At 33.0% G+C, this 72089-nt stretch overlaps 4 protein-coding genes, 1 long non-coding RNA gene and 1 other non-coding gene across 8 annotated transcripts; 4 read left to right on the forward strand and 2 right to left on the reverse strand.

Annotated features, from left to right (window-relative positions):
* Window positions 1-1023: 1023 nt before the first annotated feature.
* Window positions 1024-2976, reverse strand: LOC112751530 (2-methylpropanoate--CoA ligase CCL4). The gene has a single exon (XM_025800689.3). It carries the CDS (start codon window positions 2771-2773, stop codon window positions 1097-1099), a length of 1677 nt encoding a protein of 558 aa, XP_025656474.1. The 5' UTR covers window positions 2774-2976; the 3' UTR covers window positions 1024-1096.
* A 13266-nt stretch (window positions 2977-16242) lies between these two features.
* On the forward strand, window positions 16243-20251 carry LOC112751534 (cyanogenic beta-glucosidase). 2 transcript variants are annotated; one of them, XM_025800693.3, is made up of 13 exons: window positions 16243-16509; window positions 16595-16664; window positions 16947-17005; window positions 17120-17195; window positions 17453-17530; window positions 17653-17740; window positions 17831-18086; window positions 18180-18295; window positions 18851-19077; window positions 19162-19193; window positions 19281-19365; window positions 19466-19574; window positions 19907-20251. In XM_025800693.3, exons 1-13 carry the CDS (start codon window positions 16345-16347, stop codon window positions 20100-20102), a joined length of 1557 nt encoding a protein of 518 aa, XP_025656478.1. In that variant the 5' UTR covers window positions 16243-16344; the 3' UTR covers window positions 20103-20251. The 2 variants fall into 2 exon arrangements, with proteins under 2 accessions (XP_025656478.1, XP_072073375.1); XM_072217274.1 differs by having other exon boundaries at window positions 20005-20251.
* A 2102-nt stretch (window positions 20252-22353) lies between these two features.
* On the forward strand, window positions 22354-22427 carry TRNAI-AAU (transfer RNA isoleucine (anticodon AAU)). Its single transcript has one exon. It is a non-coding gene; the product is annotated as a tRNA-Ile (tRNA).
* Window positions 22428-32890: 10463 nt separating this feature from the next.
* On the forward strand, window positions 32891-37904 carry LOC112751533 (beta-glucosidase 12). The gene is made up of 13 exons (XM_025800692.2): window positions 32891-33320; window positions 34196-34265; window positions 34597-34655; window positions 34741-34816; window positions 34949-35026; window positions 35131-35218; window positions 35706-35961; window positions 36078-36193; window positions 36465-36679; window positions 36921-36952; window positions 37064-37166; window positions 37294-37402; window positions 37519-37904. Exons 1-13 carry the CDS (start codon window positions 33147-33149, stop codon window positions 37703-37705), a joined length of 1563 nt encoding a protein of 520 aa, XP_025656477.1. The 5' UTR covers window positions 32891-33146; the 3' UTR covers window positions 37706-37904.
* LOC140179029 (uncharacterized) lies at window positions 35467-38438 on the reverse strand. Its single transcript, XR_011872583.1, has 3 exons — window positions 38064-38438; window positions 37045-37157; window positions 35467-35891 (listed from the first exon to the last, which is right to left on the reverse strand). It is a non-coding gene; the product is annotated as an uncharacterized lncRNA (long non-coding RNA).
* A 396-nt stretch (window positions 38439-38834) lies between these two features.
* On the forward strand, window positions 38835-42542 carry LOC112751535 (protein GRAVITROPIC IN THE LIGHT 1). 2 transcript variants are annotated; one of them, XM_025800697.3, is made up of 2 exons: window positions 38835-40947; window positions 41952-42542. In XM_025800697.3, exon 1 carries the CDS (start codon window positions 39087-39089, stop codon window positions 40638-40640), a length of 1554 nt encoding a protein of 517 aa, XP_025656482.1. In that variant the 5' UTR covers window positions 38835-39086; the 3' UTR covers window positions 40641-40947; window positions 41952-42542. The 2 variants fall into 2 exon arrangements, with proteins under 2 accessions (XP_025656482.1, XP_025656483.1); XM_025800698.3 differs by having other exon boundaries at window positions 38837-40947; window positions 42040-42542.
* Window positions 42543-72089: the final 29547 nt, after the last annotated feature.

The following is a 72089-nucleotide window of genomic DNA, read 5'->3' on the forward strand; positions in this document are numbered from 1 at the left end:
ATGTTTTTTGAATGCCAAAATTAAACAAGTTTATTAAACAGCCAAAGCTAAGCAAAATGTTTTAAAAAAATATGTGAACTTAAATCTTTTTTCTTTTAGCCAAAAATTTTTTAAAAAGCTTTTTTTTTCTTAAACGGACTAAAATTTGAATTTACAACATTTATTTATAAAGAAAAAAATGTGTGAGGATGATTAAGTTTCAATAGATATTTATATTTGGCATGAAGCATGATCAAATTTTGTTATGAAAAATCCTAAAAAGGAATTGTTTTCGTCATAAAAGATTGCTTGTATCATACGGAATTAATTTTTGGAAAAAGTTGTAAAACCCAAGAAAAAACCCAAAATGCCAACTTAGTACAATTGTTCGTTTATTAGGCCCAATACGAAGACCAAAGGGTCAACTTCGACGACAATTGGTCTATCAGAAATTATAAAAAGTGACAAACCAAAAATATTTTATTTTGGTTATTAGATAATAAATTGTAGGGCTTAATTTTTATATGTTATAAATAAATAAATAAATTATATTTTTTAAATAAAGATCATTATAAAAAAATATTCTTAGCATCTTTATTGGAATAATTTTTTAATATTATAAAACCTGAATTAACTAAAAAAGAAAAGAAAATATAAAACGTGGATAATACAAGATTATTGAAAATATTTCTAGAACATATTTAAGGTTATTTTAACAAATTTTATAGTTGTTTTTTTATAAATTGGTGCTGAGTTCTATTCTCTAGTAAAGTAACTAATATTCATGGGAACCATATTCAATTGAATTCTTTATTTAAGAGGTATATAAGGTCCCCACCTATAATGCAAGACTGAACTAAGTTGACCAAATAAGCAACCCCAAAGTCACGGCTTTCATTAAGCATTATCTCCCCAGTATTTTACTGATTCTAGCTCAACAATCATTGAAGCTACAATCATATATTCATGTTCAACAGTATAATTAAAAAATATAAAAATTGTCATTGTTAGATGTAGATTACTGATAGCTGAAAGTTTTCACCGTTTCACGTAAAAATACCCCTCATTCATTTTTCCACTTTCCATATGTATTATTACAAAATACAAAGATTCCAGTCTAAGACAACATGGAGTAATTATTATTCACATTTTGATATGGGATGGATCCCATTTCTTGCGCAATTTGTCTCAGCACAGTCTTTTTAATCTTCCCAGTGGAACTCTTTGGAAGCTCCTCCCTAAACGCCACCGTTTTGGGGACCATATAAGTTGCCATGTTCTTCCTGCAATGCTCAATTATCTCCTCCTCTGTCACCACCAACCCCTCTTTCAAACTCACGAACGCGCACGGCGTCTGACCATAGTACTCGTCCGGCCTCGCCACCACCGCTGCCTCTTTCACCGCCGGGTGCATGTAAAGAACAGATTCCACCTCCACACTGCTCAGATTCTTGCCACCCGTGGTTATGACGTCGCTTAACCTATCCTTTATTTCCAAGTAACCGTCTTCATGGATCACACCAACATCGCCAGTGTAGAAATAACCGTTTTTCAAACGGTTTTTTGTTCTTTCGGGGTCCTTAAGGTATCCAAGCATCACGCAGCTTCCGCGGATAACTACCTCACCCAGCGTTACCCCGTCGTGCTTCACGCTCTCTCCCGCGCTTGTAACCACGTCCACTTCCGTCATTAGGCATGTTCTTACTCCCTGCCGCGCCTTCAACCTCGCCCTCTCCGCCGCCGGAAAACGGTTCCACTTTCTCTTCCACGCGCACGACACGACCACTCCTCCAGTCTCGGTCAGGCCGTACCCGTGGCTGACTATGAATCCTAAAGACTCCGTTCGCTGGATCACCGCCGGAGGAGGCGGCGCTCCGGCGGTGAGGATGTGGACGGGATTCTCCAACGGCTTGTTGTCGGGAGTGTTTGTTAGCATGTTAAGCAGCACCGGCGAGGCACACATGTGAGTCACGCGGTGGCTCGTGATGAGAGAAAACACGATCGGCGCGTCGAATTTGCGGACGCAGATGTTCGTCCCTCCAACGGCAGCGATCCCCCACGGGAAGCACCATCCGTTAACGTGGAACATCGCTAAGGTCCAGAGAAAGACCGCTTGTTTCGGAACCTCCCAATCCATCAACGAGTCAACGGTGATAACAAAGGTTCCTCTGTGGGAGTGAACTACTCCTTGGGGTGAAGACGACGTCGTTCCGGAGGTGTAGTTTAGTCTCAACGGGTCCCACTCGCTGTTAGGGTATAACCACTTGAAATTCGGATCTCCCTTGGAGATTAAGCCTTCATACGTGTCTTCGAAATGAACGGTGGATGATGGAGTTAGGTGCTCGACCGCATCGTCCTCTATAAGGATGAGGATCGGACGGCGGGGATTATTTTCGGGGAACAAAGAGAGAGCTTCGATGACGACATCACGTGAGGCTACGTCCACAAAGACGAGCTTGGACTCGGCGTGACGGAGGACAGCGGAGAGGGTTCTGGCGCGTAGGCGTGTGTTGATTATGTTGATGATTGCGCCGGCGAAGGGGACGGCGAAGTGGAGCTCGTAGGTGGCGGGTATGTTTGGTGCCACGACGGAAACGACGTCGCCGCGGTAGATTTTAAGGGAAGAGAGAGCAGAGGCCAGCTGGAGGCAGCGACGGCGAGTTTGAGACCAGGTGAAGGTAACGGCGTCATAGATAACGGAAGGTGTGTCGCCGTAAACAGTTGCTGCTCTGTCCAAGAAACCGAGTGGGGTGAGAGGTGAAGAGTTTGCAGCACTTGGCTTCAGTTCCTCCATTCTTTCTATCAGTTGTTTTTTTTTTTTTTGGTCGCAGTTAAGGAGCTGGAGTGAGCTGCAGTGAAGTTGCGTGATCACACGCGGAAGAATATGTCATGGAAGTACGGCTTGTCCCGAAAAAAAAAAAAGGTCGTGGAAGACTGGAAGTATGCCATTCCATTGGAGAAAGTTGAAATTAAAATATATTTTTAAAAAAATATTATTTTTACATTAAAATTAATATATAAATATACGAATTATTTAATTTATTTTATATTTTAATATATATTTTATGTTATAATTAATTTTAATATATATTTAATATAATTATATTTTTATTTTTTATTTTTTTAAATAATCAAATTATATTATCAAGTATAATTTTTTATAAAAAAAATATATACGCATAAAATATAAATGATATTATTAAATTAATTATTATATATTTATATATAAATATATATTAATTAATTAATTTTAATATATATATTAATTTTCTCAAATAACACTGCTCTCCAGAATTTATCATTAGTATATGTTTGTAATGTCTTTTTTCCTGTGTTGAGAATTTTTAAAAGAGGGAGATCTTGTGCTATCTTTTTCACAGATTTAACAGTTATTTATGTTCACAAATAATGCTAGAGGGTCAGCAATTATAAACATTCTAAAAATAATTACTACTGATGAACTTTCTTCTATCATTCTATTGAAATGGATTGCTAATTATAAAAAGGCTTTTCTAAAAGAACAGGTTGATATTCATATTACAACATCTTTAACTATTACTCAATGATGAAATAATGACTATTGTTTTTCATAAACCTGAAATGAGCAAACAACTTCACAGCGAAGACTATCTTTTAGGAGAATTAATATGATCTCCTCAGGTGCAAATAACTCACGATCAAAATGATCTTTCTGTAAATTTATATTATATATTAATATAAATAATTTTATACTAATAATTAATTTAATAATTAATTTTTTATTTGATTCTCATATTTGTTTTCTTGCCCAAGACGATGAATTCTGGTTTGGTGAAAATAAGATTTTTTTTTTTTAATTAAGCAGAGTAAAATGACGAGATTAGTGCTAGTACTTTTGCCAACTGGAATGACGAAGAAAACAATCTTTAAAAATTGTTTATGGATTTTAAATATTTTATGCGGCTGTCATGTATTACTTTGTCTTTATGGAGTGGGGCAAGAGCAAGACAAGACTGTGGAATTCTTATCTTATTCACCAATAGAAAAATATTTCTTGACTTAATTTAAACAAGGGTAATAAATTAATAATATGTAATGAGTTATAATTTAAATGATATAATTTTTTTATATTTATTTAAAAAATTATGGGTTTGAATTTTTCTATCTTTAGTTAAAAATAGAAAATAAATATAAACTAATAATCTATATCCTACACAAAATTATCTTCTTGTTCACTATTGTCATCATCAGCATGTTTTTTTGTTTTTATATCATTTTTTTATATTCTTATTTACTCTCTTTGTTTGTATATTTTTAAAAATTTTATAAACAATAAAAAAAATAGAACACAAAAAAAAAATAAATAAAAAGAAAAAAAACCAAAATTTTCACATAAAATATAGGAATAAAATAGAAATAACACTAAAATTTTATCACGATAAACATAAAATTTAAGTCTCTATGTCACATTGCAAGACAGATTATTGTTTATGACTTAGGAGTATTCAATTCAATTTTAACACAATTATTTAGATAAAATCCTCCATTTTAAAGTAAAATATAAAAAAATATAGAAAAAATTTATATTAATAACAGAATATGAAGAAAAAAAGAGAAACATGTTAGTAGGGAAAAAAAAGAAAAAATATGAAGAAAAAAATAAAAAAAAGATATATTAAGAAAAATTTTGATATTATTTTTAAGAAATTTTGGTGTTATTTTTATTTCTAATAATTTTTAATTAGTTCAGAAATCTTCTGTGTCATTGTTAAAAAATTTTAATGTCAAAATTAAAAAATTTTGTGTGTTGAGCTTAAACAATTTTAGTGTTATTTTTTTAATAAATTTTACATAATTTAAAATTTTTATCTTCCTCTTCTCATCATCCTCCTCATCATCTTATAAAAAATACTATCCTGCAGTGTAGGAGTGACAATGGGTAGAATTTGCCAACCCTAACTCACTCGCGAATTTTAAAAAATATACAATATTATTATATAACCTAACGAACATACAAATTAAAAATTTAATACAAATTAAACAACATAATTATTTCTCAAACAACACAATCGTCTTATAAACAATATAATCATTAAATATTTAATTCATATAAAAAAATTTTTAAATTAATAACACAAACATAAATAAAATATTATAATATTATGTTGTATTTATATATCACTAAAATAAAATTAATTTTTATATAAATAAAAATGTTAAATTATCTATTGATGATTTTGATTCAATAATAAAAATTTTTTACATTAAGGGAGAGGTATTAGATTTGTCAAATAGGGTTGATATTCAACCCACTTCGTACTCAACTTTGCTCGCAGTGAATTAATTGAGACCTAACTTATACTTACTCCCGTTGTGAATTAATTGAGACCCTATCCGCAATAGATTAGATTGGTAACGGATTAAATTAGCACCTTTTACTGCCATGATGATTATAAAATTAAACACTTAAAGTTGTTGGAAATTAATTTATGGCGGCCAATGAGTAATAGTTCAAATGGCATAGTCTCTCTCTCTCCATATTCAATTAAGAAGTTGTGGGTTCGAGTCTCATATCTTTAATAAAAAAAAAAAGAATTAATTTATGGCGAAGTAAAAATCTGAAATTAGCATAGCTAAAATAAACCAGTACATCATTTATTTTAAAGTAAGTATAAATTTTCGTGGGATGCATTTGATAATTAAGTATTTTTCACTTATATTTTAATTTAATTTATTTCGAAATATAAAGTGATATGGTCACCATTAATACAAATCATAACCGACCATCATCATAACTCGTCTTTGCCGTTATTGTTCGGCCCTTATGAATTATAACTCGGCAAAATTAATGACATTATAACTGACGTCTCAAACGGTATGAATAAAGTCGGTTACAAAACCAATTATCAAGAACGGTCAAATAATCATCTAGAATATAACGGACGATTAAATATCTATAAAAGAAGGTAAAGTATCTTTTCTCATTCACTCTGAATTAACACCATAACTGACTTAAGTATTGGAGTGCCTTTGCAGGTACACTCCACCCCTTTTGTATTACTCACACCTTCACATCTACAACGAGAAAGGAAAATTCGGACTCTGAGGAGTGGACGTCCAATCTTGCAGCATATAGCTTGGCTGACCTTGAGGAATTGAAGCCGACCTATTTCCCAGGCAAGATCAATTGGCGCCCACCGTGGGGCCGAGGAAATCATATTTTTCTTTTGGTCTCATCATTTTCATCTACATCCATGGCTGACGTACCGCCTCCATCACTGTCCGAACTCATGCGAATGGTAGCTGAGCTACAACAAGCTAATCAGCGGATGGCTGACGAGAACCAAATAATGGCTGCTCAAATTGCCGAACTAAATCATGCTCGGATTGAACACAATGATGCTCATCGCCAACAGGCGGAGGACGAGGAACATCAATCCCAACCGACCCATGTTTCAGAAACCGCTCAACATGAAGAGCAGCAGCACGAAGACAAGAAAGAAGAATCTGAGGACCTTGTAGGCCCTTTCACAGAAGAAGTAATGAATTTCGAACTGTCGAAGAGGTTCACTCTGCCGTTGACCCTCACGCCCTACGATGGACTCGGAGACCCAAGGAAGTTCATAAAGAAATTCCGATCAATAATGATCGTCAATAGTGCATCAGATACAGTTTTATGTCGTTGTTTTCCGAATTATTTAGACGGTCCTGCACTTGATTGGTTGTGTGCTTTGCCTGCAGGTTCCATTTCGCGCTTTTATCAGCTGGCGAAGTTATTCGAAGAACATTTCGCCGGATCTGCAATATACTTGCACGATTCCGATTACCTGAACACCATCAAGCAAGGAACAAACGAAAGCCTAAAGGACTATATGACTCGCTTTACCAAGGTCGCAATCAACATACCAGATCTCCATCCCGAGGTCCATCTACACGCAATTAAAAGCGGCCTCCGACCTGGGAAATTCCAGGAAACAATCGCAGTAGCAAAACCGAAGACTCTAGCAGAATTTCGAGAGAAAGCAAAAGGACAAATTGACATCGAGGAGCTCAGACAAGCTCGGAAATCTGACAAGTCACACTTCCGCGAAGAAGATAAGAGTTCAACCATTAAGAAAAGTTTTAAACTAACACCCAGATTTGATTCTTATACGCAGTTCAACACCAAGAGGGAGGACATAATTAAGGAGATCTTGAACTCCAAACTAATTAAGCCACCAAGAAAGGCCGGCACATACCAGGATGCAAAGCATGTGGACAAATCAAAGTACTGTACTTTCCACAAAAAACACGGCCACAACACTGATGATTGTGTGGTCGCCAAAGATCTCTTAGAACGACTAGCAAGACAAGGACACCTAGACAAATACATTAGTGGTCACATCCAAAAGCGCAGCCACAGTTCCACAACAAACGACCTCTCCGAACAAAATCGAGGAAAAGAGAAGGCAGCTTCAAGCCAATATGAAAGGCCACGAGGTATAATCAATTGTATTTCAGGAGGATACACAAGTGGGGGATACTCAAACTCGGCAAGAAAAAGGTCGTTCCGAGCAATATGCTCGGTAGAAGGACCAAAGCAAGATGTAGCAATCAATAACCCACAACCAGAGGTCACTTTCACACAGGCCGACCTTAACTCCAACATAAAAAATCTGGATGACCCTGTGGTAATCACACTCCAGCTGGGAGACCTATTAGTGAAAAAAGTCCTCTTGGATCCTGGGAGCAGTGCCGACGTTCTGTTTTACTCCACATTTCAAAAGATGAGCTCAGCGACAACGTGCTACAGACCGCAGGAGGTGACTTGGTCGGCTTCTCAGGAGAACGAGTTCCAATACTCGGATCAGTGTGGTTACAGACCACACTGGGTGAGCAACCCTTTTCAAAAACTAATGATATTCAATATTTAGTAGTGGATTGTTCCAGCCCATATAACCTTATTCTTGGCCGACCTTTTTTGAATAAATTCGGCGCCATTGTATCTACAGTTCATCTCTGTGTGAAGTTTCCAGTGCAGGGCGATCAGGTCGCAACAATCCATGGAGACCATAAGGAGGCGCGACAGTGTTACAACATCAGTTTAAAATTCCAAAACCGTTCAACACAACAAGTCAACAATGTCGACCTCAACCAGAAGGAAGGCATACTGGCCGACCTCGACCCAAGAGCTGATTTCCTCGAGCGCCCGAAACCATCCGACGACTTACAAAAAGTATATTTCAACAATGACCCTAACAAATTCACATATGTAGGTACATCAATCAACACGGCTGAGTTACAGGCCATAACATCCTTCCTACAAGAAAACGCCGAGCTTTTTGCCTGAAAACCTGCTGACATGCCCGGCATTGACCCACAAGTCATCAGTCATAAACTAGCAATAAACTCCTCAGCCCAACCAATCCAACAGAGGAAACGAAAACTCGGCAAAGAAAAAAGGAAAGCATCACTGGAGGAAACACAAAAGCTCATCAACGCCGAATTTATCAAAGAGATCAGATTCACTACCTGGCTAGCCAATGTGGTAATGGTAAGGAAACAAAACGGTAAGTGGCGCATGTGCGTCGATTTCACTGATTTAAACAAAGCATGTCCAAAGGATTCCTACCCTCTACCGTCCATAGACTCTTTAGTAGACAACGCATCGGGCTACGCTACTTTAAGTTTTATGGACGCGTATTCAGGGTATAATCAAATACTCATGCACCCCTCCGACCAAGATAAAACGGCTTTCATCACTGATTTCGTCAATTATTGTTATAAAGTTATGCCATTTGGATTAAAGAACGCAGGTGCAACTTACCAACGTCTTATGGATAAAGTGTTCGTCAAACAAATCGGCAGGAATATCGAAGTTTATGTCGACGACATGGTCGCCAAGACAAAAACCGGAGATAACCACATCACAGACCTAACAGAAATATTCGGCCAAATCCGCAGATACAACATGCGCCTCAACCCCGAGAAATGTGCCTTCGCCGTCCAAGGGGGTAAGTTCTTAGGCTTCATGCTGACGTGCAGGGGAATAGAGGCAAACCCAGACAAATGCCAAGCAGTGCTAGACATGGCCAGCCCCAAAACAGTAAAAGAAGTTCAGCGCCTCACAGGACGCCTTGCCGCACTTTCCAGATTTGTTCCCTGTTTAGCTTCAACTTCTGTTCCTTTTTTCCAAACAATAAAAAAGAAAAGTAAATTCGAGTGGAACGACGATTGTGAGAGGGCCTTTTCAAAATTAAAAACAACACTCTCACAACCGCCGATTCTACAAAAACCCATACAAGGGGAGGATTTATTTCTATATTTATTGGTAACTGATTGGGCAATAAGCTCAGCCCTTGTTACAGAAAGAAGCAAAGTTCAGCATCCAGTGTACTTTGTTAGCAAAACTCTACAGCATGCCGAACTTAATTATCCAAGAATTGAAAAGCTCGCGTTGGCACTTATATTCTCGGCGTGACGTCTCCGACCTTATTTCCAGAGCCACGTTATCCATGTCAGAACAGATCACCCACTAAGACAAGTGCTATACAAACCAGAAGTTGCAGGACGACTAATTAAATGGGCAGTCGAACTGTCTGAATTCGACATCAGATACCAATCCAGAGGACCAATCAAGTCACAATTCCTGGCAGATTTCATTGCCGAACTTACCATACCATCTGAAGAAGATCATGCAAAACAATGGATTTTATTTGTCGACGGCTCCTCAAATCAAGAAGGCTGTGGTGCAGGAATTCGTCTTGAAGCCGACGACGGATTCATATTGGAACACTCAATACACTTAGCCTTCAAAGCAAGCAACAACCAATCCGAGTATGAAGCACTACTCGCCGGACTCAGACTTTGCTCAGATCTTCAAATATCGACGATCAAGGTATATTGTGACTCTTTGTTAGTCGTACAGCAGGTAAATAACCTCTTCCAGGTAAAAGATCCTCTACTCTCTAAATACCTGCTACTAGTAAAGAAACTTTCAAAGAAATTTATCAAATTTGAAATAGAACATATTCCTCGAGAACAAAACCAGAGAGCAGATCTCTTATCTAAGCTCGGCAGTACTCAGTCTACGCTAACCACACTACACCAGTTCACAATAACATCACCCACTGTTACTCTGATAAATGTATTAAGTGTTTCATAGGAAACAGATTGGGGGACGAACTTTATACACTATCTAGAAACAGGTGTTGTACCAGAAGGGGTCGAAAACAGTAAAAAATTTCGGCGGCAAGCATCCTTCTTCACAATCCTAAATGGAGAACTGTATCGACGAGGTTATACCCGGCCACTACTCAAATGTCTCAACAAATCCGAAGCAGAAATAGCTTTAGCCGAGGCACACGAGGGAATCTGCGGGACACACACAGGAGCTCGGAGCCTAGCATCAAAGGTCCTCCGGGCTGGATTTTTCTGGCCGACTTTAACACACGACAGCAAACAGAAAATCAGGACATGCAACAATTGCCAAAGACATGCACCCCTGATACACATACCTGCCGAACAGTTACATCACGCAGACATCAGTTGGCCATTCAACCAATGGGGTCTAGATATACTCGGGCCGTTCCCTACGGCACCGGGCCAGGTAAAATATCTTATTGTCGGAATTGATTATTTCTCCAAATGGGTGGAGGCCCAACCTTTAGCAAAAATAACATCACAACAAACAATCACATTTGTTTGGAAGAACATTATTTGCCGTTTCGGCATACCTCAGCATATTACAACTGACAATGGTCGCCAGTTTGCCGATCAAAAATTTCAAGCTTTTTTGCAGAATCTAAAAATAAAACAACACTTCGCCTCTGTGGAACATCCCCAAACGAACGGCCAAGCTGAAGCCGCAAACAAAGTCATCTTACATGCACTAAAGAAGAAACTAGACGAGGCCAAAGGACTCTGGGCCGAATTAATACCTAAAGTACTTTGGGAATACAACACCACCCCACAAACATCAACAAAGGAGACACCATTCAGATTGGTATATGGCTCAGAGGCCATGATACCCCTGGAGATCTCCCAGAACTCTATCCGAACTTACATCAACAATCAGGACGAGGCTCGGAAATCCGAGCTCGACGTGATCGAAGAAATAAGAGACATAGCCACATTGAGGCAACGCGCAGCGCAGCAAGCCATAGCTCGACAATACAACAAAGCGGTGAGAAACAGAAACTTCGTCACAGGAGATCTAGTTCTCCGCAAAACCGAAACTGTTCGGAAACCACCAACACATGGAAAGCTCGCAGCCAATTGGGATGGTCCATACCGAGTATCCCAAGCACTCGGCCAAGGAGCATACAAATTAGAAACACTAGATGGTAACCTCTTACCTAGTACATGGAATGTATCTTCCTTAAAGAAATTTTATAGTTAAAAAGACAGGGACAGGCTTGTACTCTTTTTCCTACTGCCAAGATTTTATCCCAAAAGGTTTTGCTTGGAGAGGTTTTAACGAGGCTAGCCTACCTGCACCTTTGTATGAAACAATTCCGAATATATAAGGGACGAACAAATGTCCTATCCTTTCTATCAAATCGATCTTATCAAACTATCAATCCAGCTCGGACAAATGCCAATTCTCGTCCAAGCTCCAAAGGCAATTATCAAATAATTCTAAAACGCCAATAAACTTGGAAATATATCCGAACAATGCAAACAGCTTTTTATAAAAAGCACCAAATTTTCAAACAAGTCAATTTTAAAAAGGCTAAAAAACAGGAGCCATACTATTATCCGCTTACAAAAAACAGTCAGATTACAATAACAAAAAACAAATTCACAAAGGTCTTTTCATAACAACCTAAACATTATCGGCCTCATCTTCCGCATCCCCATCATCCTCAATCAACTGACCATCTCGAACTATCTTCCCAGGATCCATGCCAGAAAGATCGGCATCCGGAACCAAAAACTTCACCTGCAACCTTGCCCTTTCAAAACCTTCAACAAACGAGTCCAAAATCTCATCCACCTTTTTCTTCTCCATATCCTTAAGCTGAGCAGTCACCTCAATCAACCGATTTTGCACGTTCACCAGATCGCTTTCCTTCTTCTTCAAATCCTCAACATCCTTAGCATAACTTTCCTTAGTCTCCCTCAGCAACTTCTCGGTCTCAGTCAAACGAGCTTGAAGCTCAGCAGCAAGATTCTTACACTTAATCAACTCTTCCTTCAAAACAGATACCTCACCTTTCTCAGCAGCCACTCCCTTATGTTTCAATTCCTGACTTCGACCCAGACTTGCAAGGCGCAACCCAACAACCTGGAGGGCAAAACAAACTCATAAGAAAACAAAAGGAAAAATAAGGAAAACATCAATAACTTGTTACCTGCATATATTGCCCAACAGCCACATCCCCGACCTCCTTGGCAAGAGTTACATCGGCCGATGATTGGCAATACTCATCCACAACAGCCATGTAAGGATATTCCTTTCCCCACACCGAAAACGCCTCACTTTCCTCAGAAATCTCGTGCAGCCTTTTTTGATTCCCCATAAAAGCCTGTAACTCTTCAAGAGGAACCCCAAACTCTTTCTCATCAGAATCATCTGATAATTCCACAAGCTCGGACTTCTTCCTTTTCTTCGCGATAACTTTCCTCCGCCCTTGACGAGGCTGCGAAACCTCGCCAGTACCAACAACCTTCTCAGCATTAGATGACGACACCTCCTTCTCCAAATTTTTATTCTTAAACCGCGTCCTTAGCGATGCAGCAGAAACGCCAGGATACTTCCCACCTGAAGAAAACATATCGTGTTAGAGTTTTTCAGCAAGAAACACAAACATCAACATAAACCCTAGAAACTCACCTAGATACTCTACAACAGCACCCTTATCCTCTTCCCACTTCAGCAACTCATACATCGATATCAAATTTTTTCGATCAATATTCTCCACCAAAAATTCTATCAGACACTCATTCCTCGGCGATATAACCTCCGGACCGAGTATATTTTGCGGCTCCGAGCACCAAAAGAGGGAAAATTTCCCAGCAAGATTTTCATCAATAAAAAACGGAAAATCCTCTTCTGAACTCTTAACTTTAAAATACATCTCCTTGAAGTCTTTAAAAGAAGATTTGTACAGTCTAAAAATCCCAAATCCCAGAGTGCTATTGAAATTTACCCAACCTCCTTTCCAAACACCTTTAGCTTGAAATAAGGAAAAGAACAAATCCACAGACGGCACTTCCTCCAGAAACTCCATCAAAACCTCAAAAGATCGAAGGAAAGCCCATCCATTTGGATGAAGCTGTGAGGGAGCACAGTTGAGCCGCTTAAGAACTTGACACTCAAACTCCGTAAACGGAAGCCTAACCCGCAACTCTTCAAGCACACAGCTATGCATGTAAAAGAACCCAAACCCCCACTCTCGGTGATAAACCCTATCATCCACATTACATGGTAACAACTCCACCTTGACTCCGGAACCTACCCTCACTATTTTATTCACATCCACCTCCCTCACCGCCGCTTCATCAGAAAAAAGTGAAACCCGTGATTTAACATCTTCCCCTACCCAATCATACGACCAATCCACCCTATCCTTCTTCTCTTTCCCAAACCCCATTAGATCGAAAAGCAGTAGAAGAAGAAAGGAAAAAACGAAAAACACAGGAGAAAGCACAGAAATGGATAAGAAACAGAAAAAGAGACTCATACCTCTCTTACTCATTCTTCAAAAGAAAGCAAGCATATAACCAACAGCCAACAAAACACCCAGGAAAATCTGAAGAGATTCGAAGAATTAAAGGAACAAAACGTTCCAAATAATCACCCCCCACTTCCAAAGCCACATCAAACAGTGAACCAAACATTGGGAAACCGCAAAAATTAAATGCAACCATTATTCCTTCTCTTTCATCAGGAAATAACGGACACGACTCCCCACGTACCCACATTTCAAACCACTGAATCATCTTTTAATGAAGTAAGTTGATCTGGGGGCTCATCCACTAACCTACACAAGCCGAGTTATAACTCATCAAAAAAATAAAGCTCAACCTGCTTCATTAAAATCCTCCTCAGGCTAAGCTTGGGGCTGTGATATGGTCACCATTAATACAAATCATAACCGACCATCATCATAACTCGTCTTTGCCGTTATTGTTCGGCCCTTATGAATTATAACTCGGCAAAATTAATGACATTATAACTGACGTCTCAAACGGTATGAATAAAGTCGGTTACAAAACCAATTATCAAGAACGGTCAAATAATCATCTAGAATATAACGGACAATTAAATATTTATAAAAGAAGGTAAAGTATCTTTTCTCATTCACTCTGAATTAACACCATAACTGACTTAAGCATTGGAGTGCCTTTGCAGGTACACTCCACCCCTTTTGTATTACTCACACCTTCACATCTACAACGAGAAAGGAAAATTCGGACTCTGAAGAGTGGACGTCCAATCTTGTAGCATATAGCTTGGCTGACCTTGAGGAATTGAAGCCGACCTATTTCCCAGGCAAGATCATAAAGATATCCTAACTAAAGTTAGTTTAAAAATACGTTACTGGTATATAATTAACGAATTACATAAAATAGTAAGATATACTAGTATATTTATAGAGGCTAAATCCAAAATACGGATACTATTTTATTGTGAAATATACAAGGTTGCCTTTGTTGATTGCTGATCGAGGAGATAGCTTTTCTTGAAATGATATTATCATTTGTTTGGTTCTTTTATTAGTCACATTAATTTTTGGCCCCCCTTTGATTAACGACCTAATTCTGAATTTCTGATCCTATGGGTGTGAAGTAAAAGGCTCAGGCGATAATGCTTTTTCTATTATAGCAGATTTCATGAACTTAAGAGGAGAACATAATTTGAATTAAAAAAATTATACACATTGCATTTGAACAATGATTTAAATATCATGGAAAGGATCAAGACAGCACCATTGAAGCTGTAAATGCTTACTATTCGGCCACATTGATGGGTCTGATATTTTATTGTTTAGGTGCATAATTGTAAAATTTTAGTGCAAAATTACAAAATTTTAGTGACTAAAGTCAAAGACCAGAATTACAGAATTCAACTATTCAAGTGCAGAATTAAGTGTATATTTGCATAGCTAGATTTTTTTTTTCCAATAGGTAAATGCGAATTAAGGAAAAAAATTTTTCGAATAAATGAGAAAAAAAATTAAAATACAGTTGTTTATCTGCAGTAAAACTTGGTTCTTTTTTCCAAATAGGCAAATATGACATAAGCTAATAATTTTTAATAATTTTAATACAAAATATTTTTTATTTATTTCTCCTAACATTCTTTAGAGTAATTTCTTCTATTTCTAATGCACTTATAAGTTATAAAATAAAAAAGTGCAATTATTAAAGTGTTTTTAAAATCATATAAAATATATTGAGAGTCACTTAGATAAAGATGTCAAAAATACATTTTTTTAAAGATATTTTTTTAAAAATTAAAATTTAACACATATAATCAATTAAACTATGCTATTTTTATTAAAATTAGAGCAGACAAATCAACTTAGCCAAAAAATTAATAAATTAAATTTTGAATCGGTATAAATTAATATTTTTTTATATAAAATGACTATAATATCCCTATTATAAAAAATAACTAAAATACTCCTATTATATATATATATATATATATATATATATATATATATATATTAATTTTAAAATTTCTAAATCCTAATCCTATAATGATAGAGAAGAAAAGGGTTAGAATTTAGGATTTTCAAAATTAATATATATAATAAGAATATTTTAGTCATTTTCTACAATAGAGGTATTGTAGATATTTTTTATAAAAAATAATATTAATTTAAACCGATTTAAAATTTGATTTACCATTTTTCAGTCAAATTAATTTATCTGGCATAATTTTGACAAAAATAATACGATTTAATCGATTATATATATTAAATTTTAATGATTAAAAAACATCTTTAAAAAGAAATATTTTAAACGTCTTTATCGAAGTAGTTTTTAAGAGTGTTTAACGATATTGCCTAGTTGGAGAGAAGATTTTATTATCCATATGGCTTGTCATTAATTTAAAATTTATCCAGTTATTTAGTCTATCGTGTATATTCTAAATTCCTAACTACTATTATACTTCTACATATTTTGCAAAGAGTGCAATAATTGTAATTTAACACTTACTTATATTAAACAATATCTTAAATTTAGTCACCAAAAAAAAAACAATATCTTAAATTTAAGACTGATAAACAAATCGGACAAAAATTGGTGCTGACTTTTATTTTCTAGTAGTAAAAGTAACTAATATTCATAGGAACCATATTTAATTGAATTCTTTATTTAACAGATATATTATAAGGTCCCCAATCATTTATAACTGAACAAGTTGACCAAATAAGCAACACTATAGTTATGGATTTCACTGTGCATTATCTCCTCAGTACTTCACTGATTCTTACCTCAACAATCATTGAAGCTGCAATCATATTCAACAATGGTGTTACCACTACTACATCTCTCAACAGAGCCAGTTTTCCAGATGGTTTTGTTTTTGGGACTTCATCATCTGCTTATCAGGTATTGTGAAACTTTGATTTTTTTTTTTAATTTAATTTATATGCTGGTGCTGTATATCAATGTTTATGCATATTTTTATTTTCAGTATGAAGGTGCTGCAGATATAGGTGGCAGAACACCATCTATATGGGATACCTTCACTCATAATTATCCAGGTCTTTTTTATTCTGCTTTAAAATATTTGATAATATTTTACCCTTTTGTTTTTAATTTATGAAGAAGTTAAAAAGAAGAGTTTTTTATTGTTGGGTACGCTTAATTCTTCATATGAGTGCATAGATAGAAACTTTTAGATTCATAGAAAAGCAGTTTGAAAACAGAGTGAAATGAATGAAATCAAATATTTTATGATTATTTTGAGTTACAAGGTTGTATATAGAACTCTTAGTTCATAGATTCTTATTTCTTGTATTATACTCTGCATATGCATATGGCAGAAAAGATAGCTGATAGAAGTAATGGCGACATAGCCATTGATGAATATCATCGCTACAAGGTGCAGTACTTCAAATCACCTGAATCATTTGCTTGTATGTAACAATTCAAGAACAGAGAAATTAGGCATAATAATTTAGATTCTTCTGAAAAAAGAAAAACATTGCTAATGCAGGAAGATGTTGAGATCATGAAGGATTTAAACATGGATGCTTATAGATTCTCCATCTCTTGGTCCAGAATACTACCAAGTAAGAAACAGGACACTAGTTTACTCTTAAGTTTGCAAAATAATTGTAAGAGTTAATAGTCAAAATGGTTCGCGTCATTTTAGTACTCGAAAGATAAGACACTCTAAATTGGTCCTGTTGAGGTCTCTGATCTTTAGAAGACCAAATTAACTTACATGTGATATTTTTAGAGATCATTTAAACTATTAACTCTTAATTATAATGTTCATTAATTATTATTAAGTTAATTAAACGTTAGAACCTTTGGTTAATTGCAGAGGGAAAGCTCAGTGGAGGTGTAAACAAGGAAGGAATCAAGTATTACAATAACCTCATCAATGAGCTACTAGCTAAAGGTTCATCATATTGTATATGTGGCTAAAATCTTTGATTGTTTAATTCAATCTTTTCTTTTTCTGTTTCAATAATTTAGGCCTAAAATATGATACTAGTACCTTCCATTTGGAACTGAATGCAGATATTCAACCTTCTGTGACTATTTTACATTGGGACGTCCCTCAAGTTTTAGAAGATGAATATGGTGGCCTTTTAAGTCCTAAGATAGTGTAATTCAAATTTCTTACTTATATTTGTCAAAAGATTTGTCAGCATGCCTTTAACATTAATCTTTTCCTCTCTTTTTTTCCCTTTTATAGTGATGATTTTCGAGACTATGCCGAGGTTTGTTTTAAGGAATTTGGAGACAGAGTGAAGCATTGGATCACACTCAACGAGCCATGGTCTATCGGAAAATTCGCATACGCAAATGGAGCTTATGCACCTGGAAGATGTTCACCATGGCAAAACCTTAATTGCACTGGTGGTGATTCTGCCACTGAACCTTATATAGTGTCACATTATCAGTTACTAGTTCATGCAGCTGCTGTTAACATCTACAAGACTAAGTATCAGGTTTTGTTATGTTTATTTGTATTATGAAAATTGATCAACCTGAATTAAGACTAGTATTGAGACCAAAATCTTCATTTTCTTGTGTGTGTGTAGGAAACTCAAAAGGGTAAGATAGGGATAGCAATAAATTCTCACTGGATAATGCCACTCTATGATACAAAATTGGATCATCTTGCTGCACAAAGAGCCCTTGATTTCATGCTTGGATGGTATGTAGATATGCTTTAGGAACCTAAAAAATCATTTTGTGTAAATCAACAAGAGTATATAGCAATTGAGAAACTCTTGCGTTACAAGAACAAGTCATTATTCATTGCATGTGATGAGTGTTTTTTTGTGGTGACTAAGAAAATAGGTGTCCTACAAAAATGATTGTTGAGAAAACAAAAGCTGAAATACCGAGTTTTAGGCCTGGTTTAGTAAATATCTTAGGATAAAAATACAGATATAATGAAAAGATATTGAGAAGGAAATAAGTATAAAAATACATAAAGTATCTTTGTTTGAAGACAAAAAATTATTAATGATAGTAAAAATATGAATAAAAACACAACTTTTCTTTCTTGTTTTTGTCTCACTATCTACATTTCTGTCCTGAGTCACTTACCAAACACGCCCTCTAGAAATAGAACCTGAATTCTCCCTAGAATCTTGGTATGCCTCTACCACTACATGTTTACATCAAAACTATAGTTAGTAGCTTTTTTTGTGATTTTAATTCATTGTAAGAAGAAAGCTGAATCAAACTAAGAATGAGAGTGCAGGTTTATGGATCCATTGACAAGAGGAGATTATCCAGTTATCATGAAGTCTCTGGTGGGAAGTAGATTACCAAAATTCTCTTCACATGAATCAAGGCTTGTAAGAGGATCCTTTGATTTCATTGGTTTGAATTACTACACTGCCAAATATGCTACTGATGCTCCACAATTAAGTGATGCAAGGCCTAGTTTCCTCACTGATTCTCTTGTTATTCTTTCATCAGTTTCATGTAACACCAATTCTTCTGACAACTTTTAATATAACATTTATGTCATCATATCTTAATATAATGATATAATTGAAATTGTGACAGCTGAGCCTAATGGAGTGCAGTTGAGTGCAAGGGTAATGTATACTTTTATTTGCATTTCAATCTTAATTTCAATTGTCTTTATGATCTGAGGATGAAAAGGTAATTGTGTATCATGGCAGGGTGCTTATCCAGAAGGACTTAGAGAACTTTTGCTCTATATTAAAGAAAATTACAATAACCCTTTAATCTACATCACTGAAAATGGTAATATATATAGTTAGTTATATACACCACACCAACTATTGATCTTATAAAAAATCAGTAACAAAATGTATTCTGATTTAGTTACATTTAATTTATATAGGTACAGAAGAATCCAATGATCCTTTACTATCACTTGAAAAAGCCCTTAATGACACAAGCAGAATTGATTTCTTCTATAGTCATCTTTACTATATTCAAACTGCAATCAAGTAAGTGCAATCATGTAATTAGAATTAATGTGTCTTATGATAGTTAACTTAGTTGGGTTTAAATTTAGGTAATCATTCACATGTAATTATTTTTATGTAAAGAAGATAATTGAAATCATTAGATGATTTAACATGTTTGACTAAATTGTTATTTAATCGTTCTCAACTATTATCTTTATATGCAGATAACTGCAAGTGAGTTTTCTTCTTAAATATATTGTTTTACATAACTTCCTAATAAAATCATTTACCTTATTTGTCTATATATTTTATTTGTGTCTAAAAATTAACTAAAATATTATTTTCGGAAAATATTTTTTAATATTGATCAGTGAAGGTGCAAACATAAAAGGATATTTTGCATGGTCATTAATGGACAACTTTGAATGGAATTACGGCTACAGTCAGAGGTATGGAATTGTGTTTGTAGATTTCAAGAATGGCCAGAAAAGATATCCAAAGTTGTCTGCAACTTGGTTTAAGAATTTCCTACAATGCAGAGTACATGGATACGATGATTCCCGCTAAGAACATGAAATTCATGAACCATTATTTGTTGAATTTCATAAGTTTAAATGCTATTAGAAGCATTGCTCAATTGTGAATTTTTTTTTTCATGCTTAGAAGTCTCGAGTTCGAATCTGACTCAGTTTGTTATGATAAGTAGTGCTTTAATTTGTTTGTTGAGTTTTAATTTGATTTACAAGTTATATATTTTTTTTAAAAAAAATAGAGCAATATTTACCCTTAAAAAGGATTGGAAACATTTCAAGTGCACCGGAGAGTATCGGTGCACCAATTATTTTAATCATTGATTTCAATTAATATATATTATATATATTTTTTATAATTCAGATCAACGGTTAAAACAACTGGAGCACCGGTACTTCCGGTGCACTTAAAATGTTTCCAAAAGGATTACACCAGAAAAATACATCAAATCATATACTTTAAAAATCTTCTTGGTATAATAATGAATGATGCCATGTCAACAAGTTATAGTTCAAATAAGATAATTTCTCTATTTTTACCTAAAGATTTCGGGTTCAAGTCTCACTTCTAATTTAAAAAAAAATGATGGATGATGCCATGATGTGTTGTATTGAATTTTGAGCATGATGCACAACTAAAGGATCTTATTAATGAGGGGTAAAATTTTGAACATTCATAATAAATTCTCATATAATTCAAGTTCAAATTGTACTATTATATTACCTTATTACATGCATGATATATCAACGTCAGTTTATTTAATGCATTTAAGATATTTTTCAGAATAATATGGATTCAGGTTAAAATTAAATGGTTCATCAACCATTTACTAAATATTCAGCCACCACAAGAAAAATTGGTGTTTTCTCACTTAGATCATCCCTACTCTAAATGTAATATTGTTTTCTTGTGAAGTTTTTTTCTTCTTCTTTGCAAATGTTTATCAATCTTTTTTCTTTGGTTATAACCAACGCCAAATACAGCTATTAATTTCTTTTACTATGTGTCATCAACTTACAAGCAAATGACAGGTTGTTAAATTCATTCTATCATTTTTTCTATTATTAGATAAAATGTAATATTAACTAAAATAAATTTTATATTCTATTATGTAATAAACTAATCATAACAAAGTAGATGCTAAAACTGCTAATAAACCTTTATGAGAATGCTAGACGAAAAGTAAAATGAGATTTTTAAACAAGAGAACTCAAGTTTGAGTTAGAAGAAAGGCTAAGCCAAAAGTTCAAGGTGATAAGGAGATTACTATTTGAAAATTTTAATGAACAATAAGATTTAGGAAAAGTATATGAACCAACTCTAAATCAACCAAAAATGGAATAACTTAATTAATTATAAATATAGTAATTAATTTTATTTATTTATGATTTAAAATATTAGTTATTAAATGTTTCACTACATTCAAATTAGGAGGAGATACATTCAGTATCATTGCAACGTGAATCACGAAAACTAATTTAATTAGCTTCCGTCTCTTCACCCTCCTTCTCTCTTCAAATGCCTAAAACATGATAAATTAAAAAACTGATTCAGAACCATCCAATTTACAAAGAAAATAAACATTATAATGCGTAGCATAAGCACCATCTACCTAGAAGTTTTGGATTTATCCAGAGGCATTTGACTGGTTTTTTGCTGGAACTAGGGGTGGAAACAGCCAGGCCAGACCAGGCTTTGCTCTTAACAGGCCTGGCCTGGCCTGTCATGTAGTTGATTGGCCTGAACCTGACCTGCAGTCTGCTATAGGCTTTTTTCAAAGTACTAAGGCTGACCTGTTATTCAGCCTGCTGGCCTGGCCTAAAGCCTGTTAAAAGGCCTGCTAATTTTTTTTTACAAAAATAAAAATATTATTTTAAAAAATATTTTTTAATAAACATATTTATATATAAAATGTCATATTTAATATTTATAAGAATTTTTAAATTTTAAACTATTAAAAATATACAAAATTATTTATAATTAAATATAAATTTAAAATATCTCATTATTTTGTTAATAATAAAAAAATTATTTATATATATATATATATAATTATATATTAAAAGGCCCAGACAGACTTGACAGGCCAGGCCAAGTTAATTAGTGAGTCTGGGCCTGGCTTATTAATATAATAAAACTTTTATAATAGCCTAAGGCTGTGCCTATTTTATAACAGGCCAAGTTGCAGGTTCCTAGTAGGTCGCCTGACCTTTTTCCACCCTTAGTTGAAACCATCTTGGTTACCTAGCATTGTTGTAATATTTATTAATTTAAAAATAAAAATGTAGGCCTATTAGTTCAGTTGGTTAGAGCGTCGTGCTAATAACGCGAAGGTCGCAGGTTCGAGACCTGCATGGGCCACTAAAAGAAATATTTTAGTCATAAAAAAAAAATACAAAGGATTTCTTTAAAAAAATATATTTTAGTATTTTTTCATTTAAAATTACTCGTACTTAAGAATTACAAAGAAAAGAAAATTACTATGCACCATAGTTAAGATTAAGAATAAGAACTTAAAAATTATTAAAATATTTATAACGTAACTAAAATTATTGAACAAAGTTATGTATAATATTAAAGATCAGAAGATAACATATTTGTGGATGAAAAAAACCAGGGAAAAGGACATATGGGTGGATGTGTAGGGTAATGTCAATTGTGTGAACTACCATATGAACATCCCAAAATGTCAACAAAAGTTTATTTTTATTTTCCCCTTCGTGATTCGGATACACACCACACGTTTATCACACTTTTTAACGAGTAATGCTTCATCACTAATAAAATATAGAGTAATTTTATATATATACTAAAATCAACTACTAAAATTAGTCATCAGTATAAAATATATGTTGGAATTAAATACATATTAAAAATAAATTAAACCATACATATATTTATATAAAAATACATTAATAACTGATTTTAGTGTATAAATATTATTATTATTATTATTATTATTATTATTATTATTATTATTATTATTATACTGATACTTAACTAATATACACTTTAAATTTTAAATTCTAAATTTTTAACTTTAAATTTTAATTTTTTATTATAAAAAATATTAACTAAGTATTGATTAATATTAATAAAAATTTTAATTTTTAACATTTCTTATTTTTAATTACTTTCTTTTATTCTTTTCTCTGTTTTGAAGAAACTCATAAAACATTTTGGATTTAGCTAATATGAATTAGAGCATATGTTAATGTCTATTATTAGTACATTTTTTTAATAAACATAAAATAGATATATTAAACATTTAAATTTTATAATTTTTTAATTTATAATTTTAACATATCATCTAAAAAATACATGTTAATCAAATTTTATTTTTTATAACTTTTTAAAATTTTGCATTTTATACTTTTTTAATTTTGGTTTTTATTACTTTTTTTTTCTTATTTTGGTCTTTATAAAATTTAGAGAAAGCATCTAAATTAATTTTCAAAACATTTTATATTAGATATTTTATATTCTAATAATTTTTTATTCTCTAAAAATCATTGGAACTTACTCTGGTAAGATAGATTAGTATCTTTGTTATTTTAAAAATGACTAATTTATTCTATAATGGTATTATTTTTTAATTATCTTAGAATAAAATTTGTTAAAAACATATTTGTTAAAGACAAAAAAAAAATTTAATTGAAAGCAACAGAATGACAAATTTGTCTGATAAGAATAAATTTGGAGGATTTTTGAATAATAAAAAATTGTTGAAACCAAAATATTTGATTTAAAATTCATTGAGAATTAATTTAAGTATTTATTTTAAAACTTAAAAAATTTTATTGTAATCTTTGTCATTAATTTGTTTCGTTAAGTATTGACGTTACAAGTTAATATTTTATTACATCAACATTTCAGCTTGTCATGTATGTCAGCATCTAATCTCCTACATAAATAGTTAATAAAATAAATTAATAACAGAGACTAAAATATAAATTTTTTAAATTTTATAAAAATCAAAATATTAAAAAATAAATTTCTAACAACCAACTAAAAACAATAAGTATCTTAAAAAGAACTCATTTAATTCAGAAATTAAAATGATAAATCTCAAGGGTATGGTACATACTTATTAATTATTACCCTTATGTCATGTCCTTTTCCCAACTGCCTTTTTGTCTCTTGTCCTTTTTTTTCAGTAATTTACTAATTTTACATGTCTACTAATAAGGGGTTCAAGATTATTAGCTCCATCCTTAGATCTTAAAAAGTGATATAGTAAATAAATAAATAAATAAATAAATAAAAGCTAACTCGGAAAAAAAAAATCAGTTTTGTTTTATTTGGTTACCCCAACCCAACGAACTGATATAAATTTCTAATGTCTAAAACACGTTGTAGATAATTCTATATGATAATTTGTAACTTTTATTAATATATACTATAGGAAAATTTTCAAGTATATGGTACACTGGTATTTCAGTAATTTTTAACCGTTGATCTTAATTATAAAAAATATATATAATATATATAATTAAGATCAACAGTTAAAAATTACTGATACACCAGTATGACGATACACTTAAAAATCTTACTAATTTATAACATGATAACTCCAAGATACAAATACGTACGCTCAATATTTTGTAACTTTTGTCCTTTGTTAATTTTTCTTCGTCTTTTTTTTTATGTAGTAGAAACTATATATGTTGTATGTAGTTGATGTTTGGTTAAGAGGGTTGTCAAAATAACAAATCTCTTTATTAATGAAATAAGTTTAATTTTACCAATAATTTATATTTTATAATTACACATATGCTCCCAATACGGATCCTTGTTTGTTAGGTTGCCTCCCAATTAAAGTCATAGATAGGAAATGGACCCTCCAAGCACGATATTTGAAAAGGAAAAAGTTGTTTACATATTTTATTGCAGACATAATAGCCGATTTACGTTAAGAAAAAGTTTGTAGGAACAAGTAATTTTTTTAAATTCTGTCCAGTATATAATCAGCAAAAAAAAGTGAGTTATTAGATAAAATTTTACATCAATTTCACATCATTAAAATTATCATTAATGACTATTTGATTGCTACAAATTACAAGAGTTACAATAAATACTTTTATAATAAATAGTGCAATTGTAATTTTTTTTTTAAACTGATGTTGTATTAAAATTAAGTTTTATATAAATAATATCTACAAATGTCTCATTTTCCTTTTGGTTTAAAACATAAGACAATAGTATAAATGAATGGTTTCTTATTCTGATCTATGTATTAATAATTTTTTCTAAAATTAAGTGAATAGTTTTTATAAAGTATATCAACACAATTCTAAGAATTTATTGTCAGATACACTTATTTAAAGAGTGTGAAAAACGCATAAACAATAATTGATCTAAGATCTAATATACAAATGTTAAATTTAGAGTTAAATTAACCATAATTAATGATGATAAATATTATTTAGATCATGACTTAATAGTTTAAATTATTAATTTATTTTGATGTGTAAGTGTTGCAATTTCAATATAGTGATTTAGCAGTGTTTTATCTTAGAGCAGCTCACAAATTACTATTATCTGTTTTGCGGTAGTAAAAAATTGTCACTATCCAATTTAAAACCTTTACGATATGTCAAGAATTTTGTAGTATCTATTCTAGGGGTGACAATATGTACTCTACTCGCGGGTACCCAACCCGATCCGCAGTGGGTAGGGTAGGGTGCGGGTAGGGTTCTCGTGCGGGTCGGGTAGGGTGCGGGTTGAGCATCAATCCTACCCGACCAACCCGCACTCTATATATGTTTATTTTATATACTTATATAAAAATATGTTTTAAGTGGATGTTGAATCAAAGACCTCTCACTAAATGCAAAAGATCCTTAACCATTAAAAGAAAATCATTAATTGGTAATTTAATATTTTTTTAATATAAAAATCAGTTCTATTTTAAATTACCATCAAGTTGTATAATAATGTTATATATTTTTTGTAACCCGCGGGTAGGGTCGGGTACCCGCGGGTTAAGAGCGGGTAGGGTTAGAGTTGAGATATTCTCAACCCGCGGGTAGGGTTAGGGTTGGATCCAAACCCTACCCTACCCTACCCATTGCCACCCCTAATCTATTCTTTAATCGATATATAAAAGGTATATTCTTCTATTAGCTATTACGTGGATCAAAGCCAAAGAAAGAAAGAAGAGTAAACTATTATTTTTATCTATAAAAGTTGAAATCTATCCATAGAAGAAAGAAATCACCATTTATACCCATAAAATATGAGTTCTACACAATAAAATTATTCAAACACTAAAAAATCACCTATAAATTTTAAATTACCATTATCTTCACCATTATTACTATCATTCTCCCTTCTCCCTCTTTTCACACTCCTTTTTTTTATTTTTTTCATTCTCACCCCTTTAATTTTCATAATGGACTTCCATCGCCAGTCTCTCCTAACGCTACTGTAGTCTCTCCTAACGCTACTGTAGCGGCCAAGAGACCCACAATCATCACTACTATACCTTCTTCTCCACCTCTTTTCTCATTTTCATTCTGTTACCCTTTTTTCATTGTTGCTAATGTTGTTATTGTTAGAAAATGTGAAAAGGAGCAGAGACGAAATGGTGAATTTATATTTTGCGAATTGAATTTGTGGCTTTGGATTTATTTTTTCTGCGATGATGTGGTTGTACCGGCTCAATTGATTTTTGGTTCTTTTCCATTTGATATATTCTGCTAATGTTGTTGATGTTTCTATTGTAACAATACGCATGTTTCAAAGATATATATATATATATATATATATATATATATATATATATATATATATATATATATATATATATATATATATATATATATATATAAATGAGATAAGTCTCAAAGTGGTCCCTGAAGTTACCCTCGAGTCTCATAGTGATTCCTGAAGTTAAAAATTACTCATATTCATCCCTGAAGTTACACTCTGGAACTCAAACTCGTCCTTCCAGTCAATTTCGTCCAGCTGGCGCAACCGGAAAGCTGACCTGGACTCGTTGGTGACACGCTGTCAGCACAACGGCTAGCTGACGTGGCGACGTAAACTGTTTTGACTCAATTTGGTCCCTAAATTGAGGTTAAAAACCCTAACCCCCAATTGACTCTCTTCTCCTCTCTTCTCCATCGCACTAGAGGTGACTCTCCTCTATTGCTTCTCCTACAGTGTCTTCTCCATCTTCAAAAACCACACGATAGCTAGCGCGAGCAATGCAGCTGGGAGCTCCAACAACCCACGATCATTTGGAAGCATCGTGAGGAGAATGAATAGAAACAGAGATGCACGTCTTCCAGAATGGTGTGAGTGCGGGTTGAGACCAGTGTCGTAATGGTCAGCGACAGATTCTAATCCAGAGAGACCGTTTGTGGCTTGCCCAAACTACAATGTAAGTGTTTGATACTATTGTTTGCTGTATTCTGGATGTAAACTTGGTTGATTCACTTTCCAAGGTGCAGACTGCAGGTAAGAGGTGGTGTGGGTTGTTTCTGTGGGTGGATAAAATTCTGGAAGAAGATGCGGTAACATGTGATGGTAGAACAAGCTCTTCAAATGACAACGAAGAATATGATTATAAGCAAAACAAGCTCTGTTTCATATTAGATATGCAGAGAATCATATGTATGTGATTGTATATGCAATTGTCCCTGTTGAAAATACTAAAAACTGGAGGTGGTTCTTGAAATTACTTCATGAAGACTTGGGAGATTATAAGCAAAATAAGCTCTGTTTCATATCAGATAAGCAGAAAGTACGTTTTAAAAATTTATTTGTTGTTGTATAATTAGTATTGGCTGCTGTGATAATAGAATAAGTGAGAAGATATTCATTACAGGGTAGTTGGATCACTGCTTATATAATGAACTGCTGTGTATACAATGAACTACTGCTTTACTTAGTAGATGGACTAATACTTGATGAACTGTTGTGTATATAATGAACTGATTTGTATGTAAAGAATAGGGACCATTTTTATGTCACTTATAAAACTGAAGGGACCATTCTGATGTCACTTATGTAACTCCAGAGCTGCTAATGAGGATGCTGCTGTTGCTGCAGAGGCTGCTGCTGCCCAACCCCTTGCTGCTAATGGTGGTGAAACCACCCTTGTCCCACAACCCCCACCAAAATTCAGCTTGAACTCAGTCAACCACCCTTGTCACAAACTGATGACTCTCAATAGGTTCAAAAAATTAGATGACATTCATTTTATTATGTGCATGTTCTTATGCACTTTTACTAACTATTTTACATGTCTTCACTAATAGGTTTTGCCTTCTCCTGTGAGGCCACCAAAACTCCCTCCCAAAAGGAAGTCCTCCAAACAAGAAAAGGCAACTCCAGGAAGCAACAATCAAGCAGCAACTACCCAACCAGCAACCAGTTAACCCGCAACAAATCATCCGTCTCATCCTATGCAAGGTGCATCACAGGGGACCGTTACAAGGCTTGCTAACTTCATGAAGTTTGTTCCCAACCTTGTATTTAGACCACCCAGAAACAAAAAATGAAGACTAGGATTATTACGTTTAGGAGAAGATTATTTTATTTATCTATTTTGATGAAGCAGCGTGCTTTCTGAATTTTGAACCCAGTGTTGAAAATTTTAGTGTTCAAAACTTGTGTTCTCAATATGTTGAGAAATTTGATATACTTGTTGAATATTGCCCTGACTCTGTAATACCTATTTTAAATATATTTTCTGCATTATGAATATATGAATATGTATTATGACTCCCTTGAATTGAGTTGTGGCAGATTTTTTTTCTTGGTCTCTAATATGCAATTAAGATTAATTCCATTAGATGAATCCATTAGTAGTGTAGGAACAATTATTTACATATAACCTCTTGTTTATTCAAATTTCAAATTATTCTTACACAGTCATGTCAAACAGTTTAATCTGCATTTCTTTCAACCAAAAGGACAGGTACAAGTACATGAACAGAACAACATATGCATATCCCATGTCACATATTTTTTTGCTAAAATAATTGACTCTGTTGCCTATCCAACCTTAAGACAATCATAACAACTGTAATCAGTAGTAGCAGCATACATGTAAACAGCAAAATTCCCCCCTCCCCCCATTTTGAGAACTCTAACTTCAGAATCTAATCTTCATCCTCTATTCTTTGTTGTCATTTGAAGAGTTTGTTCTACCATCACATGTTACCGCATCTTCTTCCAGAATTTTATCCACCCACAGAAACAACCCACACCACCTTTTACCTGCAGTCTGCACCCAGAAAAGTGAATCAACCAAGTTTACATCCAGAATTACAGCAAACAACAGCATCAAACACTTACATTGTAGTTTGGGCAACCCACGAACGGTTTTCCTAGATTAGAATCCGTCGCTGACCATCGCAACACTAGTCTCGACCCGCACCCACACTATTCTGGCAGATGCGCATCTCTATTTCTATTCATTCTCCTCATGATGCTTCCAAATGATCGTGGGTTATTGGAGCTCCCAGCTGCATTGCTCGCGCTAGCCATAACGTGTGGTTTTCGAAGATGGAGAAGACACTGTAGAGGAGAGTCACCTCTGCTGCGATGGAGAAGAGAGGAGAAGAGAGTGTGCAATGGAGAAAAGAGGAGAAGAGAGTCAATTGGGGGTTAGGGTTTTTAACCTTAATTTAGGGACCATCAAATTGAATCAAAATAGTTTACGTCGCCACGTCAGCTAGCTGTTGTGCTAACAGCGTGTCACCAACGAGTCCAAGTCAGCTTTCCGGTTGCGCCAGTTGGACGAAATTAGTCGGAAGGACGACTTTGAGTTTCGGAGTGCAACTTCAGGGATGAATATGAGTAATTTTTAACTTCAGGGATTACTATGAGGTTCGACAGTAACTTCAGGGACCACTTTGAGACTTATCTCATATATATATAAAAGAGAGAGACAAAAATATTATGATGCAGATAATGATAAGGGTAATTTGAAATTTTTAGATGATTTTTTAGTATTTGAATAATTTTGTTGTGTGGAACCCACGTTTCAAAGATATAAATGAAAACTTTCTTTTTTATGAATAAATGTATTAACGTTTTCAACTTTCGTGAATAGAAACGATAGTTTACTAAAAAAAATAATATCATTGCATCATAACTAATTTGAAGGAAAAGAAAAGATTTGTACCAAATTATGGTACGTACCAATTATAAGAAAGAACAATGAGGAAATCAGAGCAGTACATACACTTGGTAAAAGTAAAAGGAGCAAGGCCAATAAATTCGATGATTCTACAATGAACAGAAATTTAGAAATGTTCATGCGAGATAATCCATGCATGCAGTAATGGATTCAAAATTTGAGGACGTGTAAAATTTCAATTTTGAAAATTCGGCCTTTTTCTTTTTATATATATAATTGGCATTCTTCCAAAGTTAAAATGTAAGAAAAAGAAAAGTATCTTCATTAAATATTTTTTTTTGACACTATTTTTTTCTTCCTCGTACTTACAAAGAAAATATCAATCATTCTCTCTTATTAAGAAAAGATGGTCGTAGAATGTCTTATCTTTTCATTGAATTATTTTGTTTTTAAAGTCTATCTCTTTTGTATTAAAAAAGGTTAAAAAATGTTTATTTGAAGAATCAATGCAAGCCAAGAGTGAAAAAAAAAAAATACAAGAGAGATAAGTTGAAAAAGGCTATAAAATCTGTGTTTCAATTGTTTTTAAGGATAAAGTATTAAATTGGTCATTTATGTTTGAGCATAATTCTGTTTTGGTCCTTAAAGTTTAAAATGTTCTATTTGAATCCAAAAAAGTTTCATTTAGTTTCAATGTAATCTCATCGTGAGGTCAAAGTTAAATAATTAACAGAATGTCATACATGACAGCATTACAAGAACAAAGTCGATAATTTGGAGAACAAGTACAAACTTTAGAAGCACAATATCAACTGTGAATGCATCAATATATTTATTTATCATTTTTCTTACAATTTAAATAAAATATTTTTTATAGAACTAAGGAGAATGACAAATAAATGTATTAATACATTCACGGTTGATTTTGTGCCTCTAGAATTTGTATTTGTTCTCCATATTATCGATCTTATTCTTGTACTGCTGTCATGTAGGATATTCCGTTAATTATATAACTTTGACCTCACAATAGAGATATATTGAAGCTAAATGAAATTTTTTTTAGATTCAAATAGAACACTTTAAATCTTAAAGACCAAAACAAGATTACGCCTAAACATAGGAGACCAATTTAATACTTTATCTGTAATAATATTTTTGTAGGTATAAACATGGATATAGTTCTTCCAATTTTTTCTTTGTTAAGTTTTGGGTTCGCACTTAAGAAAAAATTGCTAAGTTTGGTTCAAGTTTAGTGGTAAAACATGCTTAATTTGAATATGTTGTGACAAATCTTGCATTACTAAAAATACGCTTGAAACCATCAGAATTACTGTTAATTTTTTTTTTATGAAATTTATTATTAGAATTTCTATTAGATTGTCTGACGATAAGGTGAAAAATTAAATTTCCAAAAAATATTGACTCAAATTTAATTTTATGGTTGGAGACTGATGCAAAATTCAACAATAATGCGAAGATCGTTGTGAGTTTAAAACGCTGCGTTTTATTTAAAAAGATCAATATTAATTATATTATTGTCGAAAATTTCTGCTAAAAAATCCAACGATAATTCAAACTCTCACTTGATTAGGGAGTTTGGCTTAAACTCTTGGATTTTATCTCATCGGAATTAGTTGTTGTAATTGATATAGTTATAGTAAAAAATTTATTATATTTGTAATAGAATAGAGATTAATTATAAATCTCATTGTACTTAAAAGCTGAACTACTATATATATAAGATATATAATTTTGTAAATCTTCTTTTCATTCATTACTCTATTTTACGCATTTTATAAAATAAACAAAAATAATCTCTCGCATAATCTTATTTACTTCACTTTGGCCAAAAGAAGTCAAATTCTAAAACAATCTTTATTCAACTCTTTTTAGAATCTAAAAAAAACCAACAATATATAATATTTGCAAATATCTCATTTCGTTTTTGGTTTCAAAGTAGACAAGACAATAATAGTATAAATGAATTTTGAACTTTTTTCTTTTTCTTTTTTCAAAAAATTTCAACAGTAGATCCTTATTATAATGAGATGATCTGTAATATATATAGAAAATTCTATGAGTTTTTTATGAATACTTATATTTTAAAAAAATGTGAAACCCATAAAGAATAATTTAGGGGGAGATATATCATATAAAACATAAGAAAACTCACTTAATGACTTAAGGGTACATTTGTTTCTGAAAACAAGATAAGACAAGATACTAAGAATAAGACATAATAGATAGAAACACAAAAATTTGTGTTTTTGTATTTTGTTTAGTGATAAATTAGATCAAATTATAAAAATTTAATTTATTCTCGTTTTTTGTCATTCAAAAAATTTGAGAAGAAAAATATAATTATAAAAATTTAAAAAAAATAATAAAAAAAATAAAAAATAAGTTATATTTTTTATTAGTATTTCTGTATTTTTTTTAGGATGAACACAAAATATACTAATTTTATGTCTCTGAACACAATATTTCTATTCATATTTTATCTGTCAAATACGATTTTATATTTTTATGTCTATGTCTCAATGTCTTATCTTTTGTAAATAAACGTAATCTAAAATCTAAATGTACCGGAATGTATATGACACAATAATAAATGTTATATGGGTCATGCAAGATTATTATTTCATAAAGAAAACAGCTCATTGCACGTATGTGAAATGGCTAAACAATAAACATGCGATTTTAAATGCGAAAGAAGATGTGAAATGATGACTTGAGCCTTAGAATAAGCTAAGTTTTGTCACTTCATAATATGTTTAGATAGAAATTCAGTCAATTAACTTGGCTTTGTTTTTCTTTTTCCTTCCTTCTTTTGTTTTTATTTTTCCTTTCATTTGTAGAAAAAAAAAAAAAAAGAGAACAGCTCAACTCAGTTCTCACTATATATATTAGGGCTCATTGCAGCCAACAACATATATTACATATCCACCTACCATTCTTCTTAGAAGTGAAAAAAAAAAAAAGTTATGGCATTCATTAATGCCCATCATCTCCTTGGTGTTTTATTGCTTCTTAGCTTAACAACCATTCAAGCTGATGAAATTATATTCAACAGCACTCTTACTACTACTACTGAATATTTTGGCCGAACAAGTTTTCCACCTGATTTCATTTTTGGGTCAGGTTCATCTGCATACCAGGTATGCAATGCATTCTATTTAAACAATTGTTTAATCTTCAGTGCTCTTCTGAAATTCATATATTATTGTATAATAATAGGTATGTTTTATTTACACTTGTTTAATGTATGAAATAATCAGACATTTAATTACTACAACACATAGTGAAAGTTTGGATAAAAATAAACTTTTAAAACATGCATTAAATAATATATTCTTAGATTACACAAGTATTTTTCAAATTTTATAATCCTATAAAAATTGAAATAATATGATAAATTAATTATAGTTTAATTCAATTATATACTCTATATTTAAATAAAATAGTAAAGAGATTTATCTTATATGTTCAATATGTATAATTAGGCATATTTTATGTGCTAATATATAAAAAAGTATAGTTTACTCTTATTTTTGAAAGATACCGGAATAATTACCTCCATGATACATTTTTTCATGTGTTGTCATATATTTTAAGATGGTCTTAGCTTGGATCATACAATGATAAGAAAAAAAAAATCTGAATTTGATTTCTGCACTAGACATTATGAGAATCACTTTGTGGATGATCTATCAAAATTTTTTTTTAAGTATTTAAAAAGCTTAGAATTATCTGTGACTCTAATATAATTAACATAACTAGTGTTATTGTAACTTATTTAACATTTCATATATGTACTGAAGGGGGAAAAAATGTTTGTACGCACGTATTAATAGAATGGGTTATACTACGTGTACACCAAAATTAGCCACCAGTATAAAATACATGTTAGATATAAATACACATTAAAAATAAATTAAACCACACATATATTTATACATAAATACATTGGTGGCTGATTTTGGTGTACAAATAGTATTTTTCTAATATAGAATATATTTATGCACAATTTCAGGTTGAAGGCGCAGTAAATGAAGGTGGCAGAGGACCAAGTAATTGGGATGATTTCACTCATAGTTATCCAGGTCTTCTGATTTATTAGTTTGTAGCAATTTCAATGTCTTATGGCTTATGGGTTCAATTTTTTTGTTTTTTTTTCTTGTTTTTTGTGTGCATGTTTAATTAAAAAAAGGTGTCCTCTATTTTATTTATATAAAATTGTTTATTGTAAAAAAAGAAAAAGTGGCTGAGTTCCATTTTGCATGTGCTAAGTTGTAAATTACATTATGCTCAGCAATTACATTTTTTATTTAAATAAATTTATCAATTAAAAAAATATTATGAGTTATATATGAGTTCTATCTTGCATGTGCTAAGTTATATATTAATTATTGCATTGTGCTTAATACATGATAGATAAGATACAAGACAGAAGTAATGGAGATGTATCCGTCGATGAATATCATCGTTACAAGGTGCTGTAATAAATTGAACAACAAAAATATTAATCAAGAAAATAGGAGAGATTCTTCTCAAAAATACTATTGATTATATATGCAGGAAGATATTAAGCTCATGAAGGATATGAACATGGATGCTTATCGATTCTCCATCTCTTGGTCCAGGATACTACCAAGTAAAGTACAATATTACGTACACTAATTGTTTTGCAAATTATTAATTACAATTTCCCTTAAAAACATTGTCTTTGTGTAAATTGAGTGTTATTAATTTAATTAAGTTAGATTAATTGGCTAATTAATTTCAGAGGGACGGGTTAGTGGAGGTGTGAACACAGAAGGAATCAACTATTACAATAACCTCATCAATGAGCTTAAAGACAAAGGTCATGGCCCTACATTACTATTTATATTTTAATTATGTAATTATTTGTTTTTGCACTAATTTATACTTAATACAAGTATAGCAACTTTTGGTAACTCATTGCAGGTCTTAAACCCTTTGTGACCATTTTTCATTGGGACGTTCCTCAAACCTTGGAAGAAGAATATGGTGGCTTTTTAAGCCTTAAGATAGTGTAATTTACATATCTTTTACCTTACATTAAAAATATTCATCAACACGCCTTGAGTATTCATTTTATTTATGAGTTAATGATCAAATTCGTTTCTTAAGTTGCCTTCGGTTTTCAAAATAAGATACGGAGAACAAGACAGAGACATAAATATTAGTGTTCTTATATTTTGTTTAGTGATAAATTAGAATAAATTATGAAATTTTAATTTATTATTATTTTTTTCATTCAAAAAATTAAAAAAAATATATAATAATAAAAAATATAATTATAAAAAACTAACAAGAATAATGAAAGAAAAAAATTGTGTCTCTTGTTAGTGTTTCGTGTCTTTCCTATCAAGATAAATACAAAATACACTAATTCAGTGTCTCTGAACACAGTATCATCTGCCAAAAACGATTTTGTGTCTCTGTCTCAATATGCCTATAAACAAACACAGTCTTAAAGATCACACGATCTCCAAATTTACATCTCTCACACTATATAGGGACGATTTTCGAGACTATGCTAAGCTTTGCTTTGAGGAATTTGGAGACAGAGTGCAGCATTGGAGTACGTTGAACGAACCATGGGCATTCAGCAAGCATGGCTATGCAATAGGGAGTTTTGCACCGGGAAGGTGTTCATCTTGGCAGAACCTTAACTGCACCTGCGGAGATTCCGCGACCGAACCCTATAATGTGGCACACCATATGTTATTAGCTCATGCAGCTGCCGTTAACATCTACCGGACTAGATATCAGGTTTCATGATATATTTGTACGATGAAAATAAATAAGTTTGTGTCTCCATGTCCCTTTGAATGGATCTCTCTTGATATTGGGACCAAATCTAACCTTCATTTCTTTTGTCTACACAGAGATTTCAGGGGGGCAAGATAGGAATTACACTAAATTGTCACTGGATGGTGCCACTTAGTAATACTATATCGGATCGTAGTGCTGCACAGAGAAGCCTTGATTTCATGCTTGGATGGTATAAAATTATAATTATAAATTCTTTATGAAATGCAAACTCATTTGTGGAAGTTAACTATAATTTCTTGCTCTAATGTATTGGTTCCACACTAGCATGTCACATGAGCTTTGTAGTGGTTATAAGATTCGTAAAGATGACCACAAAAATGAGTGGTTGAGAAAATAAAGAACATGACAAGTAATTAATGAATTAGAGTAAAATTAAAGCAATTTATTTTGTCATTAAATTCAGTGTACTATGAGAGCTTATTCAATGAATGAAATTGTAGGTTTATGGAGCCATTGACAACAGGACATTACCCAAGTTCTATGGTGTATCTGGTGGGAAATCGATTACCAAAGTTCTCTTCATATGAATCAAGGCTTGTAAGAAGGTCCTTTGATTTTATTGGATTAAACTACTACACCTCCTATTATGCTACTAATGCTCCAGACATAAATGCCAACCCTAGCTACCTCACTGATTCTCTAGCTAATCTTACAAGTAAGAACATGTTTTACGAAATTATCATATCTTAAATTAATACCAGTTCTTCCATTTTATACTCGAAACGACTATAAAATGGAAGGAATACTGTAATCAACGATGCTATCGTTTTCATACATTTATTAATTCTAACCCATTTGATTTTGAAGAAACATAGAACTCTACAATTGGTCAATTCATGATATTTATTTATAAATGTTAATTGATGCAAGATTATTTTTTTTTGTTTTTGCAACAGACAAGCGTCACGGAATACCTATTGGTCCACCTGTAAGTGAATTTATATTCACTTTATTTGCAGTTGTAACAACATATCAATTCTTCACTTCAGTTATTATTCTGGCTAAATGAAGAAAACAAACCTCTTATATACAATCTCAGGCTGCTTCAAGCTGGTTGTCTGTTTATCCAAGAGGAATTCGTGAACTTCTGCTGTACACCAAGAAAAAGTACAACAACCCTGTGATCTACATAACTGAAAATGGTAATGCATATTAACAACACACTCATGCTTTTTTAAAATGTTATTTATAATACAATTATGAAATATTCATCTCACATTAGTATTTGTTTCCTCATGTTTCTGGAAAACAATGGATTAATGTATGTAGGTATAGATGAAGTTAATGATCCAACAATTCCACTTAAGGAAGCCCTTAAAGATGGGACTAGAATTGATTACTATGATGAACATCTCTACTATGTTCATAAGGCAATCAAGTAAGTGCTATAATATTAATTAGTAATAAGGTTTTTCAATTTTTCCTAACTAATCTGTTGTTTACATATGTTTAGTGTAGTATTATTTCTAATGTTGCTGGTTTTAAATATTGCAGGGAAGGGGTGAGGGTGAAAGGATTTTTTGCATGGTCATTTAGTGACAACTATGAATGGAATTATGGCTACACTGTGAGGTTTGGAATCTACTTTGTGGATTACAAAAATGGCCTCAAAAGATATCCAAAACTTTCGGCCACTTGGTTCAAGAATTTCCTGCAAACGAAAGTTGGTGATTCGCGCTAAGGACATGAACAATTCACTAATCATGTGTGTTAGATAAAGTATAAAATGTGATAACTGTGAGCAGTATAGCTCAACTATCGTGCTTATTTCTATTCAATAAAGATGTAGACACACAAATGTAATTGGTGTTTATAACTCCAATTGCTGTGTTTCTTGTTAAGTTTGAATTCTATATATATATTTCTAAGAAAGAAAGAAACCTGTGCTAAACACTTATGCAGACAACCAATTAGAAAAACATTTTATGCATACTTGTTTTCAATAATTTATTGATAACTCGACACTTTATGAAGATTGGAATATATAATACATCAAAATCAGCTATGAAATCACTGAGAGTATATTAACATTGACTTACCACAAGTTTGGATGCAATGCAGAAACTTTTATTTCATGCTCCACTATTCTGAGTGCCCCATTATTCTTTTTCAGAAAATTGCAAAGCTATCCAGTAACTCCAAGAGATGACATTATCTTTTTTCAGGCATTTCGTCAAACAGATGACGAGCAACGAGTAAATCGTGGCAAAACCATACACCCATTGAGTAAACTATTTTATCCAGCTTCTCAAAATCAAATGCAGCTACTCCAATATCCTCCCATTTGTGCTTGTTCTGTCTTTTTCAACTATGTAACTTAGAAGCAACTTGCTCTGCCAAACATTGTTGAAAGTTCTTCATCAACATAAAAGTTGATTGCCAGTTAAACTAAAGCATGCAAGTTGGCTTTTCTTAAAAATGATATCTACGGGTTATACAATATAAACAACGAAAATTAATTAATAATCAACCAATAAAAATTTCACAAATTTAAAAGTTCAAAAATGATATCTAAAATTTAAAAACAAAAAGTAATGTATATTAAGTTGAACATTAAAATAAAATTAGCAAAGTATTTCTTCTTTTAGATAAATTTTCCTTCTATGTTATCAATAGCTAATAGAAATTATAATAGTGATTAATCTTTCTCATTTCTTGAGTGCTTTGAGCATTTTACCGTTAAGAAGCAGCCTAGAAAAAAGTGGGAAACCAGAAAAGAACAAAACAAAACTGCCTCACTAAAAGTAATTTTTTTTCCTTTAATCAAATCAAAGTCTTCAAAAAGCAAAAAGCATAGAAGCTAATGAATAATGAGAGGAAATCATGGATCCAACCCCCACATGGGACATGGCAATGCCATTCCTTCAAAGGCATCCAAAGAATAATAACTAACAGAAGCGTGCCAGCGTCAATAAGCACTCACACTCACTAGTGTCAATTTTATTCAATTCAGTTCAATTTATCGAAACCCCTACCTCACTTCTTCAGTTCTTCTTTTCTTATTCAACTTTCTTTCGAATAAAAAGAAAGAAAGAAACAGGGGAAATCAAACGGAAAAGGAAATGACGGAAATGGACGGCACCTCCAACAAACCGCCGCAAATTTCCGAGATGTTCCAGAAATTCGCACTCGCCTTCAAGACTAAAACCTTCGAATTCTTCTCCGACGAAAACGGCACCGTTCCTGATGACTCCGACGGTTTCTCCCTCCTCGATTCCGCCGAAGAAATCATCCCTGACCAGAAAGTCGTTGTCATCAAACCCGACCCAAACCCTTCGGATGAGTTCTCTCCGGAACCGGAAACCCCTCCGCCTCAATCTCCTCAGAAATCCCCGCCTACGCCTCCCTCGCCGCCGCCGCCTCCCCCGCCGTCAATCCCTCTTGTGCAGATCGCTACTCCTGTTGAAGTTTCCCCTCCCAAAACGACGCCGTTAACTGCGGCACAGATCAGAGAAACGACGCAGAACTTGATTTCATCGATCTTCGCTACGGTTTCTGCTTTCGAAGCTTCGTACTTCCAATTGCAGAGCGCACATGTTCCTTTCGTGGAGGAGAGCGTGAAGAGCACGGACAGAGTCTTGGTTTCTCACCTCCACAGGCTCTCCGAGTTGAAGCGGTTCTACCGAGACTGGCGCCGCGAGCCGGAATCCGTGTCGGAGTTCCCAATCGGATCCTGCCTCGAAGCTCAAGTGGAAGAGAATCAGAGCAAGCTTCGGATTCTTCGAACCCTCTCGAACCGGTTGCAGTTGGAGCTTGAACAGAAGCACGATGAGGTCTCCGCTCGAAGGAGGGAGCTTGATGGAGTTCACAAGGGTAACATTAGGTTGTCTAAGAAGCTTTTGAATCCTTGCTGTGATGTGTTGTTAACTGTTAGAGTTTTTGATTCATTGTTGCACGATGCTTCAAGGGCGACACATAAGTTCACCAAGATTTTGATAGGGTTGATGAGGAAGGCACAATGGGATTTGGGATTGGTGGCGAATGCAGTCCATCCTGATGTTAAGTATGCTAAGAAAGGTCACAATCAGTATGCGTTATTGTCCTATGTTTGTTTGGGAATGTTTCAATGTTTTGATTCGTTATGTTTTGGAGTTGGTTTGAAAGAAGGAGAAGAAGATCAAGATGCTTCTAATGGTTTAGATTTGGAAAAGGAGGACGGTTCGATGAAGCAATTGCTTGAGCATGTGTCTAGCAATCCAATGGATTTGCTGGGAATTCATCCTGGTTGCAGCTTTTCAAGATTTTGTGAGCACAAGTACGAGAGGCTTATCCATCCATCGATGGAGTCATCCATCTTCGTTGATCTAGATCAGAATGAAGCAGTTTTGAGGTCATGGAGGTCATTGAGTATATTCTATGAGGCGTTTGTTGGAATGGCAAGCTCCATATGGACATTGCATAAGCTGGCTCATGCTTTTGATCCCGCAGTTGAGATTTTTCAAGTCGAAAGGGGCGTGGAGTTCTCCATGATATACATGGAAGACATTACAAAGCGATTAGCTTGGCCAAACAAAGGGAGGGCAAAGGTTGGGTTCACAGTGGTTCCTGGTTTTAAAATTGGGAAGATAGTTATTCAATCACAGGTCTATTTAAGTAACTTAAGATGTACAGAGTAGTTTTCCCAGGGTATGCTTTTGTTCAATGCATGTGTGGGCACTGCATTCGGATGAAACTGTTTTCTGCATGTGCTAACCGGTTATTGATTCCGATATACTATGCTTGGCTTGTTAGTCAGTTGAAGTTATCAGTTTTTCGGATTTTCCTGGAGCAACTACTATTGAGAAAGATGGGGTAATTCCCACGTACTCATATATGCTTGAGGATAACGGATTCTTGCTACTATGCTGAGGTGGGAGTGGTTGTGATGGCATCAATTTACTTCCTATTTTGTGCCAACACTGAGGTTTGCTGGTTAATTTGCTGGTAATTTCCTCTTTTTGTTATTCTTTTCTGCCTCCCAGTTTTGCTTTATGCTTCTTTAGGTCACTTGTCAAGAAATAACTGTACAGAACAATCCTCCAATTCTGTGTATTCTAACAACAAATACGTCAGTTAATTCATAATTGTGTATGCTCTTCATATCACTTATTATATGTAACAAACAACAGTGGTTTTCTCACTAGCAACTTTTTATTCGATCAAGTATATATTATAATGATATTTTCTTGTTAAATTCCGTAGACCTTAATATTCTTTTGCTATACGGATGGGTTCCACTGAGACTTGTATGACTTCTACAAAATTTTAACACAATCTAGATCATTGATTTGGCAGAAAATCAACGTCTTACGATCTAAGACTTAAATGCTCACATACTTCTTATCACTGCTCCATTAACATTTCGACTCGCCCTCCTTCATGCTTCTGTTTTGCATTCTGCTCTGTTGTCTGTTCAGCTTCTCCCTCCCTCCTGTGCTTTTTTTTAAACGTTTTTTCTTCCTCCAGCCATGCCCATTTTCCCGTTTTGTATACTTCTCTCCCGTATTCATTAACATCAGTTTGTTTGCGGCCTAGTGCACAAAAGCACAATCAGAGTTTGGTGTAAGTTTTGTTGGGTTTCCTTGGGAAATTAACAATTGGATATTCAGGGCTAACTGTTTGCACGTATTAATTATTGGAGTTATTCTTTTTGGCAATGCTTGCTGAAGGCAGAATGAATATCGTTAGGGACAGTATATAGACAAGAACACTTAAGCTGCTAGGAATAGGATTCTTTTGGCCACACAATGTGTGATGCCGATTGTATCAATATTAATGGTTTTAATTTACACCTGAAAAATGTGCAGCAAATGAGAGAATATTTGTTTGATCCAATATACTTTCATTCTGTCTTAGTTTCTTAGGTAATTTGTAGGTTATAGTTTACATGTATTCTATTGATCTGAAGAGAGGCAATCTCAGTTAATTAGAGGACCTTATTGATACAGACATGCAATGATTTCTATGGTTGAAAGAAGTGCTAGCGAAACCAAAAGGTCAAAAGAATTGCTGTGATTATGGTTATTGCTCTTGCAGCCTGCTTCTGCAACCTGTATTATGCTGTGTATGCACCAAGCAGCGAAGCAGTCTAAGTTAACAAAAATGGGAGAGAAAAAGAAAAACAGGAAAAGATGCAATAGCGGACAAAGACAAAGAAAGAGGCACCACTGAACAGAGCAGAAAAACACAAAACAGACTGGTGATGGGGTGAGTTGAACTACTAGCTAGTGGAGTGGTGATGACTGATGACAGTGAAATAAGTGATATTATTTTGATGACAAAAGATTCCAAGTTTAAGAAATAATGGGAATTAATACCTACGGCAAGGTCTTTGTGGGTTAGGCTTTTTTTTTTTTTTAACCTTTTGGGAAATTTTCTTATTAAGATGTTTTTGCTCATGTAAAAGAGCAAAAGATTCTAAGGCAGTTTTTGTAGTGCTGGGACATGTGGTTGGAAAGGAATTCCAGGATTTTTTTTAAAGGTACCTTTTCAACTTTGTGATAGGAATGATTTATTTGTTTATTTATTTTTCTGGCTTCTTTTTGGTGCTCAGCAAAAAAAGTTTAGATAGTCTGTTCGTTGAAATTTCTTTAGCTGATAGTCACAGATTAGCATGTGTTTTTTAGTAGCTAAGCTTTTTATGTTTTCCTTACACCTTTGTGTATTCGTAGTCTCGGAGATGACTTATCCTCTTTCGTAATTTTTTCTCTTCTATAGTTGTATGTTAATGAAATTTCTTTTTCTACAAAGAAGAAAACCAGTGGGCATTACTAGATTGAATAATGCTACATATCGAAGTCTTTTTGTTAATGAAATTAGTATAACATAATAAAAATTAGTTATGACTAGTATTATTATAAGTCTTATTATTTAACTTTAATTGGACTTGGTTTATAAATGGACTTGGTTTATAAAAAGGCTAGCTAATTAGTACCCAATATTTAAAAGATGATTGTCATCATTCATGAGAACAAATGGGGGGGCTAATAACATGAGTAACGGTGATGGAACACTGAGACCGACAGTAATTTACCTTGTCTTGAACATAGCCGCATGGATGCAATTGAACCAACTCTGAGGTCGAATGTCGAATCCTACTTAGTCATTTTTATAATCTAAAAGGTGCAAGTGTTAGAAAGAGCAATGTCCACAAACCAAAAGGCTAGCTCTATATGATACCTCCACATGATTCCATTCTATTTGTACTATAATACTTAAATATAATCTAGAAAAACAAAAATAAAGATAATAATATGAAATCAAATAAATAAATTTGAATTGAATATTTTGATATTTTCATAATTTTATTTAAGTTAAATTTATATATTTTTAATTATATAATTATTAAATTTTAAACTAATTTATAAATTTTATACCGTATATATTCATCTTATTTTCATGCAATGCGGGTCTAAATTAATGATAGATAACGGATGTGTAACTTGAGTCATTGCATTTTTTTAATTTAGATAGTAGTTATCAGCTTAGCTGCTCATTGTTGTAGAGCTAGTTACCATTGTTAATTAATAAGAAGAAAATGTTCAGCCATTACTTTTTTCTTTTTTTAACTGCCCGTTCTCTCTTTCTCTCTTCACCTAAAGACAAAAGTTCATCTTCTCTCCCAATTTCTTTCTTCTTTGATTCTCAGACTCATTGGATAGAGTTTGATGAGAGTGAGAACAGAGAAGGTTTACAGTAATTCACTACTAACTTTTCTCTTCTTCTCTGTGGTTCACACTCTTGATCAAGTTCTATCACATCTCAGTTTAACTTTTGTCGTCTGCACACACAATAAGGTTGTCCCTCGTTGCAAAATTATAATAGCATTTTTGAATATTGGATATATCTCTTTTATAAAATATTCAGTGAATTATTTCTAAAATTTTCTTTTGGTTATGTTTGGTTTGACGTTTCACTGTGTTTGTAGGCAAAGCATGCTGGTTCGTTGGTTCCACCATCCGAAGGAGCCATCAAACTCAACGTGGATGGAAGTTCAAGAGGAAATCCAGGAAGAGCGGGATGCGACGGCTTGCTCAGAGATCAAGATGGCAACTGTATTGTCGGATTTGTGAGCTATATTGGCTTTGCTGGCAGTGTCGAAGCGGAACTAATAGCTATTCGGCATGATTTGTGGTTGGCATGGTAATCTGGTTACAGAAAGGTGGAATGCGAAAGTGATTGCACAGTGGCTCTAGAGATTATTCATGACTAATGAGAATAAGAAAAAGGCAGAGAATAGAGAATAGTTGAATGAATGAAAATGTATATTGTATTCTCATTGTTGATCATTGATTACAAAAAAATGTATATATACAGAAAGAAAAAATGCACAGCTCACCAAATTTATATGATAACTATCAAATCTAAAAAAAGAATTTTATCCTAACAGAAAAGGTGAGTCATACATCATAAAATAAAAGAAGAAAAGCAACAGCAACAAAAAATAGAAAAAACATAAGAAAAAAAATGTTAAATTTGGGTCTAAATTTTTTTTGTGTTGTTATTAACGTTCTTGAGTGGGACGTTACTATCTATCATATTATGAGAGAAGGAAATTCTTGTACTGATTTTTTTTGGCAAAGATCGATTTTTCTTCAAATTCTACGTTTTCTCTTATTGCTCTCCATCTCCATTTTTCACGGGTTCCCATTCTCCGTGGGGACACTCCATTTTCTATCTATCTGATAGTTCTAACTAATTATTAATTTTCATATGAATAGAGGTATAAATATCCATTCTATACAAAAACAACAAGATTTTATACAAAAAATCTAAACGACAAGATAGTGACTTCTTTCGAAATGACGTAGTGAGGGGACGCAATGGCGAGCCAGAAGACAGAGAAGTGGACAAAGTAGGAGACGCGACAATAGAGAGGAGAATGGACACAACGACAGAGTTACGGAAAGGAACGCCGCAAATAGAGAACACAACACGGTGAGGATCATGACACGGTGAGGTGTGGTGATGCGGTGAGAAGGGAGAGTGGCGAGAGGGTGGCTGCAGAGAAGTTGGATGGAGTACGAACAACTTTAGGGATTTCTAAATTGAAGAAGGGTTATGCAACAGAGGATTAGGAGTTTCGGGTTTATATATATATATTTGTGTGTGAAATGACTAAAAAACATATATAAGAAATAAACTATTATGGACAATTCAGTAAATTTATGAATTTTGGGGATTAGCGGGGATGGGACGGGAATCCCCGCTCGGGTTCCTGCGCCTGCCTCGAGGAAATTTTGTCCCCCATTCCCATCTCCACGAAAAAAAATTTCCACAGTCGAATCCCTATTTGGGACAGTCCCGCAGGAGAGTTATGCCATCCCTACCCAAAGGGTTTGGTTTATGGGGTTTCTTAAGGAAGCATAATCTGTGTAGGCCGTATAGTCTAATAATATATATTGATATCGAAAAATTAATAGTAAAATATAATTATAATTGTTAACGAAAATTTTAGTAAAATCACAATTTAATAATTAAAAAATTATTGAAAAATATTTTAGAAAAAATTAATTTAATTATTAAATTTTTTAAAAATATTTTAATAAAAATATAATTTAGTCAATAAAAAATAATTTATTAAAGGATATTTTGATAAGTAAAATTTAATAATAAAAAATAAAATTTTTGTTAAAAGATATTTTTGTAAAAAAGAATTTTTGTTTTTTAAAAAATAGATAAAGTTAATATTAGTTAACACAAAAATTTAAAATAAATTAAAGAGGAAGTTTTTAAAAGTTATAAAGAATGAGAATATATATTTTATAAATAGAAAGAGAAGAGAGTATTATTTTAACATCTTTTAAAAAAAGGAATGAAATTTTCTCTTAGTGAAATAACGTACTATTCACTTATTCAGATGTATCATGTTCAACTTCAATGAAATTACAAAATTTCTGATAAAAATATTAAATTTTATATTAACTATTGATAATTGTTAAATTATGTTTGTACACGCCAATATGATATTTATTGATATATTGATCAAATCATATACATAAATGCATAGATCATATATTAATTTTTAACAAGATGCCTAGATCCTCCAATTCAGAGTTGACAAAGTTCCTAGTATTATATTATTTTGAAGAAGCAGAAGGAAAAACCTTGCTGCTGCTATATGGATCGGAAGTCATTACTAAATGCTGGCTCAATTTCTGGAAATTTCAGCGCAGTAAGGAAAATTTGAACTTGAAACAAATGTTGATGTTGTGTATGTGCTTCTCAGGAATATGCATTGTGCAACAAAAAAAAAAGATGTGGAAGAAGGGTCATCTATAAAAAAGTTGACTAGGAAAATGAGGGTCAGAAAAAGGCCTTAGTTATAGTTGGGTTGTGAATCGTGATTTGTGAATTGTGTTCTGAGTGTGAAATTTTCTGAATGGTGATATGGACAAGTGCATAACAAGATTCTATAGTTCTTTTTTCAACAGGTTTCTTTCTTAGAAATACAACCAAAAGAAGCAACACAACATTTGGTATTACAAACCCTGCTTACAATATTGGCATGATAACCATTATTCACAGTAATCATAGTGGATATAACTAATGCTATTTCTACACTAAAATCAATCACTAATATATTTGTGTATAAATACATGTGTGGTTTAATTTATTTTTATGTGTATTTATATTCCAATATGTATTTTATACTGTTGCTTGACTTTGGTGCACACATAGCATAGCCAAGTTGATATTTATCTAAGACACGATTATAAATGAACTAGTATTTTTACCCGTAATAATATTATAGGAATATAATTTTTTTAAAATTACGGTCTACTTTGTTCTGACAGTATAGATTATGCATGTCACAAAAGATTTATAAAATTAAACTATTTTTACAACAAAAGTCGTAGGTTGACAAAAGTTTCTGACTAAGAAGACCAAGGTATCTGTAGATTAAAAATCAAATAATAAGATTTTTAGTTAATATTTTTATATGAAAAAGCCTAATTTTTTATTAATAATTAATTTTAATATTCATTATATACAATTTAACGTATATAATTTTATATTTAATTAGGTGTTAAGTCTTTTGCACAAATAGAAATAATTAATTTTTATACTTGCTATTTAAAAATAATATTTTTTCTCTATATGTATATAAAAATATAATTAGATATTAGTATAAAAAAATTAGACTAATAGTTATAAAATTAACTCAAAATTAATTTTTTTTAAAACAATTGAATCTTGATTCTAAATTTTAATTATAACATTAGTATTCTCTCCAAATTATATGTAATAAATATTTGAAAGAATAAAAATAAAAATATAGATTAGAAAGATAAGCGGTGAAAATTTAAAACTAAATAAAAAACTAAAAAACTATGTATATAATAATAATATTTTTTATTTGAATTATATTATTTTGTTAATTTTGTTTTCTGTAGAACAGAAAGATAGAAAAAATAGAAAATGAGAGAAAAGAGAGAGAAAGATAAAGATGAAGAATGAGAGTGAGAGTGAGAATTTGTTAATTTTGGAAGAAAAAATTTTATTTTAATTGTAAAAAGATATCGGATGACATATTTTGATTTGTCAAATTACTAATATAAAATATAAATTATATATAGAGAAAAAATAGTAGAGAGAAATAGAAAAATGGAGAAAGATAGATGAGAGATTTTAGGAAGGGAGTTTATTAATTAAAAAATATTTTTTCTCAATTTTAATAAGAGAGTGTCATGTGACACATTTGATTATTAAATTAGATAATAATATATAATATGATATATAATATAGCTAGGTATATTTCAATTTCAATTTTAATATTTTAAGTTTAATTTTAATGCAATTAAAGAATGTCATGTTGCATATTTTGATTGTCAAATTAGTAATTAGTTATTGATATTGATAATGATATATATAAAATAAATAGAGTGGTTGAAGGAATGAGAGAAATAGAGAAAGAAAGAGGGAGGAGCGGAGAACTCTTTAATTTTGAAGGGAAAGATTTGATTTCAATTGCAATGAGGGAGTGATATATGGCACATTTTGGTTGTAAAATTAGTAAGGATGAGGGAAGAATGCTTTTGTTAAGTTAAGAAATTAACTAACATAATTGATGATGACAAACATTAGATTATTGGGCTAATTACCCGATTAGTTTTAATTGAATTTGGTTAAGTGTTGCAGGCCAAAAAGAAAGAAAGAAGCAGCCCAATAGGATAGAGATCAAACCAGAAACACAATCGGGCTATAACTCACTTAAAGCCCAAATTGATTGAGCAAGGAATTTAAAATGGGTTGAATGGTAAGTGAATATAATCCAAGCCCAAGTCATCCCTCTCAAGTTGAATTCTCCAAGGAGTAAAGCAAAATGAATCAGACGGGTCAAGCAAATCAAACCCGATCCAAGCCTGATTACTTCTCTCATTCAAACCCTTCTAATTTGCTTTCATCAAAAGTAACGTACACTTTTTCCTAATCAGTCAGAACTCAGAAAGAGAAAGAGAAAGTTTAGTCCCTAAGTTGTTCACCAAAGAAGAAAGAAAGAGAAGGTTAAGCAAAAGGTTGAAGTCTAATCACCCACATCAAACTGTATCAAGAAGTCAGAAGCTAAAAGGTGATTTCATTTCCTTTTACATGCATCATATCTTCTTCTCTTCATGTTCAACGTTCTGCCAATCCATTATGGGTTACATGGGAAAGATGATCTCTATTCTTCACTGCTGTGCATCTACGGTCATAATTGTGTCTTGGAGACCAAGTTATTTTTCAATGGCCAATATCTGGGTTTACCATTGAAGATATCTGTTTCTGGTGTCCTGTGACTTTCGGTCAACAAGAGAAGGTCAGAACCAAAATTCCTATTTTGAGGATTAATGGGAAAAAGTGAGATGGTGAGTTGGTGAAGCACAAAGCTCGAGAGTTGACCTAGGAGATAGCAACTCAGCAACATACAAGGAGATACAAAAGAAGTTGGTTCACCATTCAGAAGCCAAGGAGAGATAACCAGTGTATTGAGGTTTTGTTCTGTGAAGAGCTCTCTGAAGAAGTTCATCAACTTGGACAGTGCTTCCTAGTCAAAGGGGCATTCCACCAGAATGAAGAACTGAATCAGAGGCTAGCAAATCTGGTTTATCACATAGCAAAAAGGCTGTTGAAGCATCAATCTCCTTCATGTTAATAGATTGTAATTTTCTTTTTAATGTTTATCTTTCTGTAATTTCTTGAGGTAAAAGGCTGAATGAGAGAGTTATTGAAAAAGTCTAAGAGTGAAAAAGGTAGAGAGATACACATGAGTGAAAAGCCTAGAGTTATTTCAGATTTCTTTAGGTTGATTCTGTGTCTTGTATCTTGTACCAGTGAGGTACTCCTTTCTTAGTTGGGTGAGCACTAAGAGTGAATAGTTAGGTATTAGCATAACCAAGTCAAGTTAGGTTAGAACTTGAGAGTGAAAGGATTGTGTTAATCCTATGGAATTGGTGTATGTAATACTTTAACTATAGTGGAAATTCTACCACTGTTGTGATAGAGACTGGACGTAGGTTTCATTACACAAGGCAACCGATCCAGGATACATGATGGTGTCAGCTTCTCTCTTTCCTGCTATGTTCTGTTTTCTGATATTCATGAGACAAAATAAAATTGTCTCATAAATTTTCCGTTGCTGAGTTCAAACAGATTCAGATTGCAAGTTTATTTTAAAAGGGTTATTTCATTAAAGTAAAAGAAGGCCATAGATTCAACCCCCTTTCTCTAAGCCTTCTACAACTTTCAATTGGTATCCAGAGCCTTGGTCTCAAGAATCAAGCTTCACCACTTGGAGCAAAGTTCCAATGACGAACAACTTGGGCACAACCACGGTTGCCTACACTCTAACTGAAGGCCAGTCAAGCAATAGGCCTCCCTTCTTCAACGGGAAGAACTATGCCTACTGAAAAGAGAGGATGAGGATCTTCATCCAATCCATTGACTACAACATATAGAAGATTGTTGTGAGCGGTCCCAAGATTCCAACAAAAATAAGTGCTAATGGGGTGGTGACTCCAAAAGAAGAAGCTGAATGGAATGAGGACGATAAGAAGAAGATGGAGCTGAATGCTAAAGCCATCAACCTTCTTCACTGTGCTATTAGATTTAAAGAGTATCGAAAGGTGTCTAGATGCAAGACAGCCAAAGAAATATGGGAAAAACTCCAGGTTACACACGAAGGTACTAAACAAGTCAAAGAAACGAGGATTGATATGCTGCGAAAAGAGTACGAGATGTTTAATATGAAGGATAGAGAAAGCATTGATGAAGTGTTTGGGAGATTCTCAATCATAATCAATAACCTTGATGCTATGGGTACAAACTACTCAGAACAAACCCTAGTGAGAAAACTCCTTAAAAGCCTCACAAAGGAATAGAAAACCACTGCCACTGTCCTAGCCGAGAGCAATAACCTAAGCCCTATAACCTATGATGAGCTGAGAGGAAAACTCCTTGCCTATGAAACCACACACACAAACCCGGACTCAAAGAAAAAGGGAATAGTCCTCTCAAGTCAAAAATAGAATCAAAAGAGAGTGAGTCTAGTGATGGTATTTCAGATGATGAGCTTATGTTTTTTGTTAGGAGATTTAGAAGGATGATGAAAAACAAGGGCAAGTACAAGGGTTCAATCTCAAAGGAACACAAGATAGACTTGATCAAGGTGACTTGTCATCATTGTAAGGAGGCTAGACATTTCAAGCTAAACTGTCCGAAGCTCAAGAAGGAGGACAAAGGAAAGAAAGAAAAGAAGAGAGTGCTCATGGCAGTTTGGGAGAATCTTGAGAATGACTTCAATGAAGAAGAAGATTTTGAAGGTGAAGATAAAATCTGCTTCATGGCTGGTAATAATCATCTTGATAAGATTTGCCTAGCATCCAAGAACAAAAGGGATATGTGGTACTTGGATAGCGGATGTTCAAGGCACATGACTGGAAGGTCAACTTTCTTCATCAAACTAAACAAGTATGATGGAGGTTTTGTGACCTTTGGAGATGATAGTAAAGGTAAAATAGTAGCTGTTGGAAAAGTAGGTAATAATCACTCCACCTTCATTGATGATGTCTTTTTGGTAAATGGCTTGAGGCACAACCTTTTGAGTATAAGTCAACTTTGTGATCTAGGATATTTAGTGACTTTCAAAAGATTTGCATGCTGTGTGGTTAATGAAAATACAAATGAAGTACTGTTTGTTGCTAAGCGTTGCAATAATGTGTATGGACTTACCCTTGATGAACTAAAGGATCAAAATGTAGCTTGTTTTCATTCTAAAGAATCTGAAAAGTGGCTATGACACAAGAGAATGGGTCATGCAAGTATGTTTCAAATAAACAAACTTGTAAAGAAAGGTTTAGTAAGAGGTCTTCCTTTGATAAGGTTTGACAAAGACATCACTTGTGATGCTTGCCAAATGGGAAAACAAACAAAAAGCTCATTTAAATCAAAGGAAGACATCTCTACTAAAAGGCCAATTGAATTGCTACACATTGATTTATTTGGTCCAACAAGAACTCAAAGCCTAGGTGGTAAACATTATGGTTTAGTGATTGTGGATGGCTATTTTAGATTTGGTTGGGTTTTATTTCTTGCACACAAAAATGAAGCCTTTTCGGCCAATCTTTTGCAAGAAAATTCAAAATGAAAAGGATTTAAAGATCTCTTCTATAAGAAGTGATCATGGAATCGAATTTGAAAACCATTTATTTGAATCCTTTTATGAGGAATTTGGAATATCTCACAACTTCTCTTGTCCAAGGACACCACAACAAAATTGTGTTGTGGAAAGAAGAAATAGAAGCATTCAAAAAATGACAAGATCTGTGCTTTGTGAGAGCAATGTTCCAAAATTCCTTTGGGCTGAAGCGGTTAACACAGCTTGCCACATTTTGAATAGAACAATTATAAGAAAATTTTTGAAGAAAACTCCTTATGAACTTTGGAAAGGTTACCCACCAAACTTGGACTACTTGCATATTTTTGGATGTAAATGCTTTGTTCTTAATAACAAAGATAATTTGAAAAAATTTGATCCAAAGGCATATGAGTGCTTATTTGTAGGATATTTCACAACTAGTAAATCATATAGAGTTTATCATCAAGATGTTAGGATAATTGAGGAGTCTATACATGTTACATTCTGTGATACTAACATGGTACAAAGTGTTTTGAAATATTGTGATACAGGGAATCAAGCTCAAAAGGACGATGAGACTGCACAAAATCATGAAATTGAAAATTCTGGACAAGCTGAACCAGAAACCGCTATGGCTGAAAATTTAAGAGACATTTCCGTTTTGTCTCATGAATCTGAAGGAGATCCTGAAACCAGCATTTTTCAGAATCTCTTGGTAACTGAATCTGCCTCCAAGTCCATCAGACCTCGTGAATGGAGATTCTTGAAGAATTATCCTGAGGAATTTGTCATTGGGGACGTCTCTCATGGGGTTAAAACTCGATCTTCAACTAGAAAGGCAAATGAAGGAACCAACATTGCCCTTCTCTCTCAAATGGAGTCTCAAAATATCAAGGAAGCCCTTGATGACCCTTCTTGGGTAAAGGCAATGGAAGATGAGCTTCATGAGTTTGAGAAGAATCAAGTGTGGACATTGGTTCCAAGGCCGAATGGAAAGAAAGTGACCGACGCCAAGTGAATTTTTTGGAACAAGCTAGGAGAGGATGGTAGCATCGCAAGAAACAAGCAAGGCTAGTGGCACAAGGATATGACTAAGAAGAAGGAATAAACTTTGATAAATCCTTTGCCCCTGTTGCCCGAATGGAAGCCATAAGACTTCTCTTAGCTTATGCTGCGTTTTGTGGTTTTAAATTATATCAAATGGACGTGAAATGTGCATTCTTAAATGGTGTGATAGATAGGGAAGTGTATGTGGAGCAGCCACTAGGTTTTGAAAATAAATAATTTTTCAACCATGTTTTCAAATTATCAAAAGCTCTCTATGGTTTGAGACAAGCTCCTAGAGTTTGGTATGAGAGACTTAGCACTTTTCTTTTAAAAAATGGTTTTCAAAGAAGCACCACAGATACTACTCTCTTTATCAAAAATTCTAATGATTCTTTCATTCTAGTCCAAATATATGTTGATGACATTATTTTTAGATCAGCCAATGAATCCTTTTGTACTGAATTTGAAAAACTCATGACAAGTGAATTTGACATGAGTATGATGGGTGAACTTAATTTTTTCCTTGGGCTACAAATTAAACAAACTGAAAATGGTATTTTCATTCATCAAGAGAAGTATGCCAATGAACTAGTTAAGAAATTTGGTATGAAAAATGCCAAACCCATGGGAACTCCCATGCACCCTAATTCAAAATTAGACAAGGGAGAAATTGAGAAAGATGTGGATGAGATTAGGTATAGAGGAATGATTGGCTCTCTTATGTACTTAACTTCCTCTAGACCCGATATTGTTCAAAGTGTTGGAATGTGTTCAAGATTCCAATCTAAACCAAAAGAGTCCCATCTTTATGCAGTTAAGAGGATCATTAGATATGTTCATGGCACATCTAATTTTGGTCTTTGGTATCCTAAGATTGATGATTTTTCTACAGTTGGTTATTGTGATGCAGATTTTTCTGGTGATAGAGTTGATAGAAGAAGCACATCAAGCTTATGTTGCTTCCTTGGAAAGTCCTTGAATGTTTGGTCAAGTAAGAAGCAGCAAACAGTGGCTTTATCCACTGCAGAGGCTGAGTATATAGCTGCATCTTCTTGTTGTTTACAACTCATGTAGTTAAAAACACAACTTGCTGATTACAAATTAAATGCTCAAAATATTCCCTTGTTGTGTGACAATATGAGTGCCATTAATATTTCTAAAAATCCAGTTTTGCACTCTAAGACTAAACATATTGAAGTGAAATTTCACTCAATAAGAGAACATGTTCAAAAAGGGGATATTAGCATTCAATTTGTTAAATCAGAGAAGCAATTAGCTAATATTTACACTAAACCACTAGCTGAGGACAGATTTTGCATGCTTAGAACTAGTCTAGAAATTTTAAGCCATGATTCATTGTTTAAAAATTGCTGATGTATTTGTTGAAGTTTTTGTCTCATAAACAGGTATGAGACAATTCTAGGCAAGTGAAGAACCTTCTATTAAATCAGCATTCTCAGGCCTTGTTGCAAGTACAGAGTCACCTGGGCCAACCTCAAAAATCAGATCTGGAGTGGTCCAATATGTTTTCTTAAATCCAACCATCTCTAGGCCAAATATGAATGATATAATTTTTTTTGTTTTGTTTTGTTTTTGCTGGCCTGTTTGCTTTAGTTCATTTCTTTTTGTCCTTATGTCCAAAAAGTTTCAAATTTTAAATTGATTTCCTTTTTAATTTTTAAATAAAATCAAATATTTCTTTTTGTGATGTTAAGTCCCTTCAAGTCAAATCAAAGGTGATGCAGTTGCATGGTTTAAGAAATTTTTTTTGGGTACGGTTACCAATACTTCTTCTTCTCCCTCCATAACTCCTCCAACGCTTCGGTTTCTTCCCACTACCTTTACTACATCTCTTCCTTCAAAAATCAGAAACCAACCAAATGAGGAAGAAAACAATTTCTCAAAAGCCACCACGAGAAAAAATATTCAAGCTTCCTGCAAAGCCAAAGCCATCCACTCGTTCTCAGGACCGAACCTTCACTCCTTCTCCCTCACCTCCTACTTCACCTCCTCGGTCTGATCCCATGGCACGCACTAAGAACCCATCAAGGTTTACTCCTTCAGCCAATCAAACGCCACCGAAGGAACCTCCATCCAAATCTGGTTTGTCGAAGCCAAGTTCATCAAAAGGGAAAAGACCAGTCGTGACTGAACCTACCTCTGAGCCCACTCAACCTAAGACAAGGTCTGTTCCCTTGCGTTCTCAAAGAGGTAAACCTCGACTCCCTCTCAAATCTGTTAGAGAACCAGACATTGATCCTTTTGCTCATAAATCTCACTTCATGACATCTCAGTCTAACTATATCCCTTACAGATTTAAGTCTGCCATGAATAATGACTTTTATGAAGGAGTTATTAAGTACCGTACCCTGTATCCCTCTTTTCTTGTTGATTTACCAAATTTGAAAAAGAAAGGTTTTCCTTTTGTTGAAAATTTATAATTTCTGGACTGGAATCATCTCTTTAACATCAAAAAGCCTGTTTACCCACTTTTGGTCAAAGAGTTTTATGCTAACATGACATATCATGAGGGCAGTATGCATTCTTATGTCAAGGGTAGAGACATTGTTTTAAATAATGAAACAATTAGTGATTCATTGAAATATATTGATGTTGGGGCTTGTGCTTATACTTCTATTAAGTGGGATGAAGGAGTTGGTATTTCTTTCAATGATGCTTTAGCTCATATTTGTGAACATGTTTCCTTGATTGATGGCATTACACCCACTCACAAAGACCTAGGATATAAACGTGCTCAGTTGCACCGAATTGTCAACCACATCATACTTCCTCAAAGTGGTTCATATCAAAGGGTATCTTATACTGACACTCTTGTTTTGTATGCCCTGCTCACTAAAACAGAAATTTTTTTTGCTTATTTGATGGTTAGATACATGTTTGACTCTGTTAGAAGTGAGAAAGACAAAGCCCTTCCTTATGGCATGTTTCTAACTTGTATTTTTGAGCATTTTGATGTTGAATTGTCCAATGAGAATTATGAAAATAGATGTTCATATCTAAAGGGAGGTGGTGCAGTGAAACAGCAAAAAGGACCTACTCGATCTGAGAGAGTGGTTCTAGATGATGAAGATGATGAGTTCATTTCTGAGGAATCTCCTCCTCCTTCCACTGAGGGCACTTCCATCTCCACTGGACAAAAATCTGCTATGTTCAATGTTGTTCGAGATGTAGTCCAAGAGTTTGTCTCCCAATCCAATTACATGATTGGCATGAGTAAGGAACAAAGGAAGCTAGCAAGCAAGCATGAGAATTTCCTCCAAAAATCAAGGGATAGAGTGGCTGTATTTATGAAGTTCATTGATAATCTTCAACAAGATGAAGATCATGCCACTAATGCTGAAGAGGAAGCTGATTCGGAGGGAACTGATTCAGATGCCTAGATTTGTCTCATGAAATTGCTGCTGTCTGCTCACTTTTATCTCATGAAAACTGTTTTATTTGTTACTTTTGAACTACTTTTATTATTTCGGATGACTGTAATACCTTAACAACTGCTGCATTTACTTTAAATTAATTTGGTATTTTAGACTGTGCATTAACACTCTCTTGCAGGTTTTAAGGTGTGGATTTTACTTGATGATTGACTTTGCTCCACCCTTGATGACAAAAGGGGGAGTAATAGCATGAGCAGTGAATTCTTTGGGTGAATTTAATTGCTGCTACTGAATTTTTTGTAATGTTTTATTGCTGGTGCCACAATGGTTTTGGCATGAAAATTTGATTTGTAATTTTTGCTACTACTGTGATTTTTTTTCGCATGAAAATTGGAACTTGCTGTATATGATATGTTGCTGGTTTGCCCTTGTTAATCTTGATGCTTTGTTTTTGTTGCTGACATGATATGTTCAGTATTGGGCTGGATTTGTGGTGCTGATTGTTTAAACTTCCTTAGTCAAGATGAATTTGTGTAGCTCTTTATTGTGCTCTCTATAAGTATAATGTAAATAGGAACAAAAAGAAAAGCATAAATTTAAGGGGAGCTACTCTTGAAAAAGAAAGGGGGAGCAACACATAAGCAAGAAACATCATTCAAAGGGAAGTTCCTTAACTCTACTAAAATTCAATTCCTTTTGGTTAATGTTTAATTATGTTTGTCATCAAGGGGGAGATTTTTGAGTTAAGAAATTAACTAACATAATTGATGATGACAAACATTAGATTATTGGGCTAATTACCCAATTAGTTTTAATTGAATTTGGTTAAGTGTTGCAGGCCAAAAAGAAAGAAAGAAGCAGCCCAATAGGATTGAGATCAAACTAGAAACACAAACGGGCTATAACTCACTTAAAGCCCAAATTGATTGAGCAAGGAATTCAAAATGGGTTGAATGGTAAGCCCAAGTCATCCCTCTCAAGCTGAATTCTCCAAGGAGTAAAGCAAAATGAATCAGACGGGCCAAGCAAATCAAACCCGATCCAAGCCCGATTGCTTCTCTCATTCGAACCCTTCCAATTTGCTTTCACAAAAAGCAACGTACACTTTTTCCTAATCAGTCAGAACTCAGAAAGAGAAAGAGAAAGCTTAGTTCCTAAGTTGTTCACCAAAGAAGCAAGAAAGAGAAGGTTAAGCAAAAGGTTGAAGTCTAATCACCCACATCAAACTGTATCAAGAAGTCAGAAGCTAAAAGGTGATTTCATTTCCTTTTACATGCATCATATCTTCTTCTCTTCATCTTTAACGTTCTGCCAATCCATTCTGGGTTACATGGGAAAGATGATCTCTACTCTTCACTGCTGTGCATCTACGGTCATAATTGTGTCTTAAGGACCAAGTTATTTTTCAATGGCCAAGATCTGGGCTTACCATTGAAGATATCTGTTTCTGATGTCCTGTGACTTTCGGTCAACAAGAGAAGGTCAGAACCAAAGTTCCTATTTTGAGGATTAATGGGAAAAAGTGAGATGGTGAGTTGGTGAAGCACAAAGCTCGAGAGTTGACCTAAGAGATAGCAACTCAACAACATGCAAGGAGATACAAAAGAAGTTGGTTCACCATTCAGAAGCCAAGGAGAGATAACCAGTGTATTGAGGTTTTGTTCTGTGAAGAGCTCTCTGAAGAAGTTCATCAACTTGGACAGTGCTTCTTAGTCAAAGGGGCATTCCATCAGAATGAAGAACTGAATCAGAAGCTAGCAAATCTGGTTTATCACATAGCAAAAAGACTGTTAAAGCATCAATCTCCTTCATATTAATAGATTGTAATTTTTTTTTTAATGTTTATCTTACTGTAATTTCTTGAGGTAAAAGGCTGAATGAGAGAGTCATTGAAAAATCCTAAGAGTGAAAAAGCAGAGAGATACACATGAGTGAAAAACCTAGAGTTATTTCAGATTTCTTTAGGTTAATTCTGTGTCTTGTATCTTGTACCAGTGAGGTACCCCTTTCTTAGTTGGGTGAGCACTAAGAGTGAATAGTTAGGTATTAGCATAACCAAGTCAAGTTAGGTTAGAACTTGAGAGTGAAAGGATTGTGTCAATCTTGTGGAATTGGTGTATGTAATACTTTAACTATAGTGGAAATTCCACCACTGTTGTGGTGGAGACTACTGGATGTAGGTTGCATTACACAAGGCAACCGAACCAGGATACATGATAGTGCCAGTTTCTCTCTTTCCTGCTATGTTATGTTTTCTGATATTCATGAGACAAAATGAAATTGTCTCATAAATTTTCCATTGTTGAGTTTAAACTGATTCAGATTGCAAGTTTGTTTTAAAATGGTTATTTCATTAAAATAAAAGAAGGTCATAGATTCAACCCCTCTTCTCTAAACCTTTTACAACCTTCAATTGGTATCTAGAGCCAACTGAAGAAAAAGTCGCAAATTCCTTTTGGATAAACTGACAACCGTCTAAAGCACGCTGCAAATGTAGAGGCTTAGGTATCTGAAATTTGAAGAATTGATATGCTGCTGCAAATCCATATATTACTTTTGGACCAATAGGTATTCCATCACACTCATCTGTCACATTAAAATGCATCTTGCCTCAATAAACTAGGAAATAAAATATCTTGGATTCAGCGAGTGTAGAGTTTTATTTTTCCTTAAAATCAAACTGACTAGAATTAATATATATTCTAGAGAGAACAACAGCATCATTCTTGGGTAGTATTATTAACCTAAGATATGATAATTCTTCATTATGTATTAAAATCTATCCCATGAGTACTATCCACACAAATATGTTCTTACGTGTAACAGTAACTAGTGAATCCGTAAGATAGTTAGGCTTGGCTTTATTTAGTTCTGGTGCATCAGCAGCATAATAGGAGGTGTAGTAGTTTTACTAGTTTAATCCAATAAAATCAAAGGATCCTCTTATAACAATGTAATAAAATATTTTAAAGGGGAAGTTACTCAAATAAAACTGTGCATTGGTGTAAACGGATGAAGGCAGCCAAGGTTTATGTGAAGAGTCATTTTGGTGGGTATGTAAAATATATCTTCCTATCTATAATAATGTTATTGGTGAATATATTAAAGATTTCCACGATTAAAAAATTAGAGATCACACTTTATCCTCATACAAAAAATTAAGAGAATCTATTTCTCAAAAATCTTTTTTTCATTATTATAATAGATCCTCACAAACAAGTTTGTATTTAATTGTTATTCAATTAAAATACTACGGCATTTTTTATAGTTAAACTGATATTGTTTACATACACAAATAAAAAGTTTTATTTATGCACTGTAAATTTCTTACATTGTAGATCAATATGCATCGTAACTAAATCATGCTTTAAAAAAATATTCTGAAATGATGTAATAATCACTAATCAAGAGAGACAAAAAAAAGTGATTTTAAATGAATTCCACCATAAACAAATAATTTGAATAAATATAAATTTTTAAAAAATAATTAGAATCTTAGAATCAGAATATTTTATTAGAAGCGTAGTTCAAAGGAACTTAGGTAAAAGTTATTATGAATTGTCGCTGCATCAACTTTAAATTATGAAGATTTTTGTATAATTTTAACTTTTATTTTTACTCTTTATATCTGTGTTATTTGAATATATGTACTTTCATCATTAACCATCAAAATTAGATTTTCACTTAATTTGACATTAAAAAAAAGCAAAAATAGAGAGAAGAGGTATATATATATAAAACTTCCATCGATATATTTTTAAAATAAAATTTAAGAAATAAAAAAAGTGTTAAATATTTAGATGACACCATAAATAAATTTTTTATGTTTGTTGTTGAACACTCTGGTTGTTGAGCACTTTAAATATTGTGTGTTATCTTTGTTTTGAATTATTTTTAAATGATTTTACCAGGCTAACCATTCATGTCATTTTAATTTCACATACTCAACTCATTCGTTTTGCCTTTATTATTATATACTTATATCTATGTGATCTATTTCACCCAATAATTATTATTTGTTATAATCATGTTCCTTCATTCTTTTCTTACCTTAAAATCACTTGTCATTTCTATTTAGCTACTTTACTATGCTCTTATTATCAATAAAGATAAAAACATTCTTTTTTTTTCTCTAATTTCTCAGTGATAATTGAATCACTAATTTCATACTTGTAATAATAACCCCACCCTCAGATTTTTCAAAAAATTTTTTTTCTATAAAACACTTTATAATACCATAGGAATCTTCAATGTATCCACCAACAACATTGTTATAAGTAGGAAGTTATATTTTACATATTCACCAAAACTACTCTTTGCATAAACTGCAACTATCTCGAGCAGTTTACACCAATACACAATTTCACAATAACCCATATTGCCTATAACGGTTTATGTATTTTTTTTAGAAACCAATGCTGTGCCTGTAGCAATTTTTTCCTCTCCTTTTTCAGGTAAACCGTAATTGTTAGTAGCGATTTACATTTATTGAGAATCCGCTCCTAACAATAACGGTTTATATAAATTTGTAATATGGTAATATGTGTTTGTAATTATTTTATTTGAGTAACTTATCCTATTTTAAATGAATTTATATACCAAAGAAGTTTTTTTTTAATATTTCATGACATTTTAATATATTTTATTTATTTTAATATTTCACTACATTTAGTTATCCTAAAACCATGTACTATAATATCACTATGATATAATATTAATTTATTCTTCCTAGTTCAAAATATATTTTAGTTTAAAATTTTAGTATATTAATATTATAATATATTTGAATATAAATTGTATCTAGAATTTTAGATTAAATTTAAAAAATATCAAAATTTCCATGAAAAATATTTTGTCTATCCTTCGAAAAAAATGACATTAGCCACAAATAAAGGAATTTCAAATTTAAATTTAATATTTAAATGGAAGGAAATTAGTAAACATTGAGCGGTTGGTGACTTCGGTAAAAAAACGAATCCTTTAGTTGTGGTTTTGTTAAGATTCTAAAATTGATTTTTATATATCTAAACTTTTTACTTAAAATGTTCGTTAACAAAAAAATATATCATCAACCAATTCTAGCTCCCTTCTAGTTTTTGTTCATCTCATCATTCTATTCCCCTCAATCCATTGTTTCAACACAATCTAAAAAGACTAAGAACCAAGTAAATAATCTCTTTATTATTTCTTTCTTTCTTCTTTGAAACAAACATATAATATTATATACAAATGAGTTTTGGTGTATGAAGTTTGTGAGCATGCTCGCAGATTTGGTGTATTTTTCTGTTTTTGTTAAAAGTATATAAATGTGAATATTATAAGAAGTTGAGACCAGACAAATGAAAAGAAATTGGAAAAGGAGAAATTAAAATTAAGAAGTTATGCCCCTGGTATACGAAATTCATAAAACTATTATCACATTTCAGTCTCAAACCAACCGACATCACTTGAAATGCAAATTTTCCACGCATTCCCCATAATAAACGTAAGGATTAAAAGTTTGTTAGACAAGTAAAGATTCTTTTAAAACAGAATCTGTTTAGTTAGATATATTGCTTTTTTTGGCATCTGCAATGTGCAGCATGTAAACGAGATTCACTTCAATCAATTCAACTACATTCATTCACTAATTCAACCTTTTTCTTCTCTCTGCTTCACATTCTTCGTCAAGTTCGATCACCTCACTTTAGCTTTTGTCACGGTAAGGTTGTCCCTCATTGCAAAATTATAATAGCACCTTGAATATTCGATATATTTGGTTCTCTTAATCTGTGATTTTAAATTTGAGTATTGAGTATGTTGGATAACTATGTTCTTTCATAAAATATTCAACGAATTATTTCTAAAATTTTGTTTTGGTCATGTTTAGTTTGACGTTTTACTGTGTTTGTAGGGAAAGGATGCTGGTTCGCTGGGTTCCACCGTCCGAAGGGACCATCAAACTCAATGTGGATGGAAGTTCAAGAGGAAATCCAGGAAGAGTAAGATGCGGCGGCTTGCTTAGAGATCAAGATGTCAACTGCATCGCTGTATTTGTCAGCTATATTGGCTTTGCCGGCAGTGTCGAAGTGGAACTAATGGCTATCCGGCACGGTTTGTGGTTGGCATGGCAATTTGGGTACAGAAAGGTGGAATGTGAAAGTGATTGCATGGTGGCTCTGAAGATTATTCATGATAATGCCGAAGACTTTCCAGAATTCGCACACATTGTTGAAGAAATTCATCAGTTCATGCTTTTGAGTGGGACGTCACTATCTATCATATCATGAGGGAAGGAAATTCGTGTGCTGATGTTTTGGCAAAGATAGGTTCTTCTTCAAATTCTATGTTTTCTCTTATGATCAGCCCTCCGCCGGAACTCACGCCCCTTCTTCTTGCCAACTCCAAGGATGTTCTTTATTCTAGAATTTAGTTATACGAAGTTATAAAAGTTGTTGATCTCTTTTTTATTATTCCTTAGATTATCCATGGTTGATGTACTCTTTTTTCTCTATTGGATTTTTTTCCAAGCTCCAGGGGTTTGGTCCATAGGGGTTTTTTAAGGAAGCATAACCTGCATAGGCCGAGTATTCATATAGTTTATAGGAACAATGTACTATTCAAATGTAACATATTCAATTTCAATGAAATTACAAAATTTCTGGAGAAAATATCATAGTTTACATGTATTCTATTGATCTGAAGAGAGACAAGCTCAGTTAATTTGAAGACGTTATTGATACAGACATGCAATGATTTCTATGGTTGAAAGAAGTGCTAGCGAAACCAAAAGGTCAAAATGAAAAATTCCTTTATTTCCCAACATATCATGCAACTTGGTTTTCATCTTCTTAATGGTAAAGTTGCCCAGTTAGTTATCCACCACAATCAGCAACTCTTTGCACACATATATCCCTATTGATAGAAGTAACGAGGAACTAAGAGGCAAACTTTGATTAGTTCCTTTGTTTAGCTACTCCTATTTTTCCCAGTAACAATGTCTGCCCATATTTGCTATGCTTATGGTTATTACTTATTACTCTTGCAGCCTGCTTCTGCAACCTGTATTATGCTGTGTGCACCAAGCAGCGAAGCAGTCTAAGTTAACAAAAATGGGAGAGAAAAAGAAAAAACAGGAAAAGGTGCAATAGCTGACAAAGACAAAGAAAGAGGCATCACTGAACAGAGCAGAAAAACACAAAACAGACTGGTGATGGGGTGAGTTGAACTACTAGATAGTGGAGTGGTGATGATGACTGATGACAGTGAAATAAGTGATATTATTTTGATGACAAAAGATTCCAAGTTTAAGAAACAATGGGAATTAATACCTACGGCAAGGTCTTTGAGAGTTAGGCTTTTTGTAACCTTTTGGTAAATTCTTATTAAGTTCAGATGTTTTTGCTCATGTAAAAGAGCAAAGATTCTAAGGCAGTTTTTGTAGTGCTGGGACATATGGTTGGAAAAGAATTCCAAGATCTTTTTTAAAGGTACCTTTTCAACATTGTGATAGGAATTATTTATTTGTTTATTTATTTTTCTCGCTTCTTTTTGGTGCTCAACAAAAGTTCTAAGATAGTCTGTTTGTTGGAATTTATTAAGCTGATAGTCACAGATTAGCATGTGTTTTTAGTAGCTAAGCTTTTTATGTCTTCCTTACACTTTTGTATATTCGTAGTCTTGAAGATGACTTATCCTCTTTCTTAATTTTTTCTCTTGTATAGTTAGTTGTATTTTTTTTTGGTGACTGTATAGTTAGTTGTATGTTAATGAAATTTCTTTTTCTATAAGAAAACCAGTGGGCATAAATAGATAATAGATTTGTGGTCTATTTAGTTTTATAACAGAAGACTACTCTAGTACTGTCGACAACATATGTGACAAAATAAAGTGGGTAGGAGTGTACATGGGCTGGACCACACCGAGTTTGGCTTAATCTATATTTGATCCGAAATATAGACCAGGCCTAATTTTTGGACCCTAATCCGATCCTAAACCCAATAAAACCTACGCACCTTCGAGCCGGGTGAAAATCGAGTAAAAACTAGGTGAAAATTGGGTCTTTAGCATGTAAAAAATTACCTAATCTCCAACCTTTATTTCACAATTCACATAGTAAAATTCACTTAAAAAAATATAACAAGAACTAACTCTTCTCTAAAATTAAAGCATAACCATAATCAATATTAATATTGTCTAACACCAAATATTTAAATCAATACAAATAACACAATATTATGCATTAGTCTAAACTCTAAAGTTTTATGCATTTTAAACATAAAATATTAACTTATAATCTTATAAATGACTAATAACACAAAATATTAAGGTTTACAATATTTAAATTCCACATAAGAATAGTCATCATCCATTATTAATAACACAAAATATTAATTGTGTATGATGGTCGGGCCGAGTTCGGGTGATCTGAAGTGTGGTCCAGACCCGACCCGAAATAATAGCCGGATCTATCTTTGAGACCCTTACCCAGCCCTAGACCTAATAAAATCACACTAAATTAACCCCTAAAGTATTTTGGGGCCGGACCGAATCTTCGGGTCGGATCGGGCCATGTATACCCCTAAAAGTGGGACAATCAACTATCGAATCATTGTTATTTATATTCACATTTACATGCACATATAGAACTGCTTTCTGTAATCTGTCTCCTAATCCCTACTACGCTAGTGATTGGTGGCTAAATATAAGCTTAGCGTTTAAAAATAATTTTCTTTTATATTTTTATTTTGAAACATCAAAGTGACAAACAACCCACATGGCTTAATATTCGGCTATGTTATTTTACAATGGCACCAAACAAAAACACCGATTGAAAGCAACCTGGTATATTGTTGAGTATCCGAGAAATGTGGAGTGTTGATGTGGTAAATCTTTACAGAGGCCACCTACTCTCTAAATTTCAGTCTATTACTGAAATATCTTCTTGAATCATTCTCCCAACCCTAAATCCATCTCTTGTCATTCAGTGAAAAATCAAGGAATATTTTGTATATCAAGACTGCTGAGGTAGGTAAATTGATTTCATTCCTAATGTCTTCCTCTTGAGATATTTCCTTAAACATTTTGTTTGGGGCTGTGATTAGGGAATTAGGATCGGGTTTTTACTTTTTATGCCAAATGAACACTTAAATATTTGGTTGGAAGGAAAGGAATAGAGAGGAAGAAAATAGAAAGAAAAGAAAGTAAATAAAAAAAATTGAGTGGATTTTTATTTTTTTTAGATGTAATTGGATGAAAGAAAAATAAAAAAAAAAATAAAAGAATAATATTAAAAATAAAAAAAAATTAATTTTTTTTATTTTCTTTCCAAAATTGATGAATCTCACTAATATTTTTCCATCCATTTTTTTTCCTTTCTTATTTCTCTCCTCAATCAAACAAAAGTTATTTTCCTTTTAATTTCTTTTCTTTTCTTTCCTTTCTTCTCATTTTCACGTCAGTAATTTAAAAAACAGGTCACTTATGACGACTAGAATAAATAAAACATTTATTTATTTAAAAAAATCCATTTGTTTTGTAACTTTATTTTATCAGCTTTTGTTTTAAGTTTTAACCGATGAGATAATATACGTGAACGATATTTTAACACTTTAATGAAGAAGAATTTAGTCAACTGCACTTTTTGAAAGAAAAAGTCAAGAAAATTAATATTAATTCAGTCAAGTAATTAGCTTAAAATACACGCATCTAAAAATAATAAAAATATCACAAATTCAAATAAAAAAAAAACTTAAAAATGAAACGTACTAAATCTAATTTACGGGATTCCAAAAGGCTTCATATAGCAGCTGAACGTAGTAAACAAAGACATTAAACATATATAAAAAAATTTCAAGTTTTATTTCAATACTTTACAACACAAGAGAATACGGTCAGAATTGAGTTTTCGCCAACGCGTCCTAATCTGCAGCTGCCACGAACCCAAAAAGGAGAAGGCTCATCATTACTCTCTTTCCAAAAGGCATTGGCGAAAATTCACAGTCATTCACTAATTCAACGTTTCTCTTCTTCTCTGTTGTTCACACTCTTCATCAACTTCTATCACCTCGCTTTAGCTTTTGTAGTCTCCTCACACAATAAGGTTGTCCCTCATTGCAAAATTATGATAGCACTTTGAATATTCGATATATCTGGTTCTTTTAATCTGTGATTTTAAATTTGAGCATTGAGTATGTTGGAAAACTATGTTCTTTTATAAACTATTCAGTGAATTATTTCTAAATTTTCTTTTGGTTATGTTTAGTTTGACGTTTTACTGTGTTTGTAGGGAAAGGATGCTGGTTCGCTGGGTTCCACCGTCCGAAGGGGCCATCAAACTCAATGTGGATGGAAGTTCAAGAGGAAATCCAGGAAGAGCAGGATGCGGCGGCTTGCTTAGAGATCAAGATGGCAACTGTGTCGCCGGATTTCTCAGCTATATTGGCTTTGCCGGCAGTGTCGAAGCGGAACTAATGGCTATCCGGCACGGTTTGTGGTTGGCATGGCAATCTGGTTACAGAAAGGTGGAATGTGAAAGTGATTGCATGGTGGCTCTCAAGATTATTCATGACAATGCCGAAGGCTTTCCAGAGTTCGAACACATTGTTGAAGAAATTCATCAGTTCATGCTTCTTGAGTGGGACGTCACTGTCTATCATATCATGAGGGAAGGAAATTCGTGTGCTGATTTTTTGGCAAAGATGGGTTCTTCTTCAAATTCTACGTTTTCTCTTATGATGAACCCTCCGCCGGAACTCACTGCCCTTCTTCTTGCCGACTCTAAGGGTGTTCTTTATTCTAGAGTTTAGTTTTATGAGGTTATAAAAGTTGTTGAGCTCTTTTTTATTATTCCTTAAATTATGCATGGTTGATGTACTCTTTTTCCTTTATTGGATTTTTTCCCAAGCTCCAGGGTTTGGTCCATAGAGGTTTTTTAAGGAGGCATAACCTGCAGAGGCCGAGTATCTATATAGTCTATATCAATCTCGGTGGAACAATGTACTATTCAGATGTATCATTCTCAATTTCAATGAAATTACAAAATTTCTGGAGAAATTATTGAATTCTATATTAACTATTGATAATTGTTAAATTATGTTCATATGCACCAATATAATATTTATTGATACATTGATCAAATCATACACATATATAGCCTAATGTAGTGGATGAAGTATCCCAAAAGCTAAATGTAGCTAGACACCCTGTTGGACTCCAAGCTCGTGTATCAGAAGTATACTCACTGTTAGAACCTGGATCTGATGATGTTAGAATGGTTGGAATTTATGGTATTGGTGGAATTGGTAAAACAACTATTGCAAAAGCTGTTTATAACACACCCTATTGGTAAACCACCATGAAGCTCTTCAACTATTCAGTTGGAATGCCTTTAAACGGAGTGAGCCTGATGCAAATTAGTTCGAATTGTGAATCGTGCAGTAGCTTATGCAGAGGGTCTTCCACTAGCATTAACAGTATTAGGTTCTGATATGTGTGGTCGAAGCATTCGCCATTGGGAATCTGCGTTGGATAAATACAAGAGAAGTCCTAATGAGAAAGTTTGGTTGATATTCATGAGTCTATGGATCACTTGATAAACTTGTTTATTTAGGTGTTGAAAGGTGCACTGAGCTGAAGAACTTAGCAAGTGTCCTAAAGTTGCCATCTTTAGGATGCATTGCTCTTAATGGTTGTTCTTAACTTGAGAAGTTTCCAGAATTGTTGGGAGAAATGGAAAATTTGAGAATTATTGAGGTGGAAGAAACTGCAATACAAGAATTGCCTTCTTGTATCATCAATTTCAGTAGCCTTGAGGTTTTAGTGCTGAAATGTTGCTCAAATCTAAAGGAACTTCCTATAAACATTGATATGTTGCCAAATCTTCAGTTACTTGATATTTCTGGCTGTCCACAACTTCAACTATTTATAAAGAAGCTTAGGAGGTTCAGCACACAGAATTGCTCAACTATTCTATACAAATTCAGCACCATAATGAATGAATAATAATCTCTATTCCTTGACTTAATACTGTCATTTCACATCTTGAATGAAACAAACAGCAATGCATTCTTACTTAGTCACAAGTGTTGGAAACAGCAATGTCCACAAACCCATGCATGATTCAAGGAGCAAGGGATGCTTCTTATGGTTGGGCAATATCATTGAGAGCATGATCATCATTATAATTAGTCCTGTCATTCTGTAAGGATCAGTGAATGAATATCATGCATGATAGATGATACTGCTCTTTTGCTTGAATACGTGCATTCTAATCTCTTTTGCAATTGATTCACTTGAAACCTTTTTGTAGTAGGATTTTTGACGTTGTCTTGCATCATAAGAAACCTCCCCATGATTCCATCCTTTTTCAAAATGTAATGTGGTACAAGAATAATGTGATTATTAACCAGTTAATAATCCGTTTTATCATATAAAACCAATTTGGTTAATTAATTAAAATTAAATTTTTGATTAACCAAAAAACAAGTTTGATTTTTGGATTAACCAAATCATGTACAACCCTATTACACATTTCATTTTTCCTCATTTCCAAAAGCAACAATCCAAAAAGATTACAAAATGAACATGACAAATCTTTTATGTCAGTGCCCTTCAAATGAAGCCATTTAAGATTTTCCATTATTTCTGAAATTTCTGAAAAATTCTCAAGGCTTAAACAACCAGATAAAAGGAATTTTTCCAGTAAGAGCAATTTGATAGCAAGTGAAAAACTTTGTAGCTTGTCGCAATCTTCAATATTTTAAGTTTATTTAATAAACCAACTAAACTGTGAACCGTGACTAAATTCTCACAATTTTTAAAAGAGAATTCTTCTAAAGTTTAAATATTAGACATATCAGGTATCTCTTTCAAAGAATTACTATAATCGAAATTCAATATTTTTATGTTCACAAACTTCTGAGAACAAAAAAGAAGAGTCAAGCAAATAAACCTCATATAAATTTAATAACATGCAATATCATAAAAATGAATTTAGTACACTTGAGACAGAGACAGAGACTAAGAGACAGGGATTGAAATAAATCTCAGTATTCTGTTTGGTACAAAATGGGAGACAGGAATTGAAACAAGAATGAAACTCTAATTTATTTTGCACAAAGGGTAAAATTGGAATTAATTAATTGAAATGAAAGTATTTTAGGTATAAAATGTTATTAAAGTTTCAGTCTCCATCTCTTAAAATTTCAGTCCCCTGTGTCCCTACTTTTTGAAGGTACTGAAATACTGAAATTTTAGAGACAGAGACAGAAATTTTAGTACCAATCTCTGAACTAACAAACACGATACTGAGTCGCAGTCTCTCAGTCTCTGTCTCAGTACCTCAAAACAAACGCTACCGAATAAACTATCCAACTTGAGAGACATATGGTGGTACTCCGGTAACTTAAGTATGAAGAGATCTTTTGGTTGAAAGTCATATGAAAAATACTTTGAACGATATCTCCACCATTCCAAGATTCTTAAACTGCTTGGAAGATATTTGGGAAGGCAATCAAACCAACCATTTTTTTTATGGAAAAAATTTAGTAACAAGAAATTTTTAACCATGATTAATCAAAACTTTCTATAATTTACTTTATTTTTATAACTTAATAATATTTTCATTTTGGAAAAGTATGAGGAGCTAATGGAATATTTATACAATGTGTACAATGGAGGTTTAGGGAGTATTAGAGATATAATCATTAGTGTTACCTTTTCTTATCAGTTGAAGCTTTTAGGATAAGTGGTATCATGACATGGTATTAGAACACTAAATAGTCCATTATACACATTGTACAAATAGTCTATTATCTCCCAAGCGAGATCCTTTTAATTAAGTCATAATTTTATTCTATCTTGAAGGGGGATTAGTGCCATTAAAATCATGTATCTAGAATTTCTCTTATTTAACAGGAAAATGAAATGGAATGGAAAAGCCTTTAAAGAGATGGATAATCTAAAAACACTTATTACATGCTATGTAGTAAAAAATTAATTATAATATAAAAATGTCATGTAAAAATTTTCATTCTCTTAATAAGTAAGTGATATACACTTTTTTATCACTTATTCTCCTTATCATCCACCATTTTTTTACGTGCTTGGAGTTGTTAATGTTCTTTTCAAAATCAATTTCAATTTCTTTTAAATTAAATCCCTAAAATTTCTCAATCGCATTATTACCCATTAAAATGCAATTTTTCTGCAGAAACTATGGAGGTTAAATTTAAAAATTTTAACAACTTCTACTATACAACTCATATTTTACATATAAACTATTAGAAAATAAAAATAAAAATAAAATATAAACAAAAATTAAAAAATAAATTTTTAAAAATAATTATTAACGCGTTATATTAAAATCAATAAATAAGCAAACATATGAATATTAAATAAAAAATATTAAAAGAGGAAGTATAGGGAGCCAATGGAGTATCTGTACAATGTGTACAATGGGATTTAGGAATGTTCGATTCAGTAGGATATCAGATGTTTATTATCCTTGGTACCCGGATGGTTATTCTAGATAGTATGAGTGTATTGTGTTTGAGAAATTAGTAGTATTTTACTCTAGATGTTCATTTTTTAACTCGTATTGGGCCAAATAAATAGCCCATTGTACACATTGTACAAATACTCCATTGGCTCCCTAGCAGGATTCGTATTAAAATAATTAAAATCATGATCTATTAGTGTACATATGAGATAATTTGAAAAATACAATAAGACGCATAGTTTAGAATTTGGTAATATTAGTTATAAAAATTTATTAATTATAGACATCATATATATGAAATTATGAATATTATGAGTACAAAATTATGGATGTTATTAATATGAAATTATCGATGTTATGCGTATGAATTTATGGATGATATGAGTAAATTTATCAATTGAATAAATTAATTTAAGAATTTGACATTTTTTCAAAATCAATTATGAAAAAATTTAAAAACATCTGTGTTAATTTGATAGTTACTTATGCAATAACTAAAAAATAATATGTGTATCGATGTAATATCTAATAAACATGAATTTAATTTTTAGATGTTAGTTATATGTAATTATAGATGTTATGTATATGAATTTATGAATGCTATATGTATGAACTTAGTTAGTACAGTATAATTATAGATGCACATAAAAAAAATTAAATCAGTTTATTACCATACCTCATCAAAATTAGTGTAGTTTTTTATATTCTCAAAATTTGATTGATGGACAATAATCTCATCGGGTGAGTTTGTCTCTTCAAATTATTCTTCAACTCATTCTTGTAAATTTCTTTACCCTATTCCAATTGTGCTTATAATTGAAATAGAGTTGTAATTTTTAGTCGGGAGGAATAAAGAACCTTCATGATTCAAATTAATAATAAAAAATCTATTAAACCAAGCTTTCACATTTGCCAACGTTTGCAATAATAATAAACGAATTAAAAGAAATAAAAATTAACTACAATTAAAATTATTTAATAAATATTATGACTATTTTTAATTGTTATTAGTCATTATTGTATTCTCAAATATAAGATTCAAATTATAAAAAAATAGAGAAAAGCTCACTATACAAGCGATTAGGGCTTGTAACTATTACAAGTTCATTAACGCTTAATCCACCAAAACGCGCTGCAACTCCTACGTCACTTACACGCGCTATATAAAGATCCCGCGTTTGTATAACTACCAAATTTAAAAGATTTGTTTCCTTCTTTGTTTTCCTTCTTTCCAAATTTCATCGTTCTTCTTCTCGCGCGTCTTCTCCTGGTTTTTTGATCGTTCTTTTCCTCTTCTTTCTCATTTGTTTGTTCTTCGTCATTGACGTTAGTTCTTCTCTCTGTAACTCCAGCTTCATTTTCTTTTCGATTTTCTGGTTTCTGAAATCAAAGTTTGAACTCGTTTTGAAGATAATGGATGATTCAACCTCAGATTGTCAGCTGAATCAGGGCGAAGTGGATTATGAATGTTGAATCTAACGAAGTTCTGAGGTTTGATTTACATACGATTACTCTGAATTTTGTTGCGGTCATTTGTATAGCATTGTGT

Source organism: Arachis hypogaea, chromosome 15, assembly GCF_003086295.3.
Source record: "Arachis hypogaea cultivar Tifrunner chromosome 15, arahy.Tifrunner.gnm2.J5K5, whole genome shotgun sequence".
NCBI classification, from domain to species: Eukaryota; Viridiplantae; Streptophyta; class Magnoliopsida; order Fabales; family Fabaceae; genus Arachis; species Arachis hypogaea.

Coding starts and splice junctions, on each gene's coding strand:
- LOC112751533 (XM_025800692.2), top strand. CDS start 33,147: ATGGCATTCATTAATGCCCATCATCTCCTTGGTGTTTTATTGCTTCTT. Junction 34,656..34,740: donor ATGAATATCATCGTTACAAG/GTGCTGTAATAA, acceptor TTATATATGCAG/GAAGATATTAAGCTCATGAA. Junction 34,817..34,948: donor TTGGTCCAGGATACTACCAA/GTAAAGTACAAT, acceptor AATTAATTTCAG/AGGGACGGGTTAGTGGAGGT.
- LOC112751534 (XM_025800693.3), top strand. CDS start 16,345: ATGGATTTCACTGTGCATTATCTCCTCAGTACTTCACTGATTCTTACC. Junction 17,531..17,652: donor CAATGAGCTACTAGCTAAAG/GTTCATCATATT, acceptor AACTGAATGCAG/ATATTCAACCTTCTGTGACT. Junction 18,296..18,850: donor CTTGATTTCATGCTTGGATG/GTATGTAGATAT, acceptor ATGAGAGTGCAG/GTTTATGGATCCATTGACAA.
- LOC112751530 (XM_025800689.3), bottom strand. CDS start 2,773: ATGGAGGAACTGAAGCCAAGTGCTGCAAACTCTTCACCTCTCACCCCA.
- LOC112751535 (XM_025800697.3), top strand. CDS start 39,087: ATGACGGAAATGGACGGCACCTCCAACAAACCGCCGCAAATTTCCGAG.